Raw genomic sequence first — 72,089 nt, 5'->3', positions numbered from 1 at the left:
TCACGCTACCCATCCTCACCCATTTCTAAAGGATCTCAGAGAAAATTAAAAGGGAAAGAAATAGCCTCCAGTGAACACAACTCCAACAACGACAGTGGATAGTTTTTTTCTGTCCTTCCAGAGATATCACCGGTGACCGATAGGTTGTTCAGCCTCACGGGTGTCGTGAAAAGGCACACCATGCTTGTTTCCCTCCCAAAAATGTTTCTTCGGAAAAGGGAAAGTTTTTTTCCCACCCCTTTGGATATTCCTTTTCCGCATAGTTTCAGGAAAGCTTGATTGCAGGAAAAATACGTCTGAATAGCGGTGTGCACAGATCACGTGGGACGCCACCATCCCAAGTGCTGTCTCTGATGCTGCTTCGTATTGGACTTAGTGTTCTAGTAGTCACGAAATGAAATAAAAGTTCTGATTGCTATTCAGGATAAAAGCAGCAAAAGGATGGAGATGTCTGGCTTCGTCTAAGATTTCATAATGAAATAGATTAAATAAATTCAGATGTTCACAGTCTTTAGCTTTCCTGAAGAACTTGTCATTTGTTTTGAGTAAGAAAGTATCTAGTGGCTCAATGTTTAAGTCCCTGTGGAGTACTTCGTTCCGCACAAAGTAGTTGCACTAGTTATCAGTCTTAGAAAACGATTTTGCACAACCTGAAGCTTGTCCAGGCTGGTGAGGCATACGTCATGATAGGACGAATAGTTGAGAGATAGATTAATCTCTTTTTGGTGAGATCAAGTTTTGAAAAGCGTCCTAACATATGATACAAGCATTTCATGACATAGATGGCTTTATTTGTCACATTATTAATGTGGTTAGTCCATGTCATTTTACTATTCCGGGTAATTCCTAAGTACGTAGCATGTTTCACAACAGGTATGGCTTCATTAAACAATAGGAGTTGACTCTTGAGAAAATAATTAGCAGGAGGTCACGTTCAAAGTTGAAATCAATAAGTTTAGCTATGAGATCCTCATGCCAGACACGGTCGAAAGCTTTCGCCACATCCAGTATGAGGATAGCAACATTTTGATTACAGTGACGAGCTGAGCCTATAAACTCAGTCAATCTTAATAGTTGTTTGGAAGTTGAAAGGGGAGCTCTGAACCCAAATTGTTCAGGGGGCAGTAAGGCGAGATAAGACTTCATTTTTTCCAGTAGAATTCTTTCAAAGACTTTGCTTAGGCTTGGGAGGAGACTTATTGGACGAAATCCGTCTGGTTGAAGTTGATTTTTCCCCGGTTTGGGTATCATGATGATCTTTGAAACTTTCCAGGGGTTGGGGTAGTAAGAGTTTGAAATGCAAGCATTGCATTTTGAAATGCATAGTAACTTTGGTGATGATGTTACTCGGGAGATGTTTTAAGGTTATGTTAGTGATAAATTCGATTTCCGGTGCTTTCTTTGGATGTAATTTTCTTATAATATTAGAAACTTCAGCAGGAATAGTTAATTTACAAATATTTTTGGCTGTTGGTGCGTTGAGCCAGTCTCGAACTTTAATTAGTGTATCCTTTTCAAAATCAGGATTCACTGGCCAGTCATTGGGCATAAATTGAGTTTGGAGATGGGATGCAAACATATCATCTTCTTCCTGATTAGATGTGGCTACAGAGTTATTATAATGAAGAGGATAGTTTGTGGAGAAGGTTTTCTCCAAAATTTTAATTAAAGTCCAGAAGGAACCATCTTTTATGTTTAAATTGATCATTTTTTCTGCCATCATTCTTCTTTATAAAGTTTGATGGCCTTGCTAATACTTTTATTAATCCTGTTGTATTCTCGTTTGGTAGACGGATCCCAAGTCACGTGATATGACTTCCTAAGCCTGTTACGCTGTCTCATCATGTCTCTGATGTTTTTAGGCAAGCGATGTAAATTGTCGCTAATGGGAATTTTATCGCTGGCTTCCTCACAGGCTGTTTTAATATGCGAGGTGAGCGAATTAATGGCAGAGTCAAGTCCGGTCACAGTACTTAAATCACTAAAATGCACAATTCTATTTTGCAGCAAATTTTCAAGTAAACACCAAACAGTTACAGTCCTAGTATTTACACAGTTCATTTTTGAAACACCTAACGTTGCTATATAACAGGAAGGTGATCACATGTCATCTCATGCTTTACCGTGAGAAGCATCGACATAGTCATTGTAGATAGAAAAAAAAAATTAAAATGTCCGATCTCTCGATTGTGTCAGGTCGGTATGTATATTAATTAGGTGCGTGGATAACCACTGGATGATTTAGGATGTAGTCATGTAGAATTTTACCATTCGCATTGCTGCGACGACAATTCCAGGCAGAATGTTTCGCGTTTAAGTCCCCCGCCAGAATAGCTGGAGTATCACTGGGGAGAAGATTATTCAAAATCGTATCACTCAGTCTGCTGTTGGGGGATTATAATATCCGTAGAAATGTCTATTCCCATAAGAAGGGAGGGTGACTGACACTGTGAACGCTTCACTGCTGTTGTCTTTAAATTATTTGATGAAACAAGACTGGTAAGATCGTTTAACATATATTGCAACTCCACCGCCGCGATGGGTTGTTCGATCGCATCTGTATAGCTGATAATTAGGAACAGCGAGACGCTGGCATGCCTGGGCATGTGTCTCAGTGATTATTCCTATATCGATGTCATGAAATTGAAGAAAACTACTTAGTTCATGCATACGGTTGTGTAGGCCGTTGGCATTCCACACTGCGCAAGAAATTTGAGTAATCTATCCATTAACAGGTTTCTCGTTAACACTATCATGAGATATTATCTACAATAATAGATGTTGTGTATTATTTACTCTTATATAAAGTAATGTATAGTAATAACTGTATAAATGTGTAAGATAAGTTGGTTGGTTGGTTGACTTTAAATGGCACAAAACCTTGAAGGTTATTATGCGCCAGACGAATGGTGAATAAAATCCAAAATGTACAAACACACTGTATCAGATGAATTGTTGAAATGAACTGTAATGCTGATGAAGGGATGGAGAAATGACTGAGAAATGCTCTAGCAACAGGTAGAGCAGGATAAAATGGGGGGGAACATATGGTAAAAAGAGATGTCTTTTAAAAATCGTATGAGGTTGATGTGAGGTTTTCTTCCAATGAGAACTGTTAAGTTAACATTCGTAGAGTTGAAATGGCATTCACGTTTCTGACTAAAAGCAGGACAGCAAGTTAAAACGTGACTGACTGAAATGGGCGAGTTGCGAGTGCCACAAATAGGCTCATTATCGCCTTTAAAGAAATACTGATGTGTCAGTCTGCAGTGACTAATTCGTTGGCGAGTCAGCAATACATCCTCCTTTCAATTCCCTCTCGACTGCCAATACTCCAAATTGGATTTTACCTGCCTTAATTTGTTCAGAGTCTGGAAATCCCAGAGTTCTTGCCACCTGGACAAGATCTTTGCTCTGATGTAATTCCGTATGTCTGCAAAGAGGACATCATTTTCAGAGGTAATATCAGATTTTGCAGCGACATCAGCAAGTTCATTGCCTTTGATGCCAGCATGTCCAGGCACCCAGCAGTACGCAATAGAATAACCTGTGTTTCTCAAACAGAGGTGTGCCTTTAAAATTTCTAAGATCAAAGGTGTGGCTAGTATTTGTATTTATTGATTCAAAAGCACTCAGAGATTCAAAAGCACTCAGAGTAGATGGTGAACTTTCTACTATTCTTCTTAGAGATAAAGATTAATGAATTCAAAATGGCAAAAGTTTCTGCAGTAAAGACAGATGCAGCCTTGTGAAGTTTACTACTCTTGAATTCTTTATCATAAACAAAAGGTGCCCTGACATGATCATGATTCTTTGAGCCATCAGTAAAAATTGCTTTATAGTTAGAATGACTGCTTCTATGCTCTTGGAAAATTTGTTGCTATTGGACATCATTGGTACTGCTCTTCTTAAGTTCTCGAATAGTGGTAGTAGTGGTAGTGGTAGATTTATGGCGCAAAGCTCTATAGGCCATATGCGCCAAACGCAGGATTCGTATTTCAGCATAAAAAGATAGTGAAATGAAAATGTTGATTATGATTCAGATAATGACATATGCAATATAGATATAAAATCTTAAAATATCTGATTCATTAAAATTCTAAAATAAAATCTCAAGACAAAAATCAAATTAAATAATAGAAACCTGTTTCTTTCAGGTAGTCAAACAAATTGGTATTGACCTCTCTTCCGATTAAACGGTCGAGAGGCAGGTCGCAGCTATTAAAATACTTCTCCCGAAGATTATTAAAATATGGACATTCAATTAAAATGTGATAGAGAGATAGACAAACATTACAATTTGCACAAACAGGCTCGTTTTCAGCTTTCAAAAGGTAGTTATGTGTTACTCTAGTGTGACCAATTCTAAGGCGAGTTAAAAGAACTTGTTCCTTACGATTGCAAGTAGTATACCAATGCTCTATTTTAGCCTTTACCCTTCTCAACTTGTTATCTATCTGAATGTCCCAAAGTTGTTGCCATTTATATCTGATCTTCCCTTTGATGACACAACAGATATCTCTAAAAGAGATGAGGCGGCCAGACGTTTCAACAGCAGATTTTGCTGTGATGTCTGCCAGCTCGTTGCCTTTTATTCCTGTGTGTCCAGGGACCCAGCAGTACAGAATTTTATATCCACGACTTCTTAATTTAATATTTAGCTTCAGTACATCTACGATCACAGGATTCTCGGTGCTTGAAAAGGATTCTAATGCTTTCAGTGCACTGTAGGAGTCTGTTTATATTATGAAATTTCTATAACATAGCGTTGTCATGTACAAAAGCACATAATAGATAGCAGTCAGTTCGGAGGTTAAGACAGAGGAAGCGTCGTGTAAACGTCTGCCTTCCATGTGGTCACCAATTATACATGACATGCCAACATGGTGCAACTGGAAACTTCAGGTGCAACTGGAAATACAGACCCATTGAGGTATAATTCAGGCTCAGGATGGAGACCTCGCTTTTTACAAAAATGCACGCACACAGTCTTCTGTTTTGAAAACGTAAATCCTTGTCTTTTTGCCCATTCCTGGATCCTGTTCAAAGCGATCTGGAGCTGCCTCTCTACATGTCTCGTATCCGCACCCCGACAGCTAATTTGTAGATCATCAACATAAAAAGATCCTGAAATGGTGGGAGGACGTTCTTTTAATACAGAATTTATTTTTAGGCTGAACAGAGTTACACTAAGCACACAGCCTTGAGGCACACCCTCTTGCTGTTCAAAAATATCTGAAAAAACAGAGCAAATACTTACTTGAAAAGTCCTAGTATTCAAGAAATTCTGAATGCAAATTGGTAGGTTGCCGCGCAAGCCACTCTCCTGAAGATACCGAAGTATACCGTATCTCCATGCCTTATCATAAGCTTTCTCAATATCAAAGAATACCGAGACTAGGTGGCTTCTTCTTACAAAAGCTTTTCGAATGGATGTCTCTAAGAGGAGCATATTATCTACGGTAGTCCTTCCCTTTCGAAAACCACTTTGATAAGGCGATATAATGTTATTCTTTTCCAAGAAGTAGACTAGGCGGCTGTTTACCATTTTTTCAAACAGCTTGCATAGGCAACTCGTAAGGGCAATTGGCCGATAGTTGGAGGGATTCCTTGGATCTTTCCCTGGCTTAGCAATAGGAATGACAACAGCTCTCCTCCATGCACTGGGAAAAATACGCTCCTTCCACACTCTATTGTAAAGCGTGAGAAGGGCATTCAGTGACTTATAGGACAGATGCTTTAGCATTTCGTAATTCACGCCATCAAGACCCGGAGAAGAACTATGTATCTGTAACAAAGCTCTCTTTAACTCTATCACAGTAAAATCTCTATTGTAAGGCTCAAAGTTGGAAGAGTTGAAAGCGATGGGATTTTTCTCAGAGCGTTGCTTGATAGAAAGAAATGCAGGTGAGTAATTTCGGCTGGAAGAAACGGCAGCAAATATCTCACCAATAGTATTCGCAATTTCTTCTATACAGCTAATCACTCGGCCATCTTTTTCCAAAAAGGAAATTGAGTGGTCTTTATATATTCCGCATGCTTTTCGAACTCTTTCTCAAACCCGCTTACTAGGCGTTGAGGATCTTATTGACGACACATATGAAATCCAGGAATCCCTCTGGCTCTGCCTTCTTACCTTTCGTGCATTTGCTTTGGCTCTTTTAAATGCTATGAGGTTTCGCAGAGTAGGATATCTACGAAAAATACCCCATGCTTTTTTCTGTTTTTTCAGTGCTTCATGACAGTCGCGATTCCACCATGGTTTCGTATATTTAAGCATTTTTCCTGATGTTCTAGGAATGGACAGCATAGCTGCCTGAATAATAGTATTAGTAACAGCTTCAACAGCGTCATCGATATGCACATCGTCTACCATTTCCTTTGTCAGCTCTGCAATGGAAGAGAAGAGTTTCCAGTCTGCCCTGTCCAGTATAAACCGAAGGAGTCTCAACATGGGGATTGCTCCTCTTCGTGCAAGAGACACAAAAATGGGATAATGATCGCTGTTGTACAGGTCATTTCCAACACTAAAAGTGCAAAATGGCAATAGAGATGGTGAACGGATGGCAAGGTCGAGAGCGTGGAATGTCCTTGAAGGCTCATGGAAGTACGTATCCTGCCCATTATTCAGGAGACAAAGGCTATGATCGTCGATCATCTGCTCAATTTGTCTTCCTCGGCAGTTTGGATCTTTACTACCCCAGAGTGGACTATGGCCATTAAAATCTCCGATTATTATAAAAGGCTCAGGCAGCTGCTCTATAAGACCATTTAAATCTTCCTGATTAATGTGCTCATTTGGAGGCAAATACAGAGAAACGACTGTAAGAACAATATCAAAATTTGTTTGAATAGCGACAACTTGGAGGAATGTCGTCAAAGAAAGCACATTTGAGGGATAATCCAGTGAGGTGAGGAGACCTACACCTCCACTGGCACGCTCACCTGCAAGGTTATCTTTCCTGACGAAAGAAAACCTCCGAAGTTTTGCCTGTTGTTCCAAATTTAGAAAAAATTAAATTTGTTTTAGATTTGTTTCCTGTATTGCGAAGCATACAGGATGATACACATTAATTATAGATTTGATGTCTAGCAAATTTTGGTGGAAACTGCGACAGCTCCATGACACGAGGGTGGCCATTATGAATGGTTTTTGTTTTTCCTGTGCTGTTCTTTTGTTTTTCGTGGAAGTAGATGCCTGGGAACTTCTAGACCCTCTTTCACTTCCATAAAGTCTGAATCTGCAGATTCAGAAATCATCTCATCAAGAGAGCTATTGCTGGTGCTTCTAGTTTTATTTGATACTTTTTGTTTGGTAGTTTTGGGTTTGCTTTGAATTACTGTTTCTTTATTATGTACTGTATGGGTTGGGTTTTCTTTCTTCCTGTTGTTTGTAGTCTGTTGACTTTTGTTTGGTGGAGTCTGCATACCAACTGACGTTTGGGTGGCAACTGTACGAGATCTTTTTAGAGCATTGGCGTAAGATGTATTTTGTCGTAGCTGTGTGCTTTGGACTAACTTTCTGGCTTCGGCGTATGAAATGTTCCTCGTAACCTTTGCAGTCTGCACTTCTTTTTCCAATTTCCATTTTGGGCACAGGCGTGAAAATACTGGGTGCTCACCCTTGCAATTTATACAAAGAGGCACAGCGGTACAATTTTCAGAATCGTGGCCAATCTGCGAGCATCGGGCGCATGTGAGGCTACCACGACAAGAAGTCTTAGAATGGCCGAAGCGCTGGCACTGGAAGCATCGCATAGGGTTTGGAATATAAGGTCTTACAGGACAATTTAAGTATCCGGCCTTAATATTCTTGGGCAGAACAGGCGTGTTGAAGGTAAGGATCACGTGTTTCGTATCAATCAACTTACCTTCTTTACGCATCTTGATCCGCTTTGCACCACAGACATTTTGGTTAGATAGCTCGGATGCGATCTCTTCTTCGGGAACACACAGAAGGTCGATTTCCGAGATTACACCGCGACAATAATTCAGTGTCTTATGTGCTATTACATGTGACATCCGCTTGTCCAAGTTTGGTTATTTTAAGTACAGAAGCAGACTGGGTGGCTGAGGTTGTATCAATAAGCAAGTCTCCAGAGCGGAGACGCTTTATATTTTTCGGCTCACCAATACAGGAATGAATATACTTGTTTATTACAAAAGGTGACATCTTTTGCAGCTCGCCAGAAAGACTAGACATAACAAGAAAACGGGGACTACTATTAGGATTATTTACATTTTCCTCTGTCCGTATTTTTTTTTTTTTTTTTTTTTTTTGCAGTAGATTTTTCGCCATTAGAACTTTTAGCGACTTGAGTAACTTCGAAGTCTTCGATCAGAAAAATTTGAGAATTAGCCATATTGAAATAAGAAAAGATTCGGGTCCGACGGCCCCGCCCACCACGGAGCCCAACAAGGGAACACAGATTCCTGTGTTAGGGCTAGCCGGAATTATACGCAAACTGAAGCCCCACAGTCGGCTTTCCCGAAAGCAGGTACTCCCGAGAGCTTGACTAAGTTCTCGAATAATGTTGTTCTTGCCGAAGATAGATCGAACTTATTTAATGATACTTAACTTCAGTAAGTGGACTGTAATATTAACAATAACAATTTTATTTTAACTAAAACAACATTATTGAATACTAGCACACGCATGTGCTTATAGTTACCTATGTAACTTAGCTAAGAGCGAGCAACCATATGCTCTTACATCAAGTCAGAAATCATTCATACTAATAAAGCAAAAACGAAATAACTTTAGGGTTACACTAAAGCCAAACTCTGCTTGGCGTAAAACAATGCTGCCACGCAATACTCTTTCAGACACCGAACATCCCGCCCGGCGTTGAAATATTAATTTCAATACAATAAGTAAAATTCAAAAAAGTAATACTTCCGCGCAAAACTAAAAAGGAACACAGAAAGAACAAACACCAGTCATAATAGCCACCCTCGTCTCATGGAACTGTCGCAGTTTCCACCGAAATTTGCTTGACATCAAAGCTATTATCAATGCTTATCATCCTGTGTGCTTGGCAAAACAAGAGACAAAGCTGAAACCAGATCAACATGCAAAACTTCGGAGGTTTTCTCTCGTCAGGAAGGATAACCTTGCAGGTGAGCGTGCCAGTGGAGGTGTATGTCTCCTCACCTCACTGGATTATCTCTCAAGTTCCTTTCCTTTGACGACTTCTCTCCAAGTTGTCGCTGTACAAGTAAATTTTGATATTGTAGTTTCAGTCGTTTCTCTTTATTTGCCTCCTAATGAGCACATTGATCAGCAAGATTTAAATGATCTTTTAGAGCAGCTGCCTGAGCCTTTCATCATAATAGGAGATTTTAACGGCCATAACTCGCTCTGGGGTAGTAAAGATACAAATTGCCGAGGAAGACAAATTGAGAGGATGATCGAAGATCACAGCCTTTGTCTCCTGAATAATGGGCAGGATACTTACTTCCATGAGCCTTCAAGGACATTCCACGCTCTCGATCTTGCCATCTGTTCACCATCACTGTTGCCATTTTGTACTTTTAGTGTTGGAAATGACCTGTACAACAGCGATCATTATCCCATTTTTGTATCTCTTGCACGAAGAGAAGCAAACCTCATGTCGAGAGTCCCTCGGTTTATTCTGGACAGGGCAGACTGGGAACTCTTCTCTTCCATTGCAGAGCTCACAGATGAAGTGGTAGAAGATGCGCATATCGATGATGCTGATGACGCTGTTACAAATACTATTCTTCAGGCAGCTATGCTTTCGATTCCTAGAACATCAGGAAAAATACTTAAATATTCGAAACCATGGTGGAATCGCGACTGTCATGAAGCACTGAAAAAACAGAAAAAAGCATGGGGTATTTTTCGTAGATATCCTACTCTGCGAAACCTCATAGCGTTTAAAAGAGCCAAAGCAAATGCACGAAAAGTAAGAAGGAAAAGCCAGAGGGATTCCTGGATTTCATATGTGTCCTCAATATCATCCTCTACGCCTAGTAAGAGGGTTTGGGAAAGAGTTCGAAAAGCATGCGGATTATATAAAGACCACTCACTTTCCTTTCTGGAAAAAGATGGCCGAGTGATTAGCTCCATAGAAGAAATTGCAAATACTATTGATGAGACATTTGCTGCTGTTTCTTCCAGCAGAAACTATTCACCTGCATTTCTCTCTATCAAGCAGCACTCTGAAATAAATTCCATCACATTCAACTCTTCCAAATCTCAGCCTTATAATACAGACTTTACTATGCTTGAATTAAGGAAAGCTTTGTTGCAGACACATAGATCTTCTCCGGGTCTGGATGGCGTGTATTATGAAATGCTAAAGCATCTGTCCTGTAAGTCACTGACTGCCCTTCTCATTCTTTACAATAGAGTGTGGAAGGAGCGCACTTTTCCCAGTGCATGGAGGAGAGCTGTTGTAATTCCTATTGCTAAGCCAGGAAAAGATCCAAGGAATCCCTCCAACTATCGGCCAATTGCCCTTACGAGTTGCCTAAGCAAACTGTTTGAAAAGATGGTAAACAGCCGCCTAGTCTACTTCTTCAAAAAGAATAATATTTTGTCGCCTTATCAAAGCGGATTTCGAAAGGGAAGAATTACCGTAGATAATATGCTCCTCTTGGAGACATCCATCCGTAAAGCTTTTGTAAGAAGGAGTCACCTTGTCTCGGTATTTTTTAACATTGAGAAAGCTTATGATAAGGCATGGAGATACGGTATACTTCGGGATCTTCACGAGAGTGGCTTGCGCGGCAACCTACCAATTTTCATATTGTAGTTTTTGACATTGAGAAAGCTTATGATAAGGCATGGAGATACGGTATACTTCGGGATCTTCACGAGATTGGCTTGCGCGGCAACCTAGCAATTTTCATTCAGAATTTCCTGAACGCTAGAACTTTTCAAGTAAGAATTGGCTTTGTTTTGTCAGATGTTTTTGAACAGGAAGAGGGTGTGCCTGAAGGCTGTGTGCTTAGTGTAACCCTGTTTAGTTTAAAAATAAACTCTGTATTAAAAGAACTTCCTCCCACCATCTTGGGATCACTATATGTAGATGATTTACACATTAGCTGTCGAGGAGCAGACATAAGATACATAGAGAGGCAATTGCAGATGGCTCTGAATAAGATCCAAGAATGGTCAGACAAGCAGGGATTTACTTTTTCGAAACAGAAAACTGTGTGTGTTCACTTTTGTAGGAAGCGAGGTCTCCATCCTGAGCCTGAGTTATATCTGAATGGTTCAATTATTCCAGTTACGCCCGAAGTAAAATTTTTAGGAGTGACGTTCGACCGAAAATTGACCTTCCTTTCTCATGTTTTAAACCTAAGAAAGAAGTGTCTAAAAACACTAAATATTTTAAAAGTGTTGGCGAACACCTCCTGGGGTTCAGAGCATAGCTCCATGCTTCATATTTACAGAGCGCTTGTCCGCTCTAAACTGGACTATGGCTCAGTTGTTTATGTATCCGCTCGGCCATCAGTATTGTTAAAACTGGATCCTGTTCACCATCAAGCTCTGCGGATTTGTTCAGGAGCTTTCAGGACCTCTCCCGTCCAGAGCCTGTACGTTGATTGTAACGAACCATCACTTTATCTGAGGCGTGAGCAATTGTCCCTCTTGCAATATTTTAATATTCTATCCCAACCTGAACATCCCAATAAGCAGTACTTACTCGATAATGTGTGTAACAGTTTATTTGAAACGCGTCCATCCTGCGTTCCTATCTTTCCTTTAAGAGTTCGCCCTGTCATTGAGGAACATTCCCTCTCTGATATGCGCCCCCAAGCAGTACAGAACTTTGAAATTCCACCTTGGGAAAATTCACGGATTCAGCTTCTTGATATTTTCAAACATCACGTGAAGGCAAGCACTAACGAGATCGTTTACAGAAAACTTTTCGCTGAGCACAGGCACAAATGTAGCAGTTATTATCCGATATACACAGATGGATCAAAGTCAAATGATCATGTCGGGATGGCTTTTGTATTTGAAAATTACATAGAGGGCAGATGCCTGCACCTTGCTTTCTCAGTCCTAACATCTGAACTAACTGCAATATATTATGGTCTTCTGTACATCTCAAAGCTCTGTCACAAAAAGTTCATAGTTTACACAGACTCGTATAGTGCTCTTAAATCCTTGGAAGCTTTTCCCAACACTCAGAATCCTGTAGTAGTGGATGTTCTCAAAATTCATATAAATTTAACGATTCGAGGTTATGAAGTCCTGTACTGCTGGGTTCCTGGACATGCTGGAATAAAGGGAAATGAGCTTGCAGATATCGCAGCCAAATCTGCTGTTGAACTGTCCAGTCGCCTTATCCCTTTTAGAGATATCTGCTGTGTCATCAAGGGAAAGGTCTGAAAAAAATGGCAGCAAATTTGGGATGTTCAGCTTCAAAACAAGTTAAGACAAGTAAAGCCTAGAATTGAGCATTGGGAATCTACCAAAAATTGTAAGGAGAAAGTTGTTTTGTCTCGCCCCAGAATTGGTCACACTAGAGTGACACATAGATACCTTTTAAAAGGTGAGAATGAGCCTGTTTGTTCAAATTGTAATGTTTGTCTATCTGTCCGTCATATTTTAATTGAGTGTCCCTGTTTTAACAGTCTTCGTCAGAAATATTTTAATAGCTGCGACTTACCTCTCGACCGTTTAATCGGAAGAGAGGTCAATTGTAATTTATTTTATTATTTAAAAGAGACTGGCTTTTATTACCTAATGTAAGTTGTTTGAAAGACTGTGTCTTGAATTTTAATGTGTGTTTTAACTTATGTTTATATGACTTCATCCTCTGGATTTGGTGCATTTATCCACTTGTTTTTATTTATTGAATTTTAATGTCATCAATTGTAATCACCCCATCTTGTGTTTGGCGCGTCATAATCATCTCTGGTTTTGCGCCATAATCACTCACTCACTCACTCACTCACAAAAAAGTAATAAATGTTCATACAATACAAAATGATACAATGTAAATTAATGCACAAATTATAATACAAGTAATTACAATGTGAAAAGAACAAATATGATAGATTACAATTCAAACCTTCAAATAAACATAAAAATTCGTACATTATTTCTCAATTGGCAGTACAGCAATTTTAGTAACTGCTCGTTTATAAATACCATTTTTGGTTTTGACAGAGACAACTCGCACAAGGTTATCCTTCCCATAAAACACATCTACAAGTCTCCCTAACAACCATTTGCAGGTAGGAAGATTTTCTTCCTTAATCACTACCATATCCCCTATTTTAATATTTTGTTTAGCAATCATCCATTTATTTCTTTGAATCAAAGTGCTCAAGTAATTATTAGTCTAGTTCTTCCATATATTTTGTACCATTTTTGTAGCTTTTTGCCATAAACTAAATCTGTTATTATCTACTTCTGTTAAATTGGGTTCAATTATTCAATTGATCGGTCGACCTATAAGGAAATGACCAGGGGTCAAAACATTTAAATCATCAATATTAGAAGTTAACGGTGTAAGAGGGCGAGAATTTAAGATTCCCTCTACTTGAACTGTTACTGTCAAAAATTCTTCGTAGTTTAATACTGAATTTCCTACTGTTCGTTTAAAATGAAATTTAAAGGATTTTACTCCTGCTTCAGATAGACCATTAAAATTTGGTGCTCTTGGGGGTATAAACTTCCATTGTATACCTTCCTCGGCTAGAAAAGTAGCTAAAGTTCCATTCTGCGTTAGAAAAATACTCATTAATTTTTTTATTTCTGTATTTGCACTAACAAAGTTTTTTGCATTGTCACTAAATATTTTTTTTTTGGTTTACCTCGTCGGGCAAAGAACCTCTTCGGACAAGCAATGAGTGCTTCTGTGGTTAAGTCATTGACAATCTCTAGATGAATTGCTTTTGTCACCATACAAACAAAAATACAAACATATATCTTATGATAGTTACCCTTGCGTTGCCCTTTGTACTTTATCAAAAATGGGCCGCAGTAATCAATAGCACAACAATTAAATGTAAAGTTAATATTAATTCTCTCTTTAGGTAATTCTCCCATTAGTTGTTGAGAAATTATTGGTTTTGCCTTAAAGCAAATTATGCAGCTTTGGACTATCTTTCTAGCTATATTCCTGCCATTAATGGGCCAATAAATTTGTCTAATAGAATTTAATAGTGATTGTGGACCATTATGAAAATCCTTTTCATGAAGATAAATAAATATAAGTTCAGTTAACTTATTCTTGGCAGGCAAAATAATGGGATGTCTTTGACTATAACTTAAATTAGAATTCTTTATCCTACCACCTACCCTTAACAGACCTTTTTCATCTAAGAAGGGATCAAAATATTTTAACTTACTCCTTGATGTTATCTGTAGACCTTTATGCAACGAAGAAATTTCTTCTGAAAAATACCTACCTTGGATATATTTAAGGAGTGTATTCCTTGACAGCTCCATTTCATCTATACTAATACTACCTGTTCGTTTCTCACTTGTGTTCCTACAGTTGTAGATAAATCTGAAAAGTAAACTAAGAATTCGTATTAGTTTCAAGAAATCATTAGTTATTTTTAGGAAGTCATCAAAGAATGAATCAGTTTTTAAAGTCAACAAGGAAGTCGTAACTGGTTTCAGTTCTGAAGAATAAAGCTCATCACTAAGTCCATTTTTATCTTGAAAATTGTCCTTGTTTAAAAAATCAGGACCTTTCCACCACAGCTTGTTAGGCTGTTATCACATCTATAGACGCGCGCGCTTACCCGGGACAATTCCGAGAAACGAGTTTCTAGTAGCACGGCTTTAAGCTGCAGGCTTCCGAGAAATGTTTCGTCTAGCTAGGAGGAACGTGTCCCGGCTACGAGCAACATTTTAGAACTTTTCCCAAAATGTTCCGGCCGGAGACGTGTTCCTCGAACGTTCAACCAATCAGACGAAAGGTCAGCTTCTGAAGGATCTAGGTAACTTTCAATATGGCGATGGCTCTCACTGTGAAGTGATGGACGGTGGAAATAGAGGCCGATTTAATTATTGCTGTTTTGTTGTAATACAACTACCTGAGTCATTTTTAAATGTGTATATATTCATTAAATATGTAATCATAGAAATTTCAGAGTTGACATTATTTTACGACGTTCTTGCATTTCGGATTTGTTTACAAATTGTTCGTAGCCAAAAGTTCGCCAAATTTGTCGTATTTCGTGCTGATCGTGTATTATAACACTGTTATATAGTAGAATTTTATTTCTTAAATTTAAGTTGAATAATTTTTTTAAATTCGTTTGTATATGCGCGGCTTTTCTCCTAATTACTTATCTTTTAAATTGTTAACTGCATAATCAGTGACACATTTTAAACAGCATAAAAGAGGCATAAAAAGAAAAGCATAGCTTATGTAATAATGAGAATACTCATTAAATTTGTCTATTATTTTCATGTTATTAATGAAATACTTTTTGAATTATAGATACATTAGAAACTATACTTTTATTGGAAATGCTACCTATTGAAACATTGAAAATTTATGGATTTATTATTATGCATGATGAAAAACATTTGTATATACATTCATTAATATAAATCTTATTCATTACATTAATACTAATAAATATATATTAACAACTTCTAAAACATCGCATCTCTCTATCTGTATGTAAATATATGACTTATTAGATGTGTATATATATATATGTATGTATGAATACAAAAATGAACATTGCCAAGAAGTTTATTTGAAGTTACTTTTAATTCAGATAACGATTATGTAATTGGCAGAACTATAGTTATCAGTTCTTTGCAAATTATTATGGGTATGTAATAATTAGTTGAAAAATAATTGATGAGTATTTGAGTACTAAAGAGTGTATACATTTTGTTATTGGGTTAATTCATAATTATATCATACGTATGATCTACGTAATAAAAACATGACTAATAAATAATAAGAAATGTAACAGCTGTGCATTTATAACATTTGATTACTTAAAACAGCGCACAACTGATTATCACCTTCATGTCTGTTTACACAATGAATTGCACTTTCCAATTAACTGCACGGGCCTACTAGTGGCCGAAGCGTCGTTGAACACTGGTAGTTCTGTCTCAGGTTAGAATGCCGCGAACGGGCTGGCTACATGACGTTTCCTTGGTTTGCCCGATTTGTAACTGGTATACGAGCCAGTTTTAAAAAATCTTCTACAAAGGGATCCCTCCTGTTGTTATCCCTCGAGGCTTTGCGGTAATCACATAAAACCAACTGAGCCCACCAGCGGCTGAGCGGTAAAGTCGCTGAACACTGGTAGTTCGGTCCGAGGTTCAAATCCCGCGAACGGGCTGGCTGAATGGAAGCTTTCGTGGTTTTCCCCATGTGTAACGTGTATACGAGCCAGTTTCCCTTAGAAAGTCCTCCCCGAAGGCATCCCTTCCCTTAGGCAGATAGCCCTAGTGTGCTTTGCTGTAATCTCAATAAATCAAACCATAAAACAAACTCATGATGTGAACACCTAATTTCTAGAGTTGGTATAATTAATGTGTTTTAGGTATATTACCGAGTGTTCTATGGGACAGTAAACAACTCGCACATGTTTGATTGCTCATGTATTCATATGCTTTATTTGATCTTCATTTTGATAAATAGTATCTGCTGGCTGTGAGGAGGTAAATATCAGCCATATAGATTTTTGTCATTTGAATGGACAAAACAGTAATTATGAGCCATAAAGTTAGTCAGAAAATGCTTTCACCAGGTCACAAATTTTCCAGTGAGCCATCAAATTTTCATTGAAATGCAGACAACAGAAAATACACATAAGCGATGTGTGATAAATAGACTTATCCAGCACATGTTTTTAAACTATTCTTAGAGTGTATACAGAATTTGGCTATTACTGATGTAATTGATTGCTATAACCAAAAGTGTGTTTATCTGTTACATGAAGTGCCAGAGTGGAGATCAAAGTGATTAACTTAATAGCAATCACCTTTCTATTATCTTCCATTATTAACAATAAAGTTTAAAACGAAAAGCGTGTGAGCGATACAAAACAACACGAAGAAGCGAATGTCACTTGAAAGGAAACGTCACTTTCGCCAATCTGAGCGATAACTGATTCTTGTTTGGCTTTCAGCCTGTTTGCCAAGTGAAGATGGTAACCCTATTTCGCCAAAGGCCGTTTCTCAGAACTGTTGCTAGAAGCGTTTTGTCCCGGCAACAAACAGCTAATGTGATAACGGCTTTAGAACCAAGAGTTGTAGCATCTGATCCTCTGGAAATGATGTCGGCTGAGTTCATTTCTGAAAACACATGTCCCCACTGATAGTTAGAAGTAAGTTGTTGAATTTGTGCGACTCTATTACTCACAAAGGTTTTCGAAAGATGCGGTGATGTATTGATCCAGGCTAAAGAATGCTTGAATCTGACCAGAGCTTAACGTCATCAATTTTGAGTTTCAAAGTTTCTAAAACATTTTGCATAAGTTTGGACAGGAGTAGACATGCTGATAGTTCTAATCTAGGAATAGTCATAGTCTTGATTGGTGCTACACGAGATTTGCTACAAAGAAGTTTACTACAATATTTACCAGGGCTTGTAATGCTTTGAAGATATATCACTGCCCCAAATGCCTTCTCGGAGGCATCCGCAAATCCCTGTAAAATGAGCATTGAAAAAGTCTCTTTTAAAATGCAACGAGGTACTTGTATATTTTCTATACTCTGAGTAGTTTTAATAAGCACATTCCATTCATTGGCAAGAGGTGGTGGTAACTGTTCCGCCCAGTCTAGCTTAAGCAACCAAAGTGCTTGCATTAATATCTTTGCCTTGCTAATAATAGGACCGAGTAGGCCTAAAGAATCATATAATCTCGCTATTTGAGATAAAACATCTCTTTTCGTAACATCAGGTTTTTCATTAACAGTAACTTTATATTGCAATGTATCTTTCTTATTATTCCACAACATTCCTAACGTCTTCACAGTTGTATTACTATTACGATCAAATGAAAACTTCTGTAAATCAGAGTTCTGAGAATCAAAACTAGTACACCATTTGTGTAGCTTCATTCCTCCTCTTTGGAGCAATTCTGTCAAATCTTTCTGGAGCTGAATGCATTCCTTCAAATTCGAAGATCCAGTAAGACAGTCGTCTACATAGAAATCTTCCAAGACCACTTTCGATGCTACAGGAAAATCCTTTTCTTCATCCTTCGCTAACTGTTGAAGAGTCCTTTGTGCCAAATAGGGAGCGCATGCTGTGCCATAAGTTACCGTTTCGAGTCTGTATACTATAGGCTTATCTTCATCTTCCTTCCAAAGTATTTTCTGATATTTGGTCTGCGATGGCAATATTTCAATTTGTCGAAACATCTTCTCAATATCGGCAGTAAATGCATAAATATGCTTTCTAAACCGTATCATGATGGAAAAAAGTTCCTCTTGAATCATTCCACCTTTACATAATATGTCGTTCAATGAACAACCGTTAGTAGTTTTGGCACTCGCGTCGAACACAACGCGTAACTTTGTTGTTTTACTATCAGGTTTCAGCACGCCATGATGAGGAAGAAAATATCCTCCTTCAGTTTCAGAATAGTCTTCCATACTCTCCATATGATTTAATGATTCATATTCCCTTAAAAATGAAACATAAAGTTCTTTCATTACAGAATCACTCGACAAGCGTTTCCACAACTGATTCAGTCTTTTTTTAGCGATTTCCTTTGAATCCCCTAATTGTATGTTTTCACCAATATCTGGCTTGAACGGCATTTTAACCACATATCTTCCTTCCGCATGCCGGTAAAATGAGTTTTTAAAAAGTTCGTTGCAATAATTTAATTCAGAATTAACTGTAGATTTAGTTTCATTTACTTCTTCAACTTCCCAGAATGACTTTACTAAGTTATTTAACGAATTAATCTCTGTTGACAAAAAACAAAAATTTAAGTCATAATTTCTTACATTTGGAATTCTAATGCTTCCAGAAACTAAGAAGCCGAAGCAGCTGTTTTGAAGAAGTAACTCATTATCTTCTAAACGTATTTTATCTGTTTTTAAAAATTCAAAAAATAATTCCGCACCTAATAATAAATCTACCTTTTTTGCCTTGAAAAATTCATCATCAGCTAACTTTATTCCTTTCGGAATATTTAATTTCGAAATATCAATAGATTTCGATGGTGTCATGTCAGTTATTTTGGGAACAACTAATAACTCTATTTCCCATTCATTTTCCTTTTCTAAGTTCGATAAACGCGTCTTTATTTGCGATTTAACATTCAAAGTAGTGTTGCCTATTCCACTAACTGGAATAAATGCTCGTTCTTTTTTTATTCCTAATGAGTTCATAACACCTACAGTACAAAAATTAGAAGTCGAAGCTGAATCAAGCACGGCTCTAAAAGGAATTTGCTCATCGTAAACATCGCGAAGATAAACAATCGCTGTATTTATTAACACAAATTTAGATTTATTTGCAGCTGCCATCAAAGTTGTGTGGGGGGAGAGGGGCAGTCCTCTTTCCCATTCACTGACGAAAGGTTCAAGGTCAATTCATTTTCTTTCGATGATTCATTTTGTTTTTCGTCAATTTTATGTAACAGCGAATGATGTATGTCTTTTTTACAGACATAACAGCTAAATTTAGCCTTACACTGCGATAATACGTGTGATGGAGAAAGGCATTTAATGCATTATTGATATTCTTTAACAAAATCATACCGCTCAGAAACATAAATACTCTTAAATTTCGAACAGTGATAAATTGGGTGTGGTTCTTTACAAAAAGGTTAGAATAGAAGGAGGGAGGGTTCGCGGTTTCCTCCACTATCGGGGAAGGAAACTCCGCCGAACAAGCGGCGTCCATGTTTGTGACTTCAAAACATTGCATTACGGCAGTGACATGTACGTGTTTCTAACCTGTTCCGTGCATTTATTTTCCAGTAAAAATATGTTAAATTTATAATGAAATCCCTCGCTATTGTTGAATTTTTGTTTTAAAGTAATAAAGATGATATCCATAATTTACTATGTACAGGAAATTATTAAGAAATAGTTCGAAATCTAAATGCATGCGCATAACATTAAAGCCTTTAAAAAATGATGTTTCTGCATATTTCACGGACTTGCTTAGGTTAGAAAATAAATCTTAATAAAATAAAACAGATTTATGTGAATTCACTGATTTCAGTTTATGCGCATTTCATATTTATTAATCTCAAAGAAACTGCCTTTAATTAAGTTGAATTACAGAAATACATCTATATAAGTTTTTGGATACATCTTTTCACATGTTCAATTGTGTAAATATTTTACTTAATTTTATCACTGCCCAGAAATTTGTAAGTTTATGCAAAAAATTTTTAACAACAGAACAGTTTATCTTAAAAAATGAATAATAATTAATATATCAAGAAAAGCATTGCTTTATTTAACACCTTTACAATTAATAAAAATAGTAACAATTGATTTTTACTTTTCATGAAAGTTATAAAACGAATTAACTAAAACGTTCAAATTATAAAATTTAAATCCTACCATATAGCATTGTATCTTAAGGAAGGAAGATACCAGCTATAAACAGAAACATTAAAATGTATTTAATATATTTTGATTATAGTTATATTAAATAACCTATTTTAAGTCGTTTTTTTTCACATCTGGAAAGAAAACCACATGGCATTGTGATATTTTTTGACATAGTTGTCATATTACATAAAAAAAGAAAATTAATACTTACGTGTGAAAAATAATGCCTGGAATTTTTTTCGAGAATCTATTTGTGCATCCATATGCAATACAAGCTGACATGCTTCAAAAAGAAAAGAAAAAAATGTTGCAATGACAGACTTCCTTGCACAAGTCACGGTGATAACAGGAAGATGGCCGCCAAGCTTCACCGTTTGAGTTGAACCTTCCCTCCTTCTATTCTAACCTCCTTGGTTCTTTACACATAACACATTTTCGAAAAGGGTTTGTTTTAGTTACCAAGGATTTTGCATTTCTAGAGCGACTTAATTGATTTGATACTTTAGTAGCATAGCTCTGCTTAGGAAAACTAACTTTGTTTATTTCTTCAAGAATGCGAATTCTTTCTTCGAGAAATTCTAAAAATTCATCAAGTTTGGGAATTTCATTTGATTTTACGTTTAGTTCAAATGCTTTTCTAGATTCTCTATCTAATTTATGCAATAAAATATTTAATATCAAAACATCAGATAAATTATTTCTATCAAATTCTAATACACTTAAAGATCTCAAACATCTTTTAACATTATTTACCAGTGATCTCAACTGAGAAGGTGAGTCATTTATTTTTTCAAAGTTCAACAAATTATTGATAAAGGCATCAACTACTGCTCTTTTGTTTTCATATCTGCTTTCAAGTGCAGAAAATAGCGACTCAAATGTATCCTGACATGATTCTAACATTTTTGCTTCACCTTTAAGTGATGCTTTCAAATAAAACAGTTTCTCAGTATCATTTAAATTATTATTATTACCAATCATAGACATAAATTGCACTTTAAAATTTTTAAAATCTTCATATTTACCATAAAATTGAAGAAGAGGTAAATCAGGCAGTTTAAAATTTGATTTAGAAACAGTTTTGGTTTCAAATTTATCTGTATTATTTGTTTCACAATTAGAAAGAAAAATTCTAAATCTTACTTCGAACTCTTCGATGCTTTCTTCCAATTCTTGTGTAATGCTTAGATTATCCTTCAAGTCAATTTCCTCTGGCAAATTGGTGTATTCCACTATGAGTTGTTTAACCCGAGATTTTAATTCCAACAAAGAATCCAATTTAGTCTTCATAATAACATCATGGTTGAGTTTATTCTCCTCCATTTTATACTCATCAAGGAATTTTATCAAAGCTCCGAGTTTCGTTTTCACTACGCCGCGTTGGCGATTCAGTGAAACAATATTAGTAGCCATATTCTTCTCCGGCTAACGTGAGACCAAACTATTCTTGCCGAAGATAGCTCGAACTTATTTAATGATACTTAACTTCAGTAAGTGGACTGTAATATTAACAATAACAATTTTATTTTAACAAAAACAACATTATTGAATACTAGCACACGCATGTGCTTATAGTTACCTATGTAACTTAGCTAAGAGCGAGCAACCATATGCTCTTACATCAAGTCAGAAATCATTCATACTAATAAAGCAAAAACGAAATAACTTTAGGGTTACACTAAAGCCAAACTCTGCTTGGCGTAAAACAATGCTGCCAAGCAATACTCTTTCAGACACCGAACAAATGTTAATGTTAAAATGTTAGTAGGTGAATACTCACTTCTTGCCAAGGAGCAATACCAAAAAAGTTAAAGCTTTTGGGATGCAGATCTTTTATGTTGAATTTTTTAATGAGTGAATGCAAAGTTTAAAAGGTGGGATACATGAAGGACGTTGTAACAGCTTTAAATATTATTAAAATTTTGTAGTTTAAAATAAATAATTTAATTAGATGAACATTAAGGTATATGTGAATGGCAATGTTTGAAACGCAGACTCGAGTGCCACGTGCGACTCTCGCACGAAGAATGTAATTTATTTTTAAATGTTAGAATTCGTTTCTTTTTCTTGTTTTGTAAGTCGCCATTTTGAGTGCTAAATAAAGATTTTTCTGTGTTCCATCAATGGAGTTGCTTCATATTTTCCAAGAAGTACCACAGTCATAATTATTTTGGAGGCACCGCCGAGATCGAATAATCGTGCGTATTTTTATTTTATTAGTTCATCACTGAACATAATATTAGTGATACCAGATTATTACTTCCTGTTAATACTGAATTGTCTTATTTTATTACCGTATTGGATATTATTTTTAATATTCATTTTAGTTGTCCAGACAGTAGATATATATATTGCTCTATGTTGTTATTCTTATTTTAGTCGCAATTAATGTGGTAGAGAGTATAAACTTCATATAATTTAAATATTTTATTTTTGAGGTATACGTATTTAACAGAGTGCATTTAATTCCGTGATTCCTGACTGCATTAATTAATTAAAGTAATTGAATTGAGCTATTTTTAGGAAGTATAAAGAACACAGTGTTCGTTAATTTTAAACATAGAAACAATGTCTTATTTAAGAAGAGCTCGTAAGGAAGATTTGCAAAATCTCGCGGCTGAATTGGGAGTTCATGTGACTGCAGATTTGAAAATAGTCGATTTAAAACAGAAAATTGTTGAAAGTAGAGATTATGATGAAGTATTCGTCAAAGGAGTCTTATACACAATAATAGAAGAACGGAAAGAGAGGGAGGAAAGGAAAGAGAAGAACGTAGAAGACAGGAAGAAGCAGAAGAGCGGAGAAGGAACGAACAGTATGAATTAGAGAGATTAAGCAGAGACAAAGTCTCAAAATACCGGATAGATCCGGCTGAAAACGGAACTGCGTCACCTTATGCAGAAATTCGATGACAAGAAAGGAGATATCAGTCTATATTTGCTATTGTTTGAAAGGCAAGCAGAATGGGCTCGAATTGATAAAGAAGAATTTATATCTCATTTACTAAGACTGCTTCCTTACGAAGTAACCCAGTTAATAGCTAGAGAACCCTCCAATAAAGCTAAAGACTATGAACACGTGAAGAATTTATTGTTAAGACAGTTTAAACTAAGCCCGGAAAAGTTTAGGTAGAAATTTATGAAACATCAAAAGAGTACCGAATCCACTTGGGTGGATTTCAATTATGAAATAGAAAATTATTGCAAAGAATGGGTGACTGGTCTAGGAGTTAAGACTTTTGATCAGTTGCTAGACTTGATGGTGATTGACCAACTTAAGCGTCGAGTTCCTCCTGAAATTCGATATCATTTTCTTGATGAAAAACTTGATGCCTATGAAAACGTTTGCGGAAACTTTCAAAAAAGGCCTGTAATGGATCGACAGAAAGAAAGATACAATACACTAACTCAAGGTAAATTAAGTTCAGATAATAAAAATAAAACTGAAAAAAAAAATTGTCATCAGGATTTAATTCGCAAAGCCGGTTTCATAGACCTAGAAGTCCACGTCCAAATGATAAATATGAAAAACGAAAGACGCCACAATGCTATCAGTGTGGGTCTTATCAACATTTAAGACCCCAATGTGACTTAAGAATACTACTGAATCTCCTGCTAATCTTAACAGAATTAGTGCAAAACCAGAGGATAAATTTCTATTACCTTATACTAGTATGGGTTACGTAAATGGTCATGAAATTCCTATATTAAGGGATTCAGGTGCTAGTATTGATATACACTGGTTACCATAAATTAAGGAAAAATCACAAAAATCAGGATTACTGAAAAAGTTACATGTAGAATTTTATGAAACTTACCCACAATATACAACACATAGTAAGGTATCAAATAACATAAAATGAAATTACCAGACAATTATGGTAGTATAGTTATTAACACATATATAAAATGAACAAATCGAAGATGTCAGTTTGCTATAGTAAAGGTACCTTCAATATGGAATATAATTGCCTCTAGAAACAACACAGCACATTCAGCGATGTGTGATGCTTTCAATCATGCGGTCTATCAGTTCCATAGGAAGCGAGAGCCATTGCTCTTGCAAAGCACTTGCAAGCGCGGCAAGGGTCTAAAGGGGCGGATTGAGAGCAGCTAAACGTCTCCCTAAAGCATCCCAAACGTGCTCGATAGGATTAAGTCCGGGGATCGAGCTGGCCACTCCATGCGCATAATTGCTTCCTGTTGAAGATAATCATATACGATGCAAGCCCTGTGTGGTCTTGCACTGTCGTCCTGTAACAGAAAAGCATTATCTATTGCCCCGGCATATGGGCTCACATAAGCATCAAGGATGTTATCTCTATAAACATGAGCATTCACGGTTCCCCTTGGAAAAACATGTAGGTCTGTGTGTCCACCCAAAGAGATGCCATCCCAAACACAGACACTGCCTCTTCCGTATGCATCTCTTTCACGGATGTTTGACGGATGATAACGGGTTACAGGTTCTCTCCATATCAAATAATGCCTACCATCGCGTTCTAGACTAAACCTGGACTCATCCGTAAAGAGAATAGCCCTCCATTGCTCAGGCGTCCAGTGGACATGTTGTCGTGCCCACTGCAAACGGTCCCTCCTATGCCGTGACTTGAGCAGCACGCAAATGGTTGTTCGCCTCGCCGGTGGTCTGTATTCGTGGTCTTCACCTTCGTGAAGCCTTCTGCGCACAGTTGACGTTGACACCAACCTTCCTGTGGCTGCAGCAAGGGAGGATCTAAGAAGAGTCGGAGTAGCGGTTCTATTCCTGAGTGCACATAATGTCAAATATCGGTCATCGGTGCTCGTCGTAGCAGTTGGCCGTCCTTGGCTGAACCTCCTAGGTGCCGAATCTGTGATTTGAAATTGCCTCCAAAGACTATGAACCACAGAAGGACTCTCATTTAGCCATTTGGCCACTTCTATTTGACTTTGCCCTGCCTCTAGTCTCCCAATGACTTTCTGTCGTAGTTTTGCAGGCAAATGATGTCTAGAGATCATTGTTACGAATTGACTATCTCAGATTTCTGATATCATTATCACAGTGAAATATGTGGGCTTGCTCTCAAACGTGGACTTTTATGCTTCTCGCAGATGCAGGGCTTAATTTCTAAGATTAGAAGTGCCGGAGCCCTATGGAAGACCGTCAGCAAAGAGGAACAAAAGTAAATAAATATATAAAATGACTATTTAACTCATTAATACTTTTAAAATTAAATAGTTAATTGTTATCAAATTAATTAATAGCTATTTAATTAATGTTTATAAATTGTTATTTAATCAATAATTATTATATCATTAATCATAATTTAATTGATGATTATTAGATAATTAATTATTATTTATTGAAATAATAAAAGATTGAAATAATTAAAATTAAATAAAATGTAAAGAGATAAACTGGAATTTAGTACGCAATTTTTAATATAATTTTATCGCTAAAATTTTCGTGATAAAATTTGTACTGAAATTGTTTTTTCAATTACATAAAAGAAGTGCCGCAGCCTTCTTATTCAGGGCTCCGGTGCGTTCCGGATAAAATTATAATTTATTACAAAAACTAAGAAGCACCGGTTCAATTTAAGCTCTGATCGTAGGGGGAGGGAGTTCTCTTATCATCACAAAAATTAAATATACATATAGCTGATTAAAATTCCAGGGCGAAACTGAATGAGGGTATGAGTGGGTGGAAACAAAAAATGAGGAGAATCTTGGTGAGAGAGAAAGTTTACTTTGACCGCGGCACTCTGCTGATATTATAGCCCTCAAGCAGATGTGTGTCAGGGGTAAAATGAGTTCTGAATCTAACTCCTAAGGATGAATGTAATGTTGCTGGTTAGGCTTTCCCCCATCAGTGGATATACTGTGGGAAGACGATGTATAGGACGTGCTTGAGCAGTTTATTTCAGTATTTCACTCTTCTTGTACTCGCTGTCACTTAACGCTCATTTAAGAACACAAATTTTCCTTCCTACGAAGATAACTAGCTGTAAGCATCGAAAACAATATACTACATACGATGGCATGGCGGGAAATTTACGCGTTCCTAAACAAACTTCCCCCAAATTTATTGTCCTTCTTAAAGGGAAAGGTTTCCGCATGTGAGTGAGGATACTTTACTTGAACATGCAGCAACCATGCAACGAACTTTTAAATTAAATGTTAACTTTGTTTTTTTCTTGTATAGCAGTGCTGCAACTAAACTCTGTACTTTTCTCTCAAGTGAAGTGAACTGATTTGTTGTAATTAGTTCTTCCTCGTGCTTGTGCCGTTATCGCTAGCGTGCATATACGCTGCATGATATGTTTTTGTAGAATGTTCTTTTTTTTTCACTATGTAAATTAAAAATAAATGTGATTGATTGAATAAGTAGCTTATTTGTGAATACACAGAACGCAACCTTGCCGTAATTGGTGACCTATGGACGAAAAATAAGTTACGTTAATTGGTCACATGCTTCGCTAAGCCTTGCTGTGGTAAGCCTATCCCACTGTGGCGAGTTCGCTTTCTGGATAATTACGATTATTTTGTTTCTGCTTTCCGGAACTATTTCCACATACTAGCGATGCCTCCACCCGATCAGCAGAGCCAAGTAGCGAAAGTTGCACTTCCCATTCCACCTTTCTGGAAAGCTAACGTGCGGTTGTGGATCGCACAATGTGACAATGCCTTCATTTACAGCGGAATTACGAGTGATGGAACGAAATTTTCTGCTCTTATACCGAATATAAATGCGGAAACTCTGTCGCACGTCTCGGATATCGTACTAAACCCTCCGGACTGGGACAAATATAAAAAACTGTCTGAGAGGCTCATCAGTGAATTTGAAGATTCTGAACACCAGAAAATTAAAAAACTCCTCACTGAACTCCAGTTGGGGGATGAACGGCCTAGTCATCTCCTACGGAAAATGAAAGAGCTTTCTGGGAAACAGCTTAATGATGACTTTTTGCAAAATTTATGGATGCAACGGATGCCAGCCCATATACAAACAGTTCTGTCTGCTTCTTCTGAAACACTTGATCAGCTAGCAATTATAGCTGATAAAGTCGCTGAGGTTGTTCAACCTAGTGCAATCTGTGCTACTTCTGGAGCTGGAACATCCTTGGATCCCAATGCCATCACAACTGAAACCCTAGCCAGGCAGATCGAAGAACTTACACGCCAAGTTTCTGAACTTTCCCATGATCGGAGGACAACTAAGTTCCGGAGTCGCTCAACCTCTCGCTCCAGAAAAAGTAATACTTCCAGTAATGTGTGTTTCTATCATAACCGTTTTGGTGATAAGGCACGCAAATGTGCTAAGCCTTGCGCGTACCAGCAGCAAAAAAACCTGTAACTCCCGTCATAGCTGGGATGACGGAAGTATCCAAAAAGCCCAGTCGATTATTTCTTCACGACAGGAAGACTGGTCAAAAATTTTTGATCGATTCTGGTAGTGAGATCTCAGTGTTACCTCCTTCTCCTAAAGATAAGAGAAACTGTTGTGAAACATTTGCCCTTTTTGCTGCCAACAATTCTAAAATTCCTGCATATGGATTTGTGCGCAGACAAGTCGACTTGGGTCTCCGGAAGCCCTTCTCATGGACATTTGTGATTGCTGATGTAACTTCTCCTATCATCGGTGCAGATTTTTTGAAACATTTTAATCTTCTTGTTGATTTGAAACGGCAGTGTCTTATAAATCCTGAAACTTCACTGTTTACTTATGGCAATGTTGCTCACAAAAGCCAACCTTCTATTGTCACTGTTTCTGTTAATTCAGATTATGACTCCTTGCTTTCTGAGTTTCCAGATATAACAAATCCTACTCTAATTAAGCAGACTGTTCCTCATAATACAGTGCATCATATCTTGACTCGTGGACCACCTGTGACTTCAAAACCGAGACGACTCCATCCGAAGCTGCACGAAGCAGTGAAATCTGAGTTCGAATTCCTCCTGGATCAAGGGATAATCCGTCCTTCCAAGAGTCCATGGAGTTCACCATTGCATGTCGTTCCTAAGCAGGATTCTACAGTTCATCCGGTTGGAGATTACCGCAAGCTGAATTCTGTGACTGAATTTGATAGTTATCCTATTCCGTACCTTCAAGACTTTGCTCATTCACTCTACGGTAAATCCATTTTCTCAAAAGTAGACATCTTTAAAGCATTTCACCAAATTGCAGACGCTGACATTTCTAAAACAGCAGTGACAACCCCATGGGGTCTCTACGAGTATACTCATCTGTGTTTTGGCTTAGTGAATGCACCCCAAACCTTCATGCGCTTTATGCACGAGGTCCTAAGGGGTCTCCCGTTTTGTTATGTTTATCTTGATGATATACTATGTTTTTCAAATGATGCAGTGGAGCATAAGAAGCAGTTGCATGCCATATTTCAAAGACTGAGTACTTATGGTCTCAAGTTAAATGTTTCAAAATGTGTGTTTGGTGTCACTGAGTTGGAGTTTCTTGGTCACCATATAAGCCCAGAAGGGGTTAAACCCTTGCAAAATAAAGTCCAAGCAGTCCTAGATTTTAAGTTGCCTGAAACTATTGGTAATTTGCGTAACTTTCTAGGCCTAATGAATTTCTATCGTAGGTTTTTGCCTCATGCAGCAGATAACCAAGCTTTGTTAAGTGACATCCTAAAGGGTTCTGGTAAGAAGAATTCGAAGAAACCAATTATTTGGACTTCGCTTGCAACAGAGGCTTTCGAAAAATGCAAACAAGCACTAGCTAATGCCACGTTACTTGCTCATCCTTCTCCAACTGCCCCACTTGCCTGGCATGTAGATGCATCTGATCATGCTATTGGTGGTGCATTGCATCAGGTTGTGAACTCCAAATTGCAGCCCTTAGGTTTTTTCTCGAGGAAGCTCAGTACAGCAGAAACTCGGTACAGTGCTTATGACCGGGAGCTCCTTGCTGCTTATGCATCCATTCGCCATTTCAGACATATGTTGGAGGCTAGAGACTTTGTCCTCTATACTGATCATAAGCCTCTGATATATGCTTTCCGTCAAAAGAATGACAAGTGCTCTCCACGCCAGGTGAGGCATTTAGATTTCATCTCGCAATTCACAACTAACATACAGCACATTCCAGGGCCTGAGAATATTCCTGCAGATGTCATGTCCCGTATAGCTGCCTTAACTCTTCCTGCAGCAGTTGATTATTCTGAAATAGCTAAAGCACAAACATTGGATGATGAGTTGAAGTCCTTACTGTCATCAGACACATCCCTGCAGTTAAAAAAAATTACTCTCTCGGAATCAAACATTGATCTATTCTGTGATGTATCGACTGGCAGAGTTCGTCCCTATGTCCCAACACAGTTTCGCCAGGATGTTTTTGCCTCATTACACAACATGGCTCACCCTGGTGTACGCAGAACACAACACATTGTGCGGTCACGATTTGTTTGGCCTAAAATGTTATCGGATATAGCAGAATGGACCAAGTGTTGCATCCCATGTCAAAAGGCTAAAATTCATCGCCATTCAAAAGCACCTTTGGCAAGTTTTAAGGAGCCTTCTCAAAGATTTGACCATGTTCACTTGGACCTTATAGGCCCTCTCCCTCCCTCAAATGGTTAATCTTACTGCTTGACTTTAATTGATCGTTTCTCTCGATGGCCAGAAGCTCAACCACTCAAGGATATCTCTGCTCAAACTGTTGCAGAAGCATTTTGCACATGCTGGGTCTCCAGGTATGGAGTTCCCTCTACTGTGACAACTGACCAAGGACGCCGGTTTGAAGCTTCACTTTTTCGCTCTCTCACTCATCACCTCGGAATTCAGAGATCCAGGACGACTAGTTACCACCCCCCGTCGAATGGGTTAATAGAGGAATTGCATCGACCTCTTAAGACTGCTATCAAGTGCCATGCCACTGAGCGGTACTCTGAAGTCCTTCCTGTGGTTCTTCTTGGTTTTCGAGCTGCTTTGAAAGATTTGGGTTGCACACCAGCAGATTTGGTTTTCGGCACCACCATTCGTCTGCCTGGGGAGTTTCTGGTTCCTGTTCAACAACCGGTTGACACCACAGATTTTGTCAGCCACTTACGTGCACATATGCAAACACTTCGCCCCATACCACCCAAGAGACATGGTGATAGCAAAACCTTTATACACCGTGATTTAGCCACAGCTACCCATGTTTTTCTTCGTCATGATATGGTGAGACGCCCACTTCAACCTCCTTATGATGGACCATTTTTAGTTGTTCGTAGAACAAAGAAGGTCTTTTACCTAGACATAAATGGCAAAACTGTACCTGTATCCATTGATCGTGTAAAGCCAGCTTATGTTCTGAACAGGGATAAACCAATCGCTCCACCGCCAACTTCACCTCACCGTTTGCAGGGCACTCTGGTACATGATTTGCCACTTAACCTTGATACCCCATCAAATGATTGTCCATCTGATATCACCACTTCAGCACAGCCTGCAACAAAGGTGCAACCTAAGACTACACGTTCTGGGCGTCATGTTCATTTCCCTGTACGATATCGTTGACACTGGGAGGGGAGCATGCAGCAACCATGCAACGAACTTTTAAATTAAATGTTAACTTTGTTTTTTTCTTGTATAGCAGTGCTGCAACTAAACTCTGTACTTTTCTCTCAAGTGAAGTGAACTGATTTGTTGTAGTTAGTTCTTCCTCGTGCTTGTGACGTTATCGCTAGCGTGCATATACGCTGCATGATATGTTTTTGTAGAATGTTCTTTTTTTTTTCACTATGTAAATTAAAAATAAATGTGACTGATTGAATAAGTAGCTTATTTGTGAATACACAGAACGCAACCTTGCCGTAAACATGTCATGTTCTCTTGAATTCTTATTTCTAGGGAAATAGAGTATTGCAAAGTCTACTTATTGTTAAACTAAAATGTTAGGTACTGTAATTTTTTTCTTTAAATTGTGGTTCAGTTTCATAAAAAGAAGCACCGGAGCTCATCTTATATACGGCTCCGGTGCGCTCCGGGTAAAATTGTAATTTATCTTAAAAATTGAGAAGCACCGGAGCCGGCGCAATTTAAGCACTGCGCAGATGACGTATTCCGAGTGCAGCCAGTACTTCCTATATACAAAGCCAAGGCTCTAGGGTTGCTTCAACGCTCTGACGTCACGAAAGTCGTCTCTCCACTTTGTCAACAGTGTGTAAAATTACTTTAAATTTACTTCATGAAAACTTTTTTTTTGGAACTGAATGACCAGGGCCAGATTACCAATTAGGCACAGTAGGCACGTGCCTAGGGCCTACGAAGGCCAAAGGTCTTAGGGCTTTGAAAAAAAATATATTGAAATAAAAATACCCCAAAAACTTATAAACATTTTTATATTATTATATAGTGAAGGTCAAAATAATATATGTAAAAACAAATACACAAAAAATACGAATACAAAACGTTTGGTTTACTAAGTAGATCCTAAAATAACTCCTTTTTTCGGGATATACAATAGTATGGCCAAACCACCCCATAGTAGGCCTACTCAAAGTTCCTTGCATTGTGCTGCATTCTACGGCGGACTATTATACTAATAAGAAGTGATAAAATGAAAATTCTATTATTTATAATGGAATAAAGCAATATTCCAGAATCAAAAACTAGGTTGAAATAAGTAGAGTATAAAAACAACTTTCCTTTACTTACCTTACTTATAATAAATTTAACTTCCAGTTTTTAAACTAAAGATTGACTTAAGGTTGAGCGTGATTAAATACAAGCACAGGCATACACGCTCTATCGTAGTGTTTACATATTAACTTATTACACAACTGAGCTACTAAAACAAAAGACCTTAGCAGCAGGGAAAAACTCTCGATCGCGCGCAAGCGTTTGGTAGTGGGCATGGAAACGTGGCCAACTGTGTCAAACGCATGTGCCCGTCCGAGAGGTTTTCCCGGCTGCTAATGTCTTGTCATGTTCATGCACTAAAACCCTGGAATTCTGCATGGAATTTGGTAGATATAAAAGTTGCATTGTTGCAGATAAACTCAATTCTGGAATTATGGCTATTGAAAATGGCTCTATGAAAAATAAAAACATTAAAATCCCAAAATAAAACAATGTTATTTTACCGCATCATCACATTTTCGGATTTATATCTACAACAAAATTATTACTTAATATTAGCGGTCAATTTCAGTTTAAAAATGTTTATTATTTCGGGGCCTACGCTGCTGGAGTGCCTAGGGCCTACGACACCCTTAATCCGGCCCTGTGAATGACTGTGCAAATTAGATTTATTATTCAGATTATTTTGATCCCTCAGATTATTTTGAAAAATATCATACAATCATCAACAAATATTTTTCTAAATAATTACTGCAAAAAGTTAAATGATAATCTTTTAAGCAATAATTTAACTAAGCAACGGAAATTGAAAACATTAAAAAAATAGTTTATGTATGTAGCAGAAATGAAATATGTTACGTGTTTAAGGTACAAAATAAGAGAGTGAAACTAATCTATTTTTTTTAAAATATTTTCAGACTTGTAATTCATTTTTTTTAAATGAATATTTTCTGCAGAATGTGTATAATATGTTGAATAAAAAAGTGCTTTTTCTATTTGTGTTGTGAAATCTTTGCCACCTATTCCAAAATGCATGCACGCATACACACAAAAAAAAGGGAAATATTTGCAATTATCAACGAAAAGTGCTAAAGCTCTAAGGTCTGTTATAATATACTAAGTTTTTTCATCATAAACTAAAGAAATATTCATTTTTGAAGATAAAATACTTTGTCAATTAATATTACTTTCGTTTATATTTTAAAATCAATACCTTGAAATTTTCTAATCTTATTTTAATTGAAATAGACATGTCTGTTACATTAATTTTAAACTGTAAGTAGGAAGTATGTACAATTTGTAGCCAAATACAATTCCAGATGACTGATTTTTATAGATATTTACTAATATATTATTTTCATTTTATTCTATGTTTAATTCTGTCAAAGAAATAAAATTTCTAGAAATATAATTGTATGTATACAGGGGGAAATGCATCTGATAACTCTATAAAAAATAAACTAAAATAAAAAAAAGTACTTTTTCTCTTCCCAGCTGTAAGGCCTCATACATTTGTACTAAGTTATTTTTTCTCAAAGGGATTTACTGTAATAAAAAGTAAGTAGCATGAAGTTGCCTAAATAAACATTTACTCCCCTTTTTCTCACTATAATACATGGTGTTATTTCCTATTATTTCTAGTTATAATTGTACTGGTAGAAAATTTCAGGTAAAAATAAGTCTTTTTTTTTTTTAATGCGTTTTGCACCCTAGTTGTGCTACTTTCTTAATAAAGATCTGAAATTATTCTGAAAATTTTAAATCTTACCTTAACACTAAACTCCTTATTCCTTACAATTCTAAAAATTCAGGGCATTTGATCTATTTAGATGTTTTAAAAGCTTTTGCTGATTATCCTGATAAAAAAATTCCAGTAAGTGCATATCAATTATACAACTTCATATTTATCATATTTATCATTTGCTAAAAAATTCTTAGATAAGTTACAATTAAATGATTTTTAGGAACAAAAATTTACTAGCTACAAGAAAATTATATATGTACATATTAAACAAAAGGAATGTTACAGATATTAAATGAAACTTGAGAATTTTAGATTCCAAACAGGTGTAAAGTTTGTTGAATTTTTGCAATTTTCCTTTTTTGTTATTGAGAAAGATGCAATTACATAGTCTTCAAAAATAGGAATCTAATTGAAAAAGCTTAAATGTATGGAATTTTTTGCGCCTATATTGATAATTAACACTGAATAAATACCAATATATGCTCAAAAATAGTATTTTTCATATTGCTCAAAAATAGTATTCAAATCATACTCCAGGTTTATTATGTTACGAAATACAATCCTACAGTGAAGTGAACAAGATAAAATTACTAAACAAATATGTGTAAATAGCAAATGTTGTTAAAAACTGATATTGCAAAAATAAAACATGATTAATAAATTTACGATTAGGGATTTTTAGTTTTAATCAACTGTTAACTTATCATTATGCATTACTGTTGCCTTTTTATTAAGGAAGAAAATATTTAGTAAAATATATATTCAAAAAACAAACCAGCAACAGCCAGATCTTAAACATGTATTTTATTACCACCATCTGAAGTATGTTAAATCAATTTCTGTTTTATTATTTTAAGTGTAAAATTATTTAAGAAAAGTTAAGATAGGTATTTGAATTATTATTAAAATTTCATTCCGTCTAAGAATTTTAAAGCAAACTGCATACATAATTTTGCTCTAGAACCAAAATTATGATAAAAAAATAGTTGTAAACTTCTGTTTTTTTAAAGAACAGGGTGGTTTGTTTACATTTGCTTTTCAGCAAACTCCTCTTATCAAATTCCCTGAACACTCACTCTCCTTATAGATATAATGCTTCTATATGCAATTTTATAAAAATATTTACCTACACATGATCAAAATGTTACAAAAAGTTTTAAGATTATTTTATTTTTTAATTTTCTTTCAGAAGAATGCGAGTTTAGTGCTTGCATGCATGATTTATGTAAATTTGCTGATTAGAATTTCAAGGAATTCTCATTATTTGTGTAAACTCCGTATCTGTATAAAATGGTCAATTATTAGGAATTTAAAACAAGAACAATACTCAGATATATTTATAGTTCTTTATTTTGTAGAAATTTTTAAATATCTATTGAAGAATGACAGCTATTATTTAATAAACGAAATAATTAAAAAAAAAACCCTTCTCTTTGTCATTCTAGCTTTACATGGAAAAACAAATAACTCTTCTATAATCAACATAAATGTAAAGATACATTTCTTCACGACTGGTCCGAAAGTGCAGAAATCATAAATGTGTCTCTGTGCAACTAGTACGTCATTTAGTGTTTCTACGGTGTATGAGCTAACTGGAAAAAAATTGGACGGTTAGACACAACTATTTTTTCAGTACCTTAGGAACAGCAGTCTACTCTGATTGGCCCCCGTCTGATGCTTTTAAAACACGAACATGAGTCACCAACAGCTTAAAACTGCCCTGTAATGTTTAAAAATATTTTTGCATTAGTAGATATTTCAGTTTTGCTTTAGAAGTATTTGAATTTTGACAAGCCATTAAGTTATATATATGCATTTTATAAAATGCAAGTTAGAAGACATCTAATTTTAATTCTAGGAATTCAATATAATCTATTTTTTTGTTTGGGTACTTTTTTTATTCTGTTCTTTTTTTATTAAATTAATATAAAACTAGAAGTTAAAACACTGAGGTTAAATGCAGTGCTTGATGAATAGGAAAAAATGAATGGGTATTAAAATACAGGGTGTTTATAACATCCCGGACCCATTTTGATGTTTAATAACTCATAAAATAATAAAGATAGATTAAAATTAATAACATAAATGGTTAGATAGACTCAAAAAGTTTCATGACCCTTGTCAATGAAATTCCACGTGTACCCCCTTCGTCGCACAGAGAATATCAAGTCGATATTCAATTTCACGCCAGGTACCACCAAGCATGTCGGCATCCACAGATGCTATTGCAGTTGTAATTTTGGCTTTTAGGTCATCAATGTTTGACACTCTCCTCCAGTAAATGTTGTCCTTTACAAATCCCCAAAGGAAAAAGTCCAGCGGCATTACATGAGGTGATCTGGGTGACTAAGTAATTGGACCTCCTCGCCCAATCCATCTTCCTGTAAAATGGTCATTCAAAGAACTACGAACGATGGTACCCCAATGAGGTGGTGCACTATCTTTTTGCAAAAAGACATGCGGCTGAAGCTCTAGTTGTGGAAATACGAAGTTTTCCAACATGTCTAAGTATAGGACTGATGAGGCCGCCTTTTCTGTAAAAACGAGAGGCCCAATGACTTGGTCGTGCATTATTTCGCACCACACATTAACCTTTGGGGAATCCCTTTGTACCTCACAGTAATCATGGGGATTTTCAGATCCCCATATGAGCACATTATGGCGATTAATGTTGGAAAATATAACTTATTGTAAACCTTTTACTGCATCATCTCTCCTCCTTGAAATGTTTATTTAGTTTAGTTCTTATTTTTAATGTAATATAGTAGTTACTTCTACTTCTTTTTCTTACTGCCACTGTTTGCGTTGAGAACGGACTGTTTCAACCTAATTGAGATGCAAAAACAAAACGTGATGTTACGTCATCTGGAAAGCCGATTCGTGCCGATAGCCGATTGGTTGCCGTGAGATGACGTCATGCCTACTTCTGCCACAGCCAACTCCTATCATGGCCTTGAAGCGAAATCAGTTTCTGAAGGTCACGTGATCAAAATAGTCGATCTTTTTTCTCTTCGCTATAAGCGCGAAATTTAACTTGCCAAAAATAATAGTTTTCTCTTAATATAAATATAAGTAAAATTAATAAACGTGACTAGGTTGCATGACTTGCATTAAATTTTTCATAGTGTAATATTTTCACAGCCGGTAAAATGAATATCTTCAATAATTTTTAAAACAATTGTACTTTGTTTATGTAACTAAAAATATCATTGAGAATCACCAGATAAAAACTTTATTTCTGCAATTTTAATAAAAATGGAATCCATTTATGTAATCTACATCAAATTTGTTCCCAAAATAATATAAAATCCACATAAGGGGAAAAATTCAATAGGTTTATAGATGTAAATTTTATTTAGATTTTCTTAACACTAAAATAAATATTAAGAGCAGAATATTTTGTAAAAATTCATGCCGCTCCCATTGCATCAGCTATATAAATTTTTAGAATGCAAATATTTATAGTCATCTCTCATCACTTCATTCACTAATAAAAACTTAAATATCACAATTTTATCAAAACAGGGAAATGAATTAAAAATTCCTTAAATGCTAGGAAATTTGTGTATAAAAACAAACTTACATGCATGTTATGCTATAAATAAATCTTTCAAGAAAATTTTGGCAAATTAAATGCTAATTACATTCATAAAAAGGACAACCTTCTATTTGTGCCAGCTCCAATTTTATGTTGTATCACTGTTTCCAAACCACCGAAGAGGTAAGTGATTAGGCTCGTTTTTTTTTTTTTTTTTTTTTTTTTTTTTTTTTTTTTTTTACAGTGGTGTCCCCAAATTACAGACCTATTCCACTATCAAAAATAGATTCATAAAACTTGGAGCTGTGCCATATACACACATCCTACATATCATACATCATTTATGCAGAAGCATACATAAAAACAAACAGTTGTGACTTATTAACTGGTAAATTTTTTAACTTTTTTATATGAACATTTTATATTAATTTTGTGATTTTTATATTTTGTGTAATTATTTAACATTATTTTACAAGTTATCAAACAGATATTTTCTAATCAGGTTTGCAAAGTCATTCCACAAATGCAAGAATTAAAGTTAATTCTACCTAACTGTATGCAAGATAACTTATATAAAATACCCAGTTGCTTTCCTGATGCAAGAAATGTAGCTTCCATGCTTTCGAGAATTCCACCAAATAAGAAATGTACAATTGAAGATGTTAGTAAAGCAACTTCAGACGGTAAAGTTAATTTCCCCCTATCTAATTCTTTAAGAAAACCAAAAATATCATCTGCTATATCTACCGAATGAACACTTTGCAACCAGTCCTGGCAAATACTGCATTTTACCACCCTTAATTCTTTCATGGAAGCATAACCTGAAATATAAACTAGCACTGGTAAAATATCAGAAAGAACATTTTCTGTAGAAAAATCATTAACTAGTAAATTTGAATAATCATCAATATTCACAAAGGTAAAGATAGAATCCTTATCATAATCTGGTAAAAGAGAAGTTAAAGGGATATTGATATTTGATGATGAAATTATAATATTGCTTTTAAAACGAAACTTCTTCTCCCTTTCTAATAATTGTAGGTAATTTATGTAATAATTTGAACCTGACATTTGCCGATACATTCCAAAACGTGATTCAAGAGCATCAGTTTGAAATTTTCCTAATAATATGTATTCAGCCTCATACTTTTGAAACAAATATGGAATCAATTGAATGAATGCATCTGTAGTTATTATCAATGCCTGAAACGTTTGTGGTGATAAAGTTTCTTTTATTGGAACAGACTGTTTCCATATCTTAAGCCACAATACTAGTTTCTTTAAGAAATTAATCTGCTCAACATTCTGAGAGTTAATAGCACCACGAAATTTATCATTAAAGTGCTTACTTTCAAAATTGCTTTTACAGTTTACAATTTTCCACCATGTTGTGAATACTGAAATAAAATCACAAGTTTCATCTGAGTTCACAAAAACATCTGCATGATCCTTTGATATACATTTTAATGCTGCTATTATGTTTTTTTCATTTAAGACTTGAAGTGCTAGTTTCACGTTTTGTTTCTGAATTGTTGAAGGATAAAGAGCTTTATTTGTAAGTAAATGGCCATATTTAACAATGGAAGATTTCTCTATATCATACATGATTTCCAAATGCTTAAAGTTAGCTTTCTTTAAAATATCATTATTTTCTAGATCAGGAAATGTAATTAATTTTTTGTTGCACCAATTATTGCGTACTGATTTTAACATATGAACTGTGTCAAAAAGAAAGAAGAGAAGCCTTGAATCATCTAAAGGGTGCTTAATATATGGCTGCAAAGTTTTATTAGGGGTCATTAGTTCAAATGCGCGTTTATTCACAGCATTATTATCAGAAATCAAACAAACAACTTTAAATCCTATATTTTCTAATTCTATTAAAATCTGCTGAATCATATCTTGTAGCTCATTAGCTTTCAATCCATTAACTGGAACAATACTAACTACATCCTTATATGAAGAAAAAATGGATGTTATCATGAAAACCTGAGCTGTTTTGGCAGCAAGAGTTGGTTTATCATGAGAACCTCCATAAATAGAACCACCTTTAAAGTTGAACATAGGCTGAATGTAAATTTCATCTAATAAAACATTTACTACAAGTTCTTGTTCATTAAGAAAACATTTTTTCCTCTCTAAATAATTAATGCTGCCAGCCAAACTTAATTTTGACAATGAATAACTACTCATAATATTGCGTAAGACTCGAGTACTTGGAATGCACAAATAGTCGCAGTTTAGTAAAGCATTGTATGCCGAAGAAGATTGCACAAATAATGTTGAAGCTAAAATTAAAGTTCTATTACTGTAACGCCTATTATTTTTTGATACTCTTAACAATTTTAATTGCTCTATTATAAAAGAAATATGTTCAGAATTATCTAAATTACAATCAACAGAATTTAGTAATGTAATTGCTGATTCTAACACAGATGGAAATGTTGTATTAGTAACAGAAGTTTCAACATTGTTCATTAAATCATGTAATACTGAAATTGTATCAACAACGGGTGATTTTGAAAATTTCTTCTTACTTTCTTTCCGATTTTCAACGTATACTTCAAAATTCATGTCAGTACTTATAATGATGCATCCCAAAATTTTTGGACAATTTTCATGAGCTGCATATAAACATAAGCGAATTATATCATCATCATCGTCATCTAAGTAAAACCATTTATTTTTATATTTCCATATGTTTTCCCGAAAGTAATTGACCACATCTTGAGGACATTTTAATGCACTTTTTTCTAAATCAGCTTTCTGCTGAAGTAAACTTTCTTGAACGGCTTTCTTATAATTTACTTCTTCTACATCAACAAGTCTGCGAGGTTTAGATTTATTTGTACTTAAATATGAGGGAGCATTTTCAAATATACATGGCACAGCGCCTTGAATGAGACCAGGGATTTTTCTGTCATATTCTTTATATTCATTTTTATAGATTACACAGTCCTTTCTTATTATCTGTGATTCATCAAAATGCTTTATACAAATTATGGGGTTTTTTAATTTGCTTAAATCTCTTGGAATTTTCCTTAACCACTGAGCTCTTCTTTTAGGTGATTTAGGTAAAGAGTAAGTAGTGACATTCTCATTTTTGTCGTAATTGGATTTGCAGCCAAATACACTGCAATGTCGAGGCATTCTGTATTCCAATATGTTATTAGAAACAAATAATCAAAAATAATAAAGAATTCCTGATTTCCAAACAAATAGTCAAACCAATACTACTCAAAATGTTCAAACTAAAGTAAATGCACTCGCTGTTAAAACGAAACACTTGCATAGGCTTGAAAACAGCTACATATTTTCCCAAATAAATCTAAAAATTAAAAATATATAAAACGAAATATAGATAAAACTATTATTTACCATTACATAAAGCTCATGTTATTTAAAATCACTTAGAATACCAAAATAATCTACTTACATAACACTATTGGCAAAATATATATATCCACAAAATTCAAGACCACAGTTTCGTAGCCACACTCTACCGTAAGAACCAAGGGGGTTAGAATAGACCTCTGACCTCCTTGGTCAGAACAAATCGACCATCTTGATCACGTGACTTTTGCGCTTCAAGGCCATTATAGAGTTGGCTGTGTACTTCTGCTATAAGTATCTCACGTCGCTCTGGCTCAACTCTCCTTCTAGTTCCTGCTTTCCTGGCACTTGGGTGTGCGGTTTCCAGCCCCTTCAGAAGGATGCATGCAGTCCGGTGAATAAAGTTCCTTGGTTCCTGTTCACAAGATGACTGTTCCTGAATAAAGTTCCTTGGTTCATATCCACATGATGATTGTTCCAGAATAAGTTCCTTGGTTCCAGAGGCTACCATGTGAGTGACTGCCGTGGGCGGCATCCATGTTCTTCAATGAACGCGGCATTTAAAATACGTGAGCAGCGATTCCTCGTGTTCAACTAATGCAAACGGAGATAGGCCGGTTTTGAGTGCTTTCAAGAACTTTATTTAAATTTCAGGTGTTTTCTCGACCACTGATCATGGACTTTTTGAATGTGTAGCCAACTTAATTTTAGGACATTTTTGTTTGTATTGAATGCCAGTGTTTTTGGAGACCAGGTAAAAATATTATTTGATGAATGATGGTTATATTATATTTTTCCTAAGACTCTGATATTGTTTAAATTTATTTTCTGTGTTTTTATTCTTTATTATATTGTTAATAAATTGGTCAAGTTTGAAACATTTTATTGTCTTCAATGTCTGCACAACATATTATCTCAGGGAGCTTTTATTGCCACTATTGCTAAATGTTTAATTTTTTTAAACTTTAAACTTTGCTTTAGCATCAATTAACAATGTCAGAAAGATGAAAGGATGCTTCGTCGGAGAATATTATGCCCTTCAGAAATTCAATATCATCTTCTATCCTCTTTAGCATACCTGTCGCAAAGGCCATTCTCCTAGGCCTATCGTCCAGTTCCTAAACTTGAGCAATTTCAACTTTGTATGCATGCAGTCATAATTTTCTCGTAATAACCTTGTACACTGTCGAAATTGGCATATCCAATTCTATTGCCGCTGATCTCGCAGATCTTCTAGGATTGTGTAAAAATGTCTCTCTGACACACTCAACTACCTGAAAAGGAAAATATATAAGTTATTCCATCAATAAATGCCATAAGTTTGTTTATATCTTCATTATTTTATGAGTTATTAAACATCAAATTGGGTCCGGGATTTTATAAGCATTCTGTACATTTAGCATATTTTTTTAATTAGCTCGACACTTTATGCCAAGCAGAAATGTTTGTGCAATATCTAACTTGTGATATGAATGGCATCCCTAACAATAAACATAAATTGAAAAAGTTAAATATTTTATTAAATGCAAAACTAATAGAAAAATTTACAAATAAAAAAATTATAAATTAGATTTACCACATTAATTTCAGATTACACAAAAAGTATAAAACTGCCGATTTTGTTTGCAAAAAAACTTCGAATCTCCTGTTGCAACCCATTCCACATGAATTCAAACGAGTAAAAAGTTTCGGTAGCAATGGATAATTCTGTTTTAGGACAATGTTTTAGGCATTTTACATTAGAAAATTCTGCATATGATTTAAAATAATCAACACTTAATAAAAACGGAAATAAAAAAAATTAAAGTGAACATTATTAATTAATCATTTATTCCTTTTATTTGCAGTGACATCACTGCATAAGTACTGAAGTACTCATTCTCAAGAAGACACATTACCACATCTTGCACTTTCTTTTGTATCTACATCTACCATCCCATTAATTGGAGAAAAAACAAGTTTAATTTTTAAGAGACAGAAAAATGTTCTTTAATAAATAGTAGTCAAATGCAGACAGCTTTGAAAAAAGTAGGATGAAACTCAAAAAATAAATAAAAGAAATATTTTCTGTTGTTCTCGGTTATAAACTCCTTTTCCCATTCATTAGGTGATCAAATGGTTAAACACATTTGCTATTAAGCCAAAAATTAACGTCAGGAAATTATCCGAATATGTATACGTATTTTTAATCATTTTGTTAAATTTGGAAATGCATCACAGTTCATTAGAATTTTGCATTGAAATCCTGTGACACTGAATAATTATATTTAAGATTTATTAAGTTTCACTGCAAAGTGTGAAAAATCAGTTCCAGATATTTAATGAAATCACAGACAACTTTGGGTGGAAATTAAGCATATGTATTTCTAAACAGATTAAAAACAACTAGAATAAGCAAAAGGAATTACAAATAACAAGTAAAAAGAATATTTTTTTTTAGTATAAGAATTTTTTAGTTTTTTATCATATAAAATAGCATATTTATACACTTTTTGAACATCTAAGATCCTGTGTTGAATTTTGTGCCATATTGCTCAACATGCAATAGTAACAAAATACCTCCTGATAACTTGCATGTCTCTGGCTGACTGATTGATCAAATCTTCATATCACAAAGTTTTATATTTTCCATATTTATATAAGCTTGGCCAAATAAACATTCAAAAGCATATGTTCAGATTGTATTAATGTAATCATCAAGTATACATGTTCCAGCTGAGGCTAAGAATCAGTTTATGCGTTCAGTTCAGTTTCAGGGTCAGAATTTTGCCAGCGCAAACAAGTGTTGAAAACTTTAGGGTAGGTTAAGTATCGCCTACAGATGAATGCTGAAAGAAAAAATCATTCTAATAAATTATATTCATAATTCTTTTTGCTATATAAAAATTCTAGTTAAAAATTAAACTAATAAATTACACTGAGTCTAATAAAATTTAGATTACAATAAAACTAATATATTTATGTACAAGGTAAACAAAGATAACAGATAGGTTTCAAACAGGTTTGTACATTAATGTTATCCCCAGTTATGTCTCCGTTAATTATATGGCATATTTACTCATATTTTTCAAATGATTCCCATAAGCATTTTAGCACAAGTTTCCGAAAATTTTTTAAGTAGCCACGTAAATTTCAATTTCTTCACGGTGTTCAGAAAGCAAGAGCCTCTGAAATTTAAAATTAGTTTCTGTATGTAATGGTTGATTTCATTTACTTAATTAAATTGCTAGTAAATGGACTGTAATTTATGAAGCAATAATAAGAAAGGTCTTGTCTTCAAGAAAATGGGGATACCTAATGGTCCTTACATTTCTGAAGATAACTGCATGTGGGAGGGCAGATTTAACAGTGATGACCTGGAAGCTGAAGGAGACAACACAGACAGAAATACCAGCAGTATTACATGATTTGAGATCTAGAAAGAGTAGAGCACAACAATGAGAGTAGGCAAGAGTCAAACTATTTTAGATTTTTCTGGAAAGGTACAATGCTAAATCAATCTTTTTTTTTTTTTTTTTTTTTTTTTTTCTTTTTGCTGTAGGAAAACATCTATGAAACAATTTTCTATGTAACGATATACACTCACTTCCAAAAGTTAAGCACGAAGATGTAAAATGCAAAAAAATCAACAAATACTGCTTTGATTGACACAAAATTCGCCAGGAAAGTAGCATATATATTTATGCATAAAACAAAATCAATAATTATATACAGAAATGAAAACAATATTAAATTTTTGTAAGTTATCAGATAATGACATACTGGAGACTTAAACAGAATTATGTATAAAGTGAAAATAAACATAATAAAATGAAAAAAAGGACATTAATAAGGTGTGTGATTCCCTCATCTTCATACAACATTTACACCTTGTGACCATGCTTTCAATTAGGTGGTCAATTACAGCAGAATTAAGCAATCGCCATTCTTCTTGTACAGCAGTTTCCAGCTTAACAAGAGTGGCTGGAGGTGAGAAACATGAGGATATAGCACAGCCGAGAGCATCTCAAAGATTTTCAATGGGATTAAGGTCGGGCGAATATGCTGGCCATGCCATACGCACAATCCCTACACTCTCCAGGTAGTCATCCACGATGCCAGCTCTATGGGGACATAAGTTATCATCTATTACAACAAAAGTAGGGCCAACTGCTGCAGTATGCAATCTCACAATGGGTTCTAGGACTTCATCTCAATACCGAAGAGCTGTCAAAGAAACCCATTTAAAGATTTGCAGGTCGGTGCGGTATCCTAATGAAATCCCTGCCCACACCATAATGCTTGCGCCTCGGAATGTGTGATGTTCGGTGATGCTTTGGGACTGACTGCGTGTTCGTTGTTCACAACATATCTTATACACTTGTCATCTGGCTCCAGAGCAAATCTTGACTCATACTGATGACATTGCCCCAATCACACACATTGAAATTGACATGTTCCCTGCACCACTGTAATCGTGTCCCTCTTGACTGGATGGACAGAGGAACACAAACTCGAGGTACCCGGACGTACAGTCCACTCATATGTAATCTTCGGCATACAGTAGCTGCAGATATCGCCTTACCAATGGACACTATAACCATAAATGTCACGCGTGTGTAAGTCGCTCTGCTATTTATATTACTATTCTTGAAAAATCTTGAATATAGTTAATTTCGTAGCTCTCTAGATGGAAATTTGTGTCAGTAACTATGTGTGAGCTTTGATTCTTTGGATCACTTATGTGTATCCTTAAGGAATTGTAAAGGGCAAAAAAATCATAGATCATTTCTCTGAAAATTTAATACACAACATTTTAAAAGGAACACACAGCAGAATTATGTTTTAAATTTTAAAATATGCAAGGTAGTTAGCCGAGGTTCCCACATCTTGTTACCGAAGCGCACGTGGTAGAGCCTATGTCATATCAAGAAGGTGCAATGATAGTATAGGATACCGGACGTCCCTTGCAAAAGCACTTCATTCTCCCAGTATATTTAATCTTTTTTAATTGTTTATTCTACTGTATCCATTTAAACATCATATACTTTACAGCTTTTCAAAAATTTAGCATTTTGCTAATGTATGAAGTTTAATTTAAAAAACATAACAGCAAAATTTCAGGGGGAGAAAATTCTAAACTTTATAAGCAACTGGTGTAACAATATTGTTTTCAAGTTTTGTTTATATATTTTTAAAAATATAATATTAATTACAATTTTCACAATTATTTCGAAAATATGACAAAAAAAAGTTTTAAAAAAAGGTAATGTGAAAAACGCAAATTTGAATTTTTAAAAGAAAAACATTATTTCTTTTAAGTCTATAAAACTATAATGACAAGTACATTAAAAATAAAACTGAAATAAATTAGCTACAGTCAAAAGTCGTTAATTCGGACACCCATAATTCGGAATGATCTATAATTCGGACATCAAAACTAAAAACTTTCTGCGCATGCGGCACGTTGACACATGCCCAGAGGCGTTCACGCGTGCGCGTAAGACCTTTTACGACTGCGCATATGAGTGTGCGCAAGTGCAGAATACGTTTTCGCGTGCGCATTTTATGTATAATGGACGTATAAGCTAAAATTATCTATTTCAGTTAATGTTGATGATTGCGTTGTTCCTTAATTTTCGAATTGCATCCGGCTTATTATTTTTTGCAGACTGTAAGAGCAATTTTATAAAAGTAAGCTTAAACTTTCGATTATATCAAATAGAATTTCTGATATATATTTGTTAATATGTAAAGAATCTAAAGCGAAAGTATGTTTTGAAATCCGAAATCTGTTTATCAATTTCACGCTGCTCGGCGGCGGGCGCCTAATGAATTGGAAGTTGATTTGTCAGCACTATCCTTATCTTCAGCGCAGATGTTTTTATTTCATTTGGCTTATAATTCCTTACCAAATGTAGTATTTCATCTCGATATGCTCCGTCTTTGATATGATTTAAAACAAGTTCCTCGTCATTATAATTCGCTTCCGATAGCGAAGAAAAGTGACAGAGGTTATTGAAAACAAAAAAATTTCGATTGACAAATTAGTCGGCAGAACTTTGTAACTGAACAAGAAATTATGTCTGTTTCATAGAATTAAAGAGAAAGTATTATCACATGAAACGAAGCAAAACTTAAACAACTTACATTGAAAGAAATGTTTAATAAAGTAAACAAATAAATATTAAGCTTTTTCTTTTTGCAAATTTTGATACCCTTTAGATCATAATTGTTCTTTATTTCATAAATTACGGTTTCATATTTTTAATTTTAGAATTTCTGCATGCCATCTTATGAGATTTAAACTGATGATCTATAATCCGGGAAAATCGATAATCCGGAATCGCCGAAGTCCCGACGAGTCCGAATTAACGACTTTTGACTGTATTACAAATCATTTAATGCTATATGATTAATATATAATCATAACGCACAGTGTTTCAGCAATACATGAAACAAATTTATTATACATTAAATAATCCTCTAGTATTATGGACTTAATTAATTTATTCTTTACTTTTACATTTTACACTAGTTATTGTTTACTTTTAAAATATTTTACACTAGTTTTTCAGTGGAAATCATTTTGGCTTAAGAAACAGACATATTAAACGTATCGAATACTTAATCTAGTTTTCTTTAAATATCAATAAAATCATAGTAACGAAACCTCACCCTGCTGTTTTTAGTCGGAATGAATTCCCTCCGTTTTATTGCACGTATCCACTTTCACATCTGCATCAACAGGAAAAGCGAAAATATGTATTGTAATTTCAGTTACATCGCGGCACTGAACACATGTAAGACATTATATTGTTTCTGAAACAACCCACAAATTGAAAAAAAAAAAAAAAAAACTCAAATTTAAAGTGTCCGACTACGAAAAAAGCACTGTATATACCAAGATTTTAGCTCAATAATTGCAGTTCAACCACTTCTAAGGCAATTATTAAGGAATAATTCATTTAAGCAAAGTTTCATTCCTGATCACTATGCTCTCACAGGACAAATAACTATAAAGGACGCTAGGCAAGCGGATTTTTATCGAAAATAAATTTTTTGTAATTTAAAAAGATATCTGTATACATTTTTTATTTAATTTTACAATATGGCGAAATCTCTGCAATTCTGCATAATAATAATTCAGAATATTCATCAAATACATGCCCAACTAATTAAATTTCATTAGTTATGATAAAAAATACCACTGTTCCTTAAGAGTTTTCAAGCAAGGTATAAGAATGATAATGTTAAAATTTTGATTTTTGACAACAAAGTCTGTACTGCTGTTACTCAGAAAACAATACAACAATATTGTTACGAATTTTGCATTTACTACTAATCCTATTCATCCGAATCAATTCCAATAGTTTTAATAGAATTATAATTAAAATTGTTTTATCTCTCCGTGCAATGCAGCACGTGACAAATTTTAAAGAAAAGCTACAACGGAAAAGAAAAAATCTAACAGCACATGCATTTAGCATTTAATAAAAGTTTATTCCTGTAATTGATATTTAATTTAATAAATGTAATTGACTACAACGCTTTCCAGAAATTACTAGAACTCTCTTGTGTGGCCGATTAAAAATGCTATAAAAAGCCAGAGAGAACATCTCAGCTCAGTAGTTGTTTATTATGTTGTTGATATTGATTGTAGTGAATCGCAATGAAATCAGATTAGCTTTCCCTGTGCTTTGAATTACGTTCTATTTAATGTTTGACTAGTTTAAAATATAACTATTGTGTGATATTGTAAGAATATCTTTGAGGAAAAACCTCACATTTTGTTACATTTCTTGTAATAAGTTTTACTATTTTTTTTAATTGGACTTGTGCATTTAATCTATTACAAACCCATACGCATTCTGGTGTCAGAAGTGGGATTTGAATGTCAATCACAAGAGCGATAGAAGAACAATTAAGACAGTTCATGGCAGCTTTTTCTACATTTAAAGAAGAGATGAAAGATTCCGTTAAAGAAAGATGAAAGCTTTTAAAGAGGAAATGAAGCGGGCAAAGAAAAGATGAGCTGGCCAAGAATCCATTAAGAAAAACATGCAACTGGTCAAGAAGAGATGGAAAGAAATATTACCTGCATAATAGAAAAAAAAATTGAGGCTATGGAAGGCAGAATAGATGTGGTTTAAAAAAAAGTTGGAAAAATTGAAGAAAAAGTTTCTTCTGCCAAAGAACAAATAGATGAGAGAGTTTCGGCTGTGGAACAACAAATACATTACAGAGTTTCTTCTGTCAAAGAACAAATCGAACAAAGAGTTTGTGCTGCTCAACAACAAATCGAACAACGAATTGCTAACAGAGTTTCTGCAGTTGCTGAAGAAGTTGATACTTTAGAGAAATTCATAGCAATGGCAGGGACCAATTCCGATGGTTTTTAAATTTTTACCCATTCCTGCTCGTCCCTTACTGAAGAAGACCGCTTGGCAAGCGTATAAAAAACAATTTTCTATAGTGGCACATGCGTATGGATAGGATTCCCCAGCTAAGGCCTGTCTTCTCACCACTTGTCTGAGAGCAGATGTAACGGATATCCTAACGATGTAACGGATAACGGAAACAAAAGGCTAGATTTCAAAGCTCTGTCCGGCATGGAGTTGAGCTTTGGAAGAAGTGTTTAAAACACTACAGCAGGCTTCAATTAAAATCGTGCTAACAGAAGCCCACGGAAACACTCCAGGAACTTGCCACAGATGTAAAAAAGCTATCTCATCTTGCCTTTTCAGAACACCTGGCAGACCTGATACAACATCACAGCTACTGGACATCAATTCAATGAAGGAGACAAGGTGTGGCTGTGGAATCTGACTCGATGGAAAGGACTCTGTCCTAAATTACAGCCACCTTGGGATGGTCTATACACCAAATAAGCAGGAATACACCAATAATATCTAAGGAGATTCTTTGCGTACACAGTCCTAAACAGGTTGAATGACAGCATGGTTTAGATCCGTAAGTCAATTAACTCTAAGCCTAAAATCGTTCAATTTGACAGGTTAGCTCCTTACTATGGCCATAGTTCATAGTGTACATAATTGTAAATAGTATAGTCAAAAGTCTTTAATCTGGACACCCATAATCCAGACCTCAAACCTACAAACTTTCTGCGCATGCATAGGCGTTTACGCATGCGCATATTCGTGTGTGCATGCGCATAATACGTTTACGCATGCACGTTTAATGTATAACGGACGGTAATTAAGCTAAGCTAAAATTATCTAATTATGTATTTCAGTTAATGTTGCAGATTGCGTTGTTACTTAATCTTCAAATTGGATCCGGCTTATTATTTTTTTGCAGACTGTTAGAACAAATTTATAAAAGTAAGCTTGAACTTTCGATTATGTCAAATAGAATTTCCGATGCTGGAGCTACCAAAGGATCTACAAAGCAAAAGTATGTTTCGATGTCCATCAAACAAAAAGTGGAATTGCTGCAAAAAATGGATAAAGACATATCCTTTGTTTCTCTAACCATTCTGAAATCTGTTTATCAAGTTCACACTGCTCTGCGAAGGAGGGGGGGGGACGTTGCGGCACGCAATGAATTGGAAGTTGATCCGTCAGCACTATTCTTATCGAATAGTTTTCTGGTTCCAATTTTCTAATTTCGACTATGCATAAAGAATGCTTTACGTGTTCGCGTGTTGAATGAAATGTTTAATAAAGTAAACAAATACATATTAAGCTTTTTTTTTTTGTAAATTTTGATACCCTTTAGATCATAATTGCTCTTTATTTCATACATTATGGTTTCATGTTTTTAATTTTATAATTTCTGCATGCCACTTTACCAGATTTAAACTGATGATCTATAATCCGGAAAAAACGATAATCCAGAATCGCCGAAGTCCCAACAAGTCCGGATTAAAGACTTTTGACTATATTCTAAATAGTGGTCAATAACAATGGTCCTTTTTCTTTCTAAATTTGTATTTAGTATTTGATATGTTTTACGTTACTATTTGCAATTATTGTTTATGTTGTTTGTTATTGTAATCTAATGTATATTATTGAATTTATATTTTGGTTGTCAATATGGCTTGCTGTCCAGGGATTGTACAGCCCGGAACATGCATTCCTTGGGAAGGGGGCAGTGTTAGGAATGTTGCATTTAGTTAGATATTTTTAATAGAATTATAATTACAATTGTTTTATCCCCCCCCCCTCTGCTGAGCAATGCAGTGCAATAAAAAATTTTAAAGAAAGCTATGAAGGAAAAGTAAAAATACAAGAGCACATGCATTTAACATTTTATAAAAGTTTACCTCTGCAACTGATATTTAATTTAAATAAATGTAATTTACTATAATGTTAACTGTACACATGCGGCTAACTTAAAAAGCTATAAAAGCCAGAGAGAGAACACTTCAGCTGAGTTGTTTACTAAGTTGTTGATATCGATTGCAGCGAATTCATGGCGAGATCGGATTAGCTTTCTCTGCACCTTGGATTACATTCTATTTAACGTTTCGAGTAGTTTAAAATATAACTACAATGTGATATTGAACAAATATCATTGAGGAAAAAACTAGCATTTTGTTACATTTCTTGTGATATGAATAAGTTTTATTAATTTTTATCGGACTTGTGAATTCAATCTATTACGAACCTGTACACATGCAACATTATCGCTTAAAACACATTTTACATATCCACATTTTTCCATTATGTAAGTAACAAAATATATAGTCTAAAATTCAACCACATTTGTTCCTCTCAGTAAACTGGTTTGCAAACCATAATAATAAACATGTGTATATAACTCCCGCAAATGTTACGGTTAGAGTTGAGAGAAGGGTACCCTTTGTATTACCGTGAAGTTGTTTCATTTATCGCCAAGTTGTTGTTTTATTTATTGCCAAGTAGTGGTTTATTTATGGTAGCCTAAGTAGTTGAATGTTATGGTAACCCTATTATGACAGAATTGGTTGCATGATTGCAGTGAATTTGTAAGGGCTTGTGCTGTGTGTTAGTTAGGAAGTACATTGCTTGTTTTCTGGGTTATATGGTAAAATGGCTGAATGTGTTAAGATTAATTTGAAGTTTTATAGGATTTGGAAAGAAAGGAGAAAAGAGCATTACTTGACTGGTGTGTAAATGAAAGTTTACTTATGCCTATGGTCGGGCTATAACGAAGCTATGGAGGATATTTTTTCACTCTTATTTTGAGAATTTAACAGATTCTAGTTCAGATAATTTTAGGAAGTTTTGGGATGCTGTTAAGGAATTTTGTTTGAATGAAGGCATGTTAATTTGTAAATAAGGTAAGTGGATATTTCCTTTGTGTAGTGCAAAGATGAACTTCCTTTTTTCATGTTATTTTATTGTTTAATTCAAAATGTAGTTTATTGAGATTATATATTTTTTGGGAGACTCTTCCTTTGACTTATGACGTGAATATAGTTCGAAGTGTACATGACAAAGTCAAGGAAGTGAACAATGCCTAGTTTGTGCAATTCTCCGATTTTTTTTAAGTGAAAATAGGTCGATGTGTACATGGATAAAGGGAGTGTGCAATGCAAGTTTGTGCAATTATGGCATTTTTTTAAAGTGAAAATAGATCAATGTGTACATAGATAAAGTCAAGAGAGTGTGTAATGCAAGTTTGTGCAATTATGGGATTTTTTTAAGAGAAAATAGATCTATATGTACATGGATACCGAGTTTGTGCAATAGTTTTCTTGTTATTAGCGACGCCGCTACTCAAACCCAAATATCAAGTCAAAGAATTGCACAAACTCAGTACCCATGTACTGCCATAACTTCTTTAAGGAATTGTGGGAAAATTACTGGGAATTTTTTTAGAGGTTTTTTAAGGACTTCATTTCACAAAATCTTGGGAATTTTTTGACATTTTAAATTTTGCTTTAAAACTTAAAACATTTCATTTTTACTTAATTACTTTAATTATTTGCCTTGCAATATTTACACAATTTTTCAACAGAACACACATTTCACATTACAAACAGTTTACATTTATTAATTCACAATACCACTTAACTCTATTTTACTTCAAGCAAACTTACCTCTCTTGATTGGCTTAACTCCCTAAATAATTTATCATTAAAATTAAAACTTGAATTACATACCTTCAGGATTTTTAATTTTTAAATTAATTTTTTCTAGATTTATTTTTATATATTTTAATATTAATGTTTGCAAAAAAATTTTTAATATAACAAAGATAGCAGCTTGGCACTCAACTTTACCTACATAAGCGCCATCTATATAATTAATTCACTTACTTCTCTTTAAAAACACTTTTGCAGACCCCAACGCTCATTTGTAGGTAAGTTAGAATTAAAACTTACTATTCACTTGCTTTAAGTATTTTTAAAAATTTTTTAAGTATTTTCTAGATATGAAATTTTATTTTTAAGTATATATTTGTTTTTTAAAAATTGTGAATTAGTCCTTTATGTTTCTTATTGGTGTATATGGATTATGTCTAGTTCTTTTTTAGTTTCTTTTTATTGATATGCATATTCGTGTCGGAGAGGTTTCTGTGGACAAGAGTTTCTAAAATACATTAGTTTCTAGATTATTTTTTATTAAAAATTAATTTTTTTAAAAATTTAATTTTTTTTTCAAAGTTTAATTTAATACTTGACTTTACTTGCTTGTTTCTCTAAAGACTTCATTAGTATTTTCCTTTTAAAACTTTAATTCTTAAATGCTAATTTCTCAGGGTGCCATTTTATATTAGTATTTCTTTTTGGACATTCTTCACTTTTTACTTTTGGTTTTGACTTTTACCCTCACCTGCATGAATGACGAAACACGAATTGAATGATTGGAGAGTTAGGTTTGGAGGCAACTTCCCCTTGATAAGTCTGTCTCCTGCCTGCTCAACAGTCATTCACTTATGCATTTTTAAAAAAATTGTTTGGATTAATTTTAATTTGCTAAATTGGTGAATTTATTTGCATGGATTGGTTTTGCACTTGATTTGCTTATGCTTCTGAATTTAAATGATATTGTAGATTAGTTCGAGAATTAATTTTTTAAAATCTTTTATATGTTTACACATTTTTTAATTTTTTTTCCCTTTAAATTTGCTCTTTTTAATTTTGGCTTAAAATTTGCTTTTTTACTTTTATACATGTTTGTTAAAATTTAAATTTAATTTGTTTAAATTTACAGTTTATAATAAGATGTTAATTTAAATATTTGTATATAACTCTTTTTTTTTTTTAAACATTTCAGAACTTTACTGAAACATTTTCACATAAGCAATTATTGGAAGCTTGTTATATACTGATAAAATTAACTTTATGTACTACATTTTAGTTAATATAGCAGATTTCGCTGTTCCTAAACTTTCTGGTTTTGGTCAGTTTATTAATTTTTGCAAACTGTTTTTATTACAGTAATTTTATAAAAATTAAATTTTGAACTTTTGAATATAATGAAGAGAATTTCTAATTCTGGAATAGGATCTACAAAGCATGCTTTGATGTTCATTAAACAAAATGTGGACTTGTTGCAAAAAATGGATAAAGATATATCTGTCTCAAAATTATGCCAGGAATATGGATTTAGAAATTCGACTGTATATGACATAGGAAATAAGAAAAAGAAATTTTTGAATTTTTTGTGGTTTTTGACACTCTACTCACAATGAATAAGAGAAAAATTTTTTATTACACCAAAAGTGATGATTGAATGGGTCAGACAGCATCACAGTGACTGACTGCAATTGGCAGGTTCAAGATAATGGCTCAAGCCAAGATATTTCGTGCAGAAGTGAACTTAAAAGCTGAGTGTACATATTTGACAGATTGGCTAACCAAATTAAAAAATCGTCACGGTATAAGGCAATTAAAAAACTGGGGTGAAATAAAAATGACTGAAAATTTTAGGTAAAAGAGCTTTAGTCCATGCTAAGTTGCTTAACTATTTGCAGATGAACTATTGCACTGAACTCATTAACAGCAAAAATTATCTCCAGATGAAATTTACAATGTTGATTAAACTGGTTCTTTCTGGCAATATACCTTACCATGAAATATCTTGGAAAGCTCTACCGAAGAGGCTCCAAATGGTATCAAAGATTCTAAACACAGTCTAATAATTTTAGTATGTACAAATGCTGTACGAATGCACAACTATAAATTTTTCATAATTGGAAAAAATACATGACCTCAAGAATTTAAAGGAGTAAAGATTTTTCCTGTTATATATCATGCGAATAAAACAGAATGTATAATGCAAGCATTCATGAATGATTGGTTTGAAAATCATTTCATATCCGAGGCTTGGCAACATTTGAATTACCAGATGACGCAAATATTATCCTTATTGTAGATAACTACTATGCTCATACTTCTCATTAGTGAAAGATAACGTACCCATATTGAACTTTGCTCAAAACTGTACGCCCATCATTCAGCCTATGGATATTGGAATAGTGCCTGTGCTGAAATGCAAATATAAAGTACCATTTTTAAAATCTATGTTAAATTTATTGAATAACGACAAGACTATTCAAGAATATGTGAAATATTTTAGCATAAAATCTGCTGCGTGGAGCATCGCAAGGTGATGGGAGGATGTTTCTCCAGATAATTTAAAAAGTGCCAGCCACCATATTTCATAATGAAGATGATAGCTGCAATGATGAAGGTTTATCAATATCACTAATGAAGGGTGAAATGTTCCAATTTAAGGATTTTGTAAAGAAATATGGAAAAGTGATAATAAATGAAGATGATACGGTAAAAGTTTACAATTGGGTGACCGTTGTTTTTTGACGCCAAGATCGGCACCAGGAAGGCACAATTTCAAGATGGCCGCTACACAAAAACCAAAATAAGAAGTCAAAAAATTGCACAAACTCTGTTTCCATGTACACATCGATTTGTTTTCACTTAAAAAAAAATCCAAGAATTGCACAAACTAGGCACTGCGCACTGCCTTAAATTTGTCTACGTACATATCAATCTATTTTGATTTAAATAAAATCAGGAAGCTAAAACTATCATGGTAATCAGGAGTGAGGTTTAATCGCCAAAATTTAAAAAAAAAAATTGTGGCTAATCGAAGGGGCACCCAATTCTACACTACAGCCGATGATACAACAGAAGCTACTGATTACATTGATAATGCACTAATCATCAATAAATTAATGGATGGTGAAATCTGTAGTACAGTACTAGATCCAGGAAATAATGCTACCGAAAGTGAAAGAGACGTTACTGTAAAAAAATTTCGAGACAGAAGTCTAGAGACAGCAGTTACAGGACTTGAACTATGGATCTTTGTAACCAAACAAGAAATTATATCGGTATACAGAAAAGAGAATGTATTAGCACGGGTTGTCTGTATTTTAAAGTAAACCTTGGATTATCGCCGAGGAAAGAAATTAGGGCCCTAGTGTAAAATTGGATGCCCCTTCGATTAGCGACAATTTTTTTTTTTTTTTAATTTTGACGATGAAACCTCATTTCTGGTTCCCATGATAGTTTTAACTTTTGTTTTAGCTTCCTGATTATTTTTAAAGCTGATTTAAGCGAGAAAAGATCAATGTGTATATGGACACAGAGTTTGTGCAATTCTTTAACTTCTTATTTTGGTTTTATGTAGCATCCATCTTGAAATTGTGCCTTCCTGGTGCCGATCTTGGCATCAAAAAAAGAATCGCCAACGAGCAAGGAACACCCAATTCTAAACTTTTACCAAAGTTAGGAAGTACGATGCTTATTTTGTGCTTTATAACCATTAAATAGCTGACGGTGATGAAAATAATCTGATGTTTCTGTTTGAGTTAGAGTAAGTGAGAAAGACAGTATTGATTGATTGGTGTGTAGATGATGGTTTAATTGTAATTTAACAGAATATCTTACCTGGAACCACGATCACATCCGAGTGCTGGAAGTTGTACAATTGTCTTTCTGATAAATCGTTTCCTTAATCTCTCAGTAAATTACACAGTGACATTTAAAGATTCCGAAAATGGAGCTCATATCCACACTATCGAAAGTACGTGGGGTATAATATAAAGAGAATTTCAAAAGAAATGCCACCAACAGTCCAGCAACGGAGGATAATTTTATTCTTCCATTTGTGAATTTATGTGGTGACAGCAGCATAGATTCCAGAATTTTAAACAGGTTTTCGATGCTATTAAGGAATTTTGTGTGCCACACACTGAAGACACAGAAATTTCTAAATAAGAAGCTATTGTCAGTATTTCCTTTTTGTACTATGCAGATTAGATAATGTGTAGTTTCATTTTTGTGTTATTTACTTGCTTTCTTTTCATTTAAAATGCAGTTTATTTAGATTATAATTTTTTTAATAATGTTTTATTGCATTATGTTTTGGATGCCATTAGGTTGTTCACACAGAAACTTCAAATTAATCTTACCACATTCAGACATTTTACCATCTAAACCACAAAATAACAACATACTTATCCAACACACACAAGCCCTTACCCAAAATCTGACATGCACTTTCCAAATTTTTCCCCATCATTCAAATTCACCGCAATCTTTCCATAGCATTCAACTACTCAGGTTGCAATAAATGAAACAACATGCATTTATGATTATAATTTTTTTAAATATGGTTTATTAAATAAAATAAACAGGCTGAAATACTACAATGTTACTTCAATAAATTCCTTGAATTAAAATTTTAAAGTAATCTAGCAAATTTCTATGAAAGTTCTGCATAACAAACACTTGTTATGGGTTCTAGAAAAAGGTGTTCCTTTTGAATTAAAACCATAAAAATGGTGACCAAGTGCCAAATGTTGCTAGTTTCTATTCAGTTTCAAATTTGCATTATTATGGGAACCAAATGAGACAATTTTTTTATGCTTCAGATATAAATAACGATAACTTTTCAGAATGTTTAAACACTGAGAAAGCTGCAAACGAAACAGAGACATATGTCTTTCTTTTGTACACAGATGTTCATGCTTATAAAATGTGCATCCTTACAAATTAAAAATAGAGTTTCTTTCAACACCGGATAAAAAACATAGAAAAGTTTTTATATAAATATTTACTATATTTGAGTTTCTTACCTGCATTAAAATGAATTTCCATACTGATTCATTTTTTTCTTTACACACACAGGGTTGCTCTAACTGCTATGTCCAGGATTTGATTGTAGAAGACCCCATTTTGGTTTAATCCTAGTATCCGGTGCACACGGGATTTGGCTACTTCACGATGAGCAGTAAAAACGCGACATATACGATGAGTAGTAAACGGGTTATTCAAAGAATATATATAGTTATACATAGTATATACTATGTATATACACACATAGTATATAGTGTATATATAGACGTTCTTTGGATCATTTTTGGTCTTGGCGATAATTTTCAAAATCGCGCCAAGGCTGCACCGTATACTAGGATTTTACCCCCCATTTTCCTTTGCCGGCACAGTTTTAGTATTACTCCTTTTTGGAGAGAAATTTGGCGACATTTTGGAGCGATAAATGAAAAATTATGATAACCTTGGTAACCCTAAATACTGAGCTTCAAACATGCCGCCATTTCTGTCCACGTAACTTTAACAAATTTGATAGGTATCAGAGCTTTGATGGCAGGAGGGATAAATTGTGTGTTTTTCTTACTTTTGTGTTAGGAAAGCAAAACATTTAAAATATTTTTTAAAAAGCCAAATTTTTGATAGTTAAAACTGGTGCTTTTAATATTACATCACATGAGTCTCGACATTTTTTCATATGTCAACTCTGCATATTATTATAAACCCCACCCCCCTCCCCAAGGGAAATAAAGAACACATTTTCAGTAGCATGAGGTAAACTCTTGGTGTTTCCTTTGCTAAGGAGATCAAAATTACCGTGGACCATGGTAATTTTGGTTTATTTACCTCATATTAGAACTATAGGGATGTGTAATTGCATGAATTCATAGGTTCAAATCAGGTTTCATTATTGCTTTTATAACATTTTCATAATTTGTCTGACTATAAAAAATATAATGTTGCTTAGATTATGGAATATATTGCTTATAATTTAGAGTTCTCAAATTTTGTAAATCTTACAACCTAACAGCTGTACTAATTCAGAAGTCAAACAACAAAAATCAGCGTTAATTTACAAAATTTTCACAGGACTAGTTTCGATGGTTTTACCGAACCATCATCTTCAGCTGCAAAACCGCAAATGAACAAGATAGGAAATAATGTTTAGATAAGATAAGAAAGCCTGGACAAGAATCTTATCTTATCTAAACATTATTTCCTATCTTGTTCATTTGCGGTTTTGCAGCTGAAGATGATGGTTTGGTAAAACCATCGAAACTAGTCCTGTGAAAATTTTGTAAATTAACGCTGATTTTTGTTGTTTGACTTCTGAATTAGTATTTATTCGGCGTGTTATTGTGTCTTAACTAACAGCTGTATATGAATAACCTTCACTGAGTATTATTACTTTCATTAATAGTATGTTCACATAACAGTCGACTTTTTATTTTAAATTTTATGCAAATTTTCTACATTACTTAAACATTTATCTAATAGAAATCTGAATTTTTTGTAATAAAAACTCTATAATAATAGTAAGAGTACTATTTATATATAAAAATTTGACTACATGGCAAGCACTTAGATACTGATTTCAATGTCTTTAAATGTTATTATCATAAAGTTTAGATATATTCTTATTAAGTTAAAATATACTTTTATTCTATTATAAAGTTTAGATGTACAGAACAGACGGCACACTTTGTACTTAACGACTCGGTCAACCACTTGTGGCAAGATAACTTATGATAACAATTAAGTTCAAATGTAAAATTTAAATTCAAATAAATTTGTAGCCCAAAGGCTGCACAAATCAATTTAATGCAAAGTTGGTTAAAAACTTAACTGGCATGGAATTCAACTATCAGCAATTATAATGCAAGGCTGAAGACTACAAATCTTTTCTTATCTAGCAACCTATTAATGTGGCCTCAAAAGGCAAAACACGGTTTGTTTTACAAAATAAAAACTTCATTTGGATTCTGGTGAGAAAACGGATGGAAGAAATTGACAGTAAAGATCCCAAGAATAAAATAACTCTGGTTACAAAATAAAGGAACGTTACAATATACTTTGTTCCCTGATTAATTATTCAGTACATGAAATAGTGCAATGCATTTTTGTTTGCATCACATACAAATTATTTAGTTTATTTAAATGCTTTCCAAAACTGACAGGATTTTGCAAACATATTGACCATATATTTTGACGTATAGATGCAACATTTCTTCTCTTCAGAAGTAAGATTTAGAATTAAGAAATAAGAAAATAAGAGAGAATTATGAATAAAAAATAAATACATATGCTGGCTAGCAGAAGAAGGATGCCTTCATAAAGTACTTTTTAAGAGAAACTGGCTCAGATTCACATTACATCTACGGAAAACTACTAAAACTCCCATATAGCCAGCCTGAACTACCACTGTTCAGTGGCTATCACTCCACCACTAGTGGATTCCAATGACTGTTCGAATTTTTCACAGAAATCATCATTTACGATGATTGTAGTATCATTACCATTGGTACAAAATTTACTCATTATGATAATTTAATTTTAGCTTTTAAATTATAATCATAAATTACTTGTAATAAATTGAGAGATTAAAAAATACACACTTCTTAATATTTTTACCATTTACAATATTTAATCATAAAAAATATTTCTAACACTGGTACAAAACTTGCCCATTATAATTGAATTTGATTTTCTTCACTTTGAAATATTTTTTCATTTTCTTTTAATAACAGAATCTAAGAAACTAAAGTAACATATACTAGTTTGAAATGCATTTATTAACCTTTTGTAAATTTCATTATTCATAAACATAAAAATTAACCTTTTGTAAATTTAAAATATTAGCTAAGTACTAATATAATAAAACATAAATATGAACTAACTACTTAAAATATTAATGTTTAATACATTACATTTTGTAATTAAAAATATTAACATTTTGTAAATTTCATTACTCATAACATAATAATTGTCATAAATTCATTTACTGTAGTGTTTCAAGAATTTATCATAGCAGTACTAGAAATATTGAAAATTAGAGAAAGACTGTTTATTCTGATTAAGAGCTTATTTTTTAGGATTGTTATTTAGTCTAGATTGGGTTTTGTTGACAATCCGCCATTTTTTTCCGATCTTCAAAACCGGGTCTACCTTGGCGACCGAAGTTTGTTGCCAAATTAAAAAATTGCCAAAAGGACCAATACTAAAGCTGTTCCCCTTAACCATATTCTAGTCTTATGAGTGTTGTACACTTGACACATTTGATATTGCAGCTGGTTAGCAATACTGAGAATAATATTTGCTGATAATAGCTCTAATTAGTTAAAAAATATGTCAAAAAAGTGGAACTACGTAATTTGACTGCAGGTCTTTAGTGTTTCATCACAAAGCACATACATGCACAAAACACACAGACACAAAACGCATAGAAATTACAGTACCCATATGGGACGAAAAATTAAGCCATGGTTCAGATATACAATATCAGAAGTATGTCAAAGTGGTAATAAGCATATGACCACTACAGTGCATTTTGGTAGGTCTCAGATGTAACACTGTGAGTTTAACTAAAGCTATGAAAATCAGTACAAAGGATTCAAATTTTGAGAAAAACTGCAAGAAATGTAAAGCACATCAAGTCAGATTCTGAATAACATCTTTTCAATGAAGATTGGTATTAGTAGCTCTACACACTTTAGAACAGGAAAGTAGCATATTAACTTTAAGTTAGCATTACCTTAAAAAGGACTTGAGATATATCTTGCATAAATGAAGCTTTTTGTTTTTGAAAAGACTTAAAAGATTTATTTCTTATTTGCATCAAATGACAATTTACAAACTGCACAAGGTGTCACCATTACACTTTAAATCACATGCTATAATGCCTCTAAATATAATATTCTGAAAGTGAATGGCTCTGTTAATTCCAAGAATATTGACCACCACTTGATATGGGCAACTGCTGTGATTGAAACTGACTTCAACACAAGAGATGAGGTTTCTTTGCTGCATACAGAAATCTGTACTCCGCTGATAAATAAAAATTGATACTAATTTAGCATCTCCTCAAAAGATTTCTCTCTTGTGTAGATCAACATATATTTCTTCAAATTTTTACCCTTGTGACTAAAGGACATTTTTACACATGAGGATTTTCTCCTTTATGAATAAGGATATGACTGGTTAAACTATCCTTACGACGAAATGACTTCTTACATACTTCACACACATGAGGTTTCTCTCCTGTGTGAAAAAGCATATGGGTCTTTAGAGGACCCTTCGCTCTAAATGACTTCTTACATATTTCGCACACATAAGGTTTCTCTCCCGTGTGAATAAGGACATGCCTGTTTAAAGTAATCTTCTGTCGAAAGGACTTTTTACATACTTCACACTCATGAGGTTTCTCTCCTGTGTGAATAAGCATATGATGGTTTAAATTACACTTCTGTCTAAATGACTTCCTACATACTTCACACATGTAAGGTTTTTCCGCATTGTGAATAAGTATATGGCTGTTTAAAGCACGCTTATGAGTGAATGACTTCTTACAAAGTTCACACACATGAGGTTTTTCTCCTGCGTGAATAACGATATGCCTGTTTAAAGTAAGCTTACGACTAAATGACTTTTTACATACTTCACATACATGAGGTTTCTCTCCTGTGTGAATAAGCATATGCCTGTTTAAAGTAACCTTAAGACTAAATGACGTCTTGCATACTTCACACACATGAAGTTTCTCTCCTGTGTGAATAAACATATGGTTCTTTAAAGCCCACTTGCCACTAAAGGATTTCTTACACACTTCACATACATGAAGTTTCTCTCCTGTGTGAATAAGCACATGCCTGTGAAGACTATACTTTTCACTAAATGACTTCTTACATACTTCACACACATGAGGTTTCTCTCCTGTGTGAATAAGCATATGGATGTTTAAGGAAAACTTATGACTAAATGACATCTTGCATACTTCACACACATGCAATTTCTTTCCTGTGTGAATAAGCATATGGCTCTTTAAACTACCCTTTAGACTAAATGACTTCTTACACACTTCACATACATGAGGTTTCTCTCCAGTGTGAGTAAGCATATGAGTGATCAAAGAACTCTTCAGACCAAATGACTTCTCACAAACGTCACACATATAAGGTTTTTCTGCAGTATGAATAAGCAAATGGCTGTTTAAACCATATGTATGACAAAATGACTTCTTACATATTTTGCACACATAAGATTTCTCTCCTGTCTGAGTAAACATGTGCATGTTTAAATTAAACTTTTCACATATATACGGTTTGTAAGAAGCAAATGCGAGTATAAATTAATCATTTAACTAAAAGTCTTCTTACACACTTCAATCATATCAGATTCTTCTGCTATGCAAATTAGCATATGCATGTTTAAATTACATTTTCGACTATATCAAATCTAAATTCCACACATGCGGTTTGTGTTCCGTATGGATCTGCATGTGCTCTTTTAAACATTGCCTCTTAAAAATAATTGGTTACACATCTCCCAGAACATATAATTTCTGTGCTACATTGATAACGATGACTGACATTCTTAAGATAATATACCTTGCTAAATACCTAGTGATGAATTTTTTCCTCCAAATGAATGTAAAATGAATTGCTTAACATAAATTTCGGTCGAAGTAGTTCTAAGATTTTTTAGCATTTGATGCCTCGTGTAAATACAAGTGTTTATCTTGATAAAAGAATCAATAATTATTTACAAGACATATCAGCTATTTTATATTAGAATACCTTAAGGATGCCTTGATTTCCAGGAATGCTTCAATCCAAACTAATTTCTTATCGTTCACTAAAATACGATTTCTCAGTTGAGAATATAAAGATGGCTAAAGAAGAACTTATTCTTAAGATATACTAATAATGTTGGCACAAAGTGCAACTTAACTCAAGATAAAAGAACCTCCATGTATAAGACGATAATAAATAGGTGGCGCTTTTAATCACATTAATAATGGGATTTTACAGAGAACTGAGACTCTGATACCGGAAGTTTTACTTTTTTCCATGATGCCTTTCGAAATCGGTCGCCACTTTTTCAGATTGCCCAGTCTTTCCACAGGCGTCTCAAGACCAGAAGAGGAAAATGCGTAACCTAATGCTGATGGGTTATTACAGGTCACGTGGTTTTCTTTCCTTTGGACGTCAGCATTAACACTAGAACTTAGCAGTGTAAGTTTACCACTTATGGCGAAAATTTAATATTTAGAATCGCCAAAATAAAAACGCCATATCATAGTTGCTAGTTGCATCTTTTGTGATGAATTACCAAAATAATTTATTAGTAAGATGGAGAATATTAAAAAGAGCAACAGTTTGCTTAAAAATTTGATAAAATCCTAGTATACGGTGCGGCCTTGGCGCGATTTTTAAAATAGTCGCCAAATTTTTGGCAACCTCAAAGTAAAGCGTCACCACAAGTTTGAGTTGGCAAAAAAAGTAAACAAAATGATAATCATAAGATAATAAATCCTAAGCATACGGTGAGACACAAGAAAAAAAGCAAGCATTTAGAAATTGAAAATAATTTTTAACAGACTTTATAACAAATAAAAATATAACTTTCAACATGCATCGCAACAAATACAAAACATTCACATATCAAATATAATAAATTAAATACCATGGCTCAGTGTCACATATGTTTTAGGGTCTAGATCATAACTCAAATGCCATAGCCCTCAAACTCGGGTGGCGGATATATTGCTTTTATTGCAAAAATAAAGTCTTTCATTTTTTCGGATGACGATTTATTATTTTTCAGGCGCCGCCACATATATTCCACGAAATAAGAGTCAAACTCTTCGCTTACCTTTTTCGTCCCCTTCATCTCACGCTTAACAGCACTCCACGTTCCTTCCAAATCCTAGTACAGTCAAAAGTCGTTAATCCGGACTCGTCGGGACTTCGGCAATTCCGGATTATCGATTTTTCCGGATTATAGATCATCAGTTTAAATCTCGTAAGATGGCATGCAGAAATTCTAAAATTAAAAATATGAAACCGTAATTTATGAAATAAAGAACAATTATGATCTAAAGGGTATCAAAATTTACAAAAAAAAAAAGCTTAATATTTATTTGTTTACTTTATTAAACATTTCTCTCAACGGTGTGGTGTTGGTGGTGTATTTAATTATGGCAAAGCACACTAGGGCTATCTGCCTAAGAGGAGGGATGCCTTTCCTGGAGGACTTTCTAAGGGAAACTGGCTCGTATACACGTTACACATGGGGAAAACCACGAAAACACCCATGCAGCCAGCCCGTTCGCTGGATTCGAACCTCGGACCGAACTACCAGTGTTCAGCGACTTTACCGCTCGGCCGCTGGTGGGCCATTTCTCTCAATGTAAGTTGTTTAAGTTGCTTCATTTTATGTGATAATACTTTCTCTTTAATTCTATAAAAAGAACATAATTTCTTGTTCAGTTACAAAGTTCCGCTGTTCAAGTCCCGTTAATTGCTGTGCCGAGAATACCGACTAACTTGTCAATCGAAATTTTTTCGTTTCCACTAACCTCTCTGTCACATTCTTCATGTCTTTATCCATTTTTTGCAGCAATTCCAATTTTTGTTTGTTGGACATCAAAACATACTTTCGTTTTGTAGATCCTTTGGAAGTTCCAGCATCGGAAATTCTATTTCACATAATCAAAAGTTCAAGTTTACTTTTACAAAATTGCTCTTACAGTCTGCTAAATATAATAAGCGGGATCCAATTCGAAGATTAAGGAACAATGCAATCATTAACATTAACTGAAATAGATAATTAGATAATTTTAGCTTACACCGTCCGTTATACATTAAACGCGCAGACGAAAACGTATTCTGCAGTTGCGCACACGCATATGCGCAGTAGTCAAGGTCTTACGCGCTCGCGTAAAACGCCTGTGCGCATGTGCCACCGCGGTGACGCATGCGCGGAAAGTTTTTAGCTTTGAGGTCCGGATTATAGATCATTCCGGATTATGGGTGTCCGAATTAACGATTTTTGACTGTATACGGTGCGCCCATGGCGCGATTTTTAAAATTCGGCAGCAATCCGGCATCTACTGCCCATTGAATTACAGCAAGCTTTCCTTCCAGTTCTAACTTCCAAAAAAATTTCGTGTTTAAATATTCGCAATTCATAGCATTGCACATCATAATCGAAAGGTAACGTTATCCAACTCTAGAACAAAATACGTTAGCAAATCGAACTGTAGAACAAAATACGTTAGCAACTCGAACTGTAGAATAAAAGACGTTATCAAACTAAATTCATATTCCGTATCTGACCAAAAACCGATTAATCAAAAAATATTAACCAATCAGAAACTCGGCGGAACCACTACTATTATTTTAAAAAATACAAAAAATAAAAGAGAAATAAATTTTACCTTAACATACGTTATCCTTTCTCATTCAGTTCAGCCGAAGACAGATTAACGCAACTTCAAACAATGGTTTGAAATAATACTTTTCTCCCATCTGCACCAATCAAAACTTCTCATTTTAAAATATTTAATGAGCATGCGCGAAAATGCTCTCAAATGCACTCTCCTCCAAAGCTGCCAAAATCGGCTTGGTTACCACAATCGGCGCGCTTATTAGTCTCTTAAACCTGAATTTCGCCAACTCTCATGTGCACCGTATACAGTCAAAAGTGTTTAATTCGGACACCCATAATCCGGAATGATCTATAATCCGGACCTCAAAGCTAAAAACTTTCTGCGCATGCGCCGCGGTGGCACATGCGCACAGGCGTTTTACGCGAGCGCGTAAGACCTTGACTACTGCGCATATGCGTGTGCGCAACTGCAGAATACGTTTTCGCCTGCGCGTTTAATGTATAACGGACGGTGTAAGCTAAAATTATCTAATTATCTATTTCAGTTAATGTTAATGATTGCATTGTTCCTTAATCATCGAATTGGATCCCGCTTATTATTTTTAGCAGACTGTAAGAGCAATTTTATAAAAGTAAACTTGAACTTTTGATTATGTCAAATAGAATTTCCGATGGAACTTCCAAAGGATCTACAAAACGAAAGTATGTTTTGATGTCCAACAAACAAAAATTGGAATTGCTGCAAAAAATGGATAAAGACATGAAGAATGTGACAGAGAGGTTAGTGAAAACGAAAAAACTTCGATTGACAAGTTAGTCGGTATTCTCGGCACAGCAATTAACGGGACTTGAACAGCGGAACTTTGTAACTGAACAAGAAATTATGTTCTTTTTATAAAGAGAAAGTATTATCACATAAAATGAAGCAACTTAAACAACTTACATTGAGAGAAATGTTTAATAAAGTAAATAAATAAATATTAAGCTTTTTTTTTTGTAAATTTTGATACCCTTTAGATCATAATTGTTCTTTATTTCATAAATTACGGTTTCATATTTTTAATTTTAGAATTTCTGCATGCCATCTTACGAGATTTAAACTGATGATCTATAATCCGGAAAAATCGATAATCCGGAATCGCCGAAGTCCCGACGAGTCCGGATTAACGACTTTTGACTGTACTAGGATTAAGCCCATAAGGTTGATTAAAATTTTGCTGTTGTTATATATATATAATTAAGTATGTACTTTGTTATTATAATCATATATTGAAAACTAGGCATAAAACCTCAATTTGATGTAGTTTTTGGATAAAGTTTTTGTAGTTTTTCAAGGAAAGTCATATGTGGGTCTGGTTTCTTCAAATTTGCTCCTAAAAGAAAGAAACCTGTATCTGATTGCCTTCAAAGTCAAAAGAGTGTAAATCAAAATTCGTATTAAACTAAAGTTGCATTTTTGCTTAATTTTAAATTCCAGATAAATAGAGAGAAATGTACATGGAGTAAGTAAAAGAAATAATACTGAAATTAATAACTTTAATCTTGAGTAATACAATAATATAGTAATAATACATTGATTTAAATGTATATTTTAATGTCTTATATGTCTTGTCTGAATGTTGTTATTTTTTGTTTAAATATTTACAAAACTTATTAAGATTATTTGGCACAGCTTTAGTATTAGTCCTTTTTGGCGAGAGATTTGTTTGGCGACATTTTGGAGCGATAAATGAAAAATTATGATAACCTTGGTAACCCTAAATACTGAGCTAAACTAACCCTAAATACTGGTAACCCTAAATACAATATGCCGCCATTTCTGTCCACGTAACTTTGACGAATTTGATAGGTATCACAGCTTTGATAGCAGGAGGGGGACTCCTTTGTTTGCTTTACTTTGCTTTAAAAATTGTCTTAAGCTCTGGCGCTGCGATCACGAAAGCTGGAGGCAGTGTCCAAACACAGCTCCGAAATTTTTTAAATAAGTGTTTCAAAAATGTTTTCAACTCTTTAAAATAGTTAAATGCTCCTTTCCTATGCAATATCTCATTCATCAAATTGAAAAAGGAAACTTCGCTTCTTCGAAACTTCAGGTGTTTTGTTAGCTGTTCACTATGAACACGAGAAATCCAAAAGAGGCCCTGACACGGAATATTCAGATAAGTAACATTCTGTTCTCTAAAAAATATCTGTTTCTCTATCACTAGAGTGTCATTAAATTTCTTTATTTATTATTTTTCATAAGATTCTAGCATTATACAATAGTTGGTAATAGTAGCAGGTCATGTGGTTCTTTTCTTCGTAACTATTCCGTAGAGACGCCACATTCCTTATCAGTAGTCCGTTCTTATCAGCAACTCACACCTTTCGGAGCCCCCCCCCCTTTTCGTGCTTAGGAATTTCTTATGAGGGAAAAATGGGGATCTCTTGATCATCGATGAGTATAGATTGTAATTTTTGTAACAAAGATCCCCGACTTTTTTTTTTTTTTTTCAGGTCTCAAACTTAAAATTACGAGCAAATAAAAATACAGCGACGGAATTTGTTCAACTTGTACTATAATAAATTTCAATGGTTAAATTAATAAATTAATTTTATATTTAACTAATATTTAAGAAAAATAAACTGTATAATTTATTTTTGCTGAAATGCTCTCACACTGTGTATGATGGATTTATAATTTTGTCAATTACTGTTTTTCTGAAATATACATGAATTTTTTTGGGAACGGTAATATTTAATGTTACTTTAGTTAAAATATTATGTACATCTTTGTGATGATATATGTCTTTTCTAGTTAGGTCTCAAGATAAGGGCATACACATTACCATGTAGGAATTCATTCCTTTTTTTTTTTTTAACTTAGCTAAAGTTTGCTTCTTAAAGACACTAATTTTTGCAGATGAACTCCTTAACTACACTCATGGACACAATCGTATTTTAGTATATTTTCTACTTCTTTTCCTTTTCTTTCTATAGGCCCTTTTTATTTCTCCTCTATTATTTTTGGGCCATTTATTTTAAATTTTATTTTGTCCCATCTTTTCTTTCTGGCCTTTTGAACTCGTAAAAAATGTACGAAGTTCCTTTTTACTCTCCTCAAATACGAAATTGCCGTTCTTTCTATATACCTTTCCTTCGCACCTATGCTTGATTTTTCGCCCATCGGTGCAGAAAGACTTAGCGGGTGCAAAACAAGACATCTGTCTACTTTGTCTGTCTGTCTGTCTGATAGCAGGAGGGATAAATTGTGTGTTTTTCTTAAAGTTACTTTTGTGTTAGGAAAGCACAACATTTAAAATATTTTTTAAAAAGCCGAATTTTTGATAGTTAAAACTGGTGCTTTTAATATTACATCACATGAGTCTTGACATTTTTTTCATATGTCAACTCTGCATATTATTATAAACTCTTGGTGTTTCCTTTGCTAAGGAGGGAAGCACTTCCAGAGAGAACCCGGTGAATGTAAACATTGCCAAATAGTTAAAATCTGGTAACCCAGCGGATTCAACCTATTCGCTTGTTGCAACCATTCATCTTGCGTCCATTTTGTTTCGTTATCACTGTGGTTCTTCGCATTTGCAGATTTCTATTCTTCTTCTTTTATTTATTACTTTTTTTCTTAATTTTTTAACAACGAATAGATAGAAATATTTTCGTAGATAGATGCCGGTTCTCGGTTCGAGATGAAAGGAAGAAAATACGGCGGGAGGGGTGAATGCTAATTTGTAACACGGCTGTTTACGTTGTGTTTTTAATTATTAACAGCTCTAAGAACCAGCAATTTAAATAACTAAGTAATGCTTTTATTTTTATTATTGGTTATTGTCATCTAAATTATGAGAATAAATCAATTTTCTGGCGTAAAATTTTAACAAGATAATATATTGTTAATGCTTTTCTAACAATAACCTTTCAGAGGATGGCAGGTGGGACATAAATAGATGATTAAGTTGAAATAAAAAAGATTATTGATTATCTAAGATTACAGAATAGTGAATAGTTTGATGTATCACCATGGTCATCAAAATTAGCAAACCACTGCTGGTGTAAGGAATATATTGTTTTCTGTGTTAACTGGAATTTAAGACAAATTTTTTTTGTTTATCACGTTTAACAGGTTAATTTCAGTACATTAATACTAATTTATACTTTTTAAATGAATTTTTATTTCCATTAAAATGCTTATATATTGTCTTATACTTAATATATTCTTTTCTGTGCTAACTTGAATTTAATACAATTTTCGTATATCACGTTTAACAAGTTAATTTTACATTTACATGTTTATTATCTGTGAATTTTTACTACCATATGCTTAATATATTGTTTTGTCTGCTAACTTGAATTTACATGCACTAAAAATCACGTTTACAAAATATCACGTTTGCGGCTTGGCTCATCGCCGATGAACCGCGAGCTTGGCGAGTAAAAATGCAACGGCGCCAACAGGTTCTTTCCCGAAGCGCCAACGGGTTCTCTGCGGATGAAAACCCATCAGACTAGAAATACCTATTTACCTCATATTAGAACTAAAGGGATGTGTAATTGCATGAATTCATAGGTTCAAATCAGGACCAAAATCAGGTTTCATTATTGCTTTTATAACATTTTCATAATTTGCCTGACTATAAAAAAAATAATGTTGCTTAGATTATGGAATATATTGCTTATAATTTAGAGTTCTCAAATTTTGTAAATCTTACAACCTAACAGCTGTATATGAATAACCTTCACTGAGTATTATTACTTTTATTAATAATATGTTGACACAACAGTCGACTTTTTATTTTAAATTTTATGCAAATTTTCTACATTACTTAAACATTTATCTAACAGAAATCTGAATTTTTTGTAATAAAATCTCTATAATAAAAGTAAGAGTACAATTTATATATAAAAATTTGACTACATGGCAAGCACTTAGATACTGATTTCAATGTCTTTAAATGTTATTATCATAAAGTTTAGATATATTCTTATTAAGTTAAGATATACTTTTATTCTATTATAAAGTTTAGATGTACAGAACAGAAGGCACACTTTGAGCTTACGACTCAGTCAACCACTTGTGGCAAGATAACTTATGATAACAATTAAGTTCAAATGTAAAATTTAAATTCAAATAAATAGGTAGCCCAAAGGCTGCACAAATCAATTTAATGCAAAGTTGGTTAAAAACTTAACTGGCCTGGAATTCAACTATCAGCAATTATAATGCAAGGCTGAAGACTACAAATCTTTTCTTATCTAGCAACCTATTAATGTGGCCTCAAAAGGCAAAACACGGTTTGTTTTACAAAATAAAAACTTCATTTGGATTCTGGTGAGAAAACGGGTGGAGGAAATTGACAGTAAAGATCCCAAGCATAAAATTACTTAACAAGTAAAACAAAGTAAAGGTTACAAAGTAAAGGAACGTTACAATATACTTTGTTCCTTGATTAATTATTTAGTACATGAAATAGTGTAATGCATTTTTGTTTGCATCACATACAAATTATTTAGTTTATTTAAATGCTTTCCAAAACTGACAGGATTTTGCAAACATATTGACCATATTTTTCGACCTATAGATGCAACACTTTTTCTCTTCAGAAGTAAGATTTAGAATTAAGAAATAAGAAAATAAGAGAGAATTACGAATAGAAAATAAATACATATGCTGGCTAGCAGAAGAAGGATGTCTTCATAAAGTACTTTGTACCACTTTGGTACTTTTCCGTTTCGCCGGCGCAAATCTTGCCAAGCAGACTTTGTTGGCGACAGCATTCAGTATACACATAAAACATTTTAGTTCTAAGATTTTTTTTTATTTTGATATGGTTTAAAATTCTATAAAAAGCCAATAAATAAAGACAATAAATTTGTAAAAAGACATTAATTTAAGAATTTACTATGCTTTCGTGGCTCATCATCCTGGTTCTCCGATTCTATCACGTGACCCCAAGTGATCTCATCTCACGTAAACTACGCTACAAAAATATAATTCTCCCAGTAATTATCTA

General features: G+C 34.3%; 1 long non-coding RNA gene across 1 annotated transcript; it reads right to left on the bottom strand.

Annotated features, from left to right (window-relative positions):
• Window positions 1-35,143: 35,143 nt before the first annotated feature.
• LOC146994008 (uncharacterized) lies at window positions 35,144-63,889 on the bottom strand. The gene is made up of 3 exons (XR_015043960.1): window positions 63,486-63,889; window positions 40,786-41,956; window positions 35,144-35,531 (listed from the first exon to the last, which is right to left on the bottom strand). It is a non-coding gene; the product is annotated as an uncharacterized LOC146994008 (long non-coding RNA).
• Between the last annotated feature and the right edge of the window lie 8,200 nt (window positions 63,890-72,089).

This window comes from Stegodyphus dumicola, chromosome 11 (genome assembly GCF_044657685.1).
Source record: "Stegodyphus dumicola isolate Sdum_Otavi_A_Nest chromosome 11, ASM4465768v1".
In the NCBI taxonomy this organism is placed as follows: Eukaryota; Metazoa; Arthropoda; class Arachnida; order Araneae; family Eresidae; genus Stegodyphus; species Stegodyphus dumicola.
Note: the sequence above shows the minus strand (reverse complement) of the source record. Positions and strands in the feature narration are given on the sequence as shown.